This window comes from Triturus cristatus, chromosome 8 (genome assembly GCF_964204655.1).
Source record: "Triturus cristatus chromosome 8, aTriCri1.1, whole genome shotgun sequence".
NCBI lineage: Eukaryota > Metazoa > Chordata > Amphibia > Caudata > Salamandridae > Triturus > Triturus cristatus.
This window is the reverse complement of record NC_140591.1, coordinates 669,881,225-669,953,313: the sequence shown is the minus strand read 5'-3', so window position 1 is coordinate 669,953,313 and position 72,089 is coordinate 669,881,225.

Here is a 72,089-nt window from a genome sequence, read left to right as displayed (position 1 = left end):
CCCACTCTGCCACCCCAGTTCAGACATGGCCATATGAAAATCAGTCTGACCCTGTGCCTCATGGGAACAGTCCAGCCCGAACTGCCAAGCCATGTCTTCCCTGGACTGGAAACAAGCTTCCTAGGACCGTTTTCTGGCATTTCTGCCGTCTTCAGCCAGGCTTGCTTGAATCCAGTGGCAAAGTGAGCAAGGGACTCACGTCTGAGCATACCCTGCCAACTTATGGCAAACAAAGCAAAAACCAAAGGAAATGATGGACAGAGTGTTGAACATTGCAAGCACTCACCCCCAGTCAACTGATCTGGGTTTAATCCATCACCGTCCTTTAGCCCACTCTGCCACCCCAGTTCAGACATGGCCATATGCAAATCAGTCTGACCATGTGCCTCATGGGAACAGTCCAGCCTGAACTGCCAAGCCATGTCTTCCCTGGACCGGAAACAAGCTTCCTAGGATCGGTTTCTGGCATTTCAGCCGTCTTCAGCCAGGCTTGCTTGAATCCAGTGGCAAAGTGAGCAAGGGACTCACGTCTGAGCATACCCTGCCAACTTATGGCGAACAAAGCAAAAACCAAAGGAAATGATGGACGGAGTGTTGAACATTGCAAGCACTCACCCCCAGTCAACTAATCTGGGTTTAATCCATCACCGTTCTTTAGCCCACTCTGCCACCCCAGTTCAGACATGGCCATATACAAATCAGTCTGACCCTGTGCCTCATGGGAACAGTCCAGCCTGAACTGCCAAGCCATGTCTTCCCTGGACCGGAAACAAGCTTCCTAGGATCGGTTTCTGGCATTTCAGCCATCTTCAGCCAGGCTTGCTTGAATCCAGTGGCAAAGTGAGCAAGGGACTCACGTCTGAGGATACCCTGCCAACTTATGGCGAACAAAGCAAAAACCAAAGGAAATGATGGACGGAAGGTTGAACATTGCAAGCACTCACTCCCAGTCAACTGATCTGGGTTTAATCCATCACCGTTCTTTAGCCCACTCTGCCACCCCAGTTCAGACATGGCCATATGCAAATCCGTCTGACCCTGTGCCTCATGGGAACAGTCCAGCCCGAACTGCCAAGCCATGTCATCCCTGGACCGGAAACAAGCTTCCTAGGACCGATTTCTGGCATTTCAGCCGTCTTCAGCCAGGCTTGCTTGAATCCAGTGGTAAAGTGAGCAAGGGACTCACGTCTGAGCATACACTGCCAACTTATGGCGAGCAAAGCAAAAACCAAAGGTAATGATGGACGGAGTGTTGAACATTGCAAGCACTCACCCCCAGTCAACTGATCTGGGTTTAATCCATCACCGTTCTTTAGCCCCCTCTGCCACCCAGTTCCGACATGGCAATATGCAACTCAGTCTGACCCTGTCCCTCATGGGAACAGTCCAGCCCGAACTGACAAGCCATGTCTTCCCTGGACTGGAAACAAGCTTCCTAGGACCGGTTTCTGGCATTTCAGCCGTCTTCAGCCAGGCTTACTTGAATCCAGTGGCAAAGTGAGCAAGGGACTCACGTCTGAGTATTCCCTGCCAACTTATGGCCAACAAAGCAAAAACCAAAGGAAATGATGGACGGAGTGTTGAACATTGCAAGCACTCACCCCCAGTCAACTGATCTGGGTTTAATCCATCACCGTTCTTTAGCCCACTCTGCCACCCCAGTTCAGACATGGCCATATGCAAATCAGTCTGACCCTGTGCCTCATGGGAACAGTCCAGCCCGAACTGCCAAGCCATGTCTTCCCTGGACCGGAAACAAGCTACCTAGAACCGGTTTCCAGCATTTCAGCAATCTTCAGCCAGGCTTGCTTGAATCCAGTGGCAAAGTGAGCAAGGGACTCACGTCTGAGCATACCCTGCCAACTTATGGCAAACAAAGCAAAATCCAAAGGAAATGATGGACGGAGTGTTGAACATTGCAAGCACTCACCCCCAGTCAACTGATCTGGGTTTAATCCATCACCGTCCTTTAGCCCACTCTGCCACCCCAGTTCAGACATGGCCATATGCAAATCAGTCTGACCCTGTGCCTCATGGGAACAATCCAGCCCGAACTGCCAAGCCATGTCTTCCCTGGACCGGAAACAAGCTTCCTAGAACCGATTTCTGGCATTTCAGCCATCTTCAGCCAGGCTTGCTTGAATCCAGTGGCAAAGTGAGCAAGGGACTCACGTCTGAGCATAAGCAAAAACCAAAGGAAATGATGGATGGAGTGTTGAACATTGCAAGCACTCACCCCCAGTCAACTGATCTGGGTTTAATCCATCACCGTTCTTTAGCCCACTCTGCCACCCCATTTCAGACATATGCAAATCAGTCTGACCCTGTGCCTCATGGGAACAGTCCAGCCTGAACTGCCAAGCCATGTCTTCCCTGGACCGGAAACAAGCTTCCTAGGACCGGTTTCTGGCATTTCAGCCGTCTTCAGCCAGGCTTGCTTGAATCCAGTGGCAAAGTGAGCAAGAGACTCACGTCTGAGCATTCCCTGCCAACTTATGGCCAACAAAGCAAAAACCAAAGGAAATGATGGACGGAGTGTTGAACATTGCAAGCACTCACCCCCAGTCAACTGATCTGGGTTTAATCCATCAGCGTTCTTTAGCTCACTCTGCCACCCCATTTCAGACATATGCAAATCAGTCTGACCCTGTGCCTCATGGGAACAGTCCAGCCTGAACTGCCAAGCCATGTCTTCCCTGGACCGGAAACAAGCTTCCTAGGATCGGTTTCTGGCATTTCAGCCATCTTCAGCCAGGCTTGCTTGAATCCAGTGGCAAAGTGAGCAAGGGACTCACGTCTGAGGATACCCTGCCAACTTATGGCGAACAAAGCAAAAACCAAAGGAAATGATGGACGGAAGGTTGAACATTGCAAGCACTCACTCCCAGTCAACTGATCTGGGTTTAATCCATCACCGTTCTTTAGCCCACTCTGCCACCCCAGTTCAGACATGGCCATATGCAAATCAGTCTGACCCTGTGCCTCATGGGAACAGTCCAGCCCGAACTGCCAAGCCATGTCATCTCTGGACCGGAAACAAGCTTCCTAGGACCGGTTTCTGGCATTTCAGCCGTCTTCAGCCAGGCTTGCTTGAATCCAGTGGTAAAGTGAGCAAGGGACTCACGTCTGAGCATACACTGCCAACTTATGGCGAGCAAAGCAAAAACCAAAGGTAATGATGGACGGAGTGTTGAACATTGCAAGCACTCACCCCCAGTCAACTGATCTGGGTTTAATCCATCACCGTTCTTTAGCCCCCTCTGCCACCCAGTTCCGACATGGCAATATGCAACTCAGTCTGACCCTGTCCCTCATGGGAACAGTCCAGCCCGAACTGACAAGCCATGTCTTCCCTGGACTGGAAACAAGCTTCCTAGGACCGGTTTCTGGCATTTCAGCCGTCTTCAGACAGGCTTGCTTGAATCCAGTGGCAAAGTGAGCAAGGGACTCACGTCTGAGCATTCCCTGCCAACTTATGGCCAACAAAGCAAAAACCAAAGGAAATGATGGACGGAGTGTTGAACATTGCAAGCACTCACCTCCAGTCAACTGATCTGGGTTTAATCCATCACCGTTCTTTAGCCCACTCTGCCACCCCAGTTCAGACATGGCCATATGCAAATCAGTCTGACCCTGTGCCTCATGGGAACAGTCCAGCCCGAACTGCCAAGCCATGTCTTCCCTGGACCGGAAACAAGCTACCTAGAACCGGTTTCCAGCATTTCAGCAATCTTCAGCCAGGCTTGCTTGAATCCAGTGGCAAAGTGAGCAAGGGACTCACGTCTGAGCATACCCTGCCAACTTATGGCAAACAAAGCAAAATCCAAAGGAAATGATGGACGGAGTGTTGAACATTGCAAGCACTCACCCCCAGTCAACTGATCTGGGTTTAATCCATCACCGTCCTTTAGCCCACTCTGCCACCCCAGTTCAGACATGGCCATATGCAAATCAGTCTGACCCTGTGCCTCATGGGAACAATCCAGCCCGAACTGCCAAGCCATGTCTTCCCTGGACCGGAAACAAGCTTCCTAGAACCGATTTCTGGCATTTCAGCCATCTTCAGCCAGGCTTGCTTGAATCCAGTGGCAAAGTGAGCAAGGGACTCACGTCTGAGCATAAGCAAAAACCAAAGGAAATGATGGATGGAGTGTTGAACATTGCAAGCACTCACCCCCAGTCAACTGATCTGGGTTTAATCCATCACCGTTCTTTAGCCCACTCTGCCACCCCATTTCAGACATATGCAAATCAGTCTGACCCTGTGCCTCATGGGAACAGTCCAGCCTGAACTGCCAAGCCATGTCTTCCCTGGACCGGAAACAAGCTTCCTAGGACCGGTTTCTGGCATTTCAGCCGTCTTCAGCCAGGCTTGCTTGAATCCAGTGGCGAAGTGAGCAAGAGACTCACGTCTGAGCATTCCCTGCCAACTTATGGCCAACAAAGCAAAAACCAAAGGAAATGATGGACGGAGTGTTGAACATTGCAAGCACTCACCCCCAGTCAACTGATCTGGGTTTAATCCATCAGCGTTCTTTAGCTCACTCTGCCACCCCATTTCAGACATATGCAAATCAGTCTGACCCTGTGCCTCATGGGAACAGTCCAGCCTGAACTGCCAAGCCATGTCTTCCCTGGACCGGAAACAAGCTTCCTAGGATCGGTTTCTGGCATTTCAGCCATCTTCAGCCAGGCTTGCTTGAATCCAGTGGCAAAGTGAGCAAGGGACTCACGTCTGAGGATACCCTGCCAACTTATGGCGAACAAAGCAAAAACCAAAGGAAATGATGGACGGAAGGTTGAACATTGCAAGCACTCACTCCCAGTCAACTGATCTGGGTTTAATCCATCACCGTTCTTTAGCCCACTCTGCCACCCCAGTTCAGACATGGCCATATGCAAATCAGTCTGACCCTGTGCCTCATGGGAACAGTCCAGCCCGAACTGCCAAGCCATGTCATCCCTGGACCGGAAACAAGCTTCCTAGGACCGGTTTCTGGCATTTCAGCCGTCTTCAGCCAGGCTTGCTTGAATCCAGTGGTAAAGTGAGCAAGGGACTCACGTCTGAGCATACACTGCCAACTTATGGCGAGCAAAGCAAAAACCAAAGGTAATGATGGACGGAGTGTTGAACATTGCAAGCACTCACCCCCAGTCAACTGATCTGGGTTTAATCCATCACCGTTCTTTAGCCCCCTCTGCCACCCAGTTCCGACATGGCCATATGCAACTCAGTCTGACCCTGTCCCTCATGGAACAGTCCAGCCCGAACTGACAAGCCATGTCTTCCCTGGACTGGAAACAAGCTTCCTAGGACCGGTTTCTGGCATTTCAGCCGTCTTCAGCCAGGCTTGCTTGAATCCAGTGGCAAAGTGAGCAAGGGACTCACGTCTGAGCATACCCTGCCAACTTATGGCAAACAAAGCAAAATCCAAAGGAAATGATGGACGGAGTGTTGAACATTGCAAGCACTCACCCCCAGTCAACTGATCTGGGTTTAATCCATCACCGTCCTTTAGCCCACTCTGCCACCCCAGTTCAGACATGGCCATATGCAAATCAGTCTGACCCTGTGCCTCATGGGAACAGTCCAGCCCGAACTGCCAAGCCATGTCTTCCCTGGACCGGAAACAAGCTACCTCGAACCGGTTTCCGGCATTTCAGCAATCTTCAGCCAGGCTTGCTTGAATCCAGTGGCAAAGTGAGCAAGGGACTCATGTCTGAGCATACCCTGCCAACTTATTGCGAACAAAGCAAAAACCAAAGGAAATGATGGACGGAGTGTTGAACATTGCAAGCACTCACCCCCAGTCAACTGATCTGGGTTTAATCCATCGCCATTCTTTAGCCCACTCTGCCACCCCAGTTCAGACATGGCCATATGCAAATCAGTCTGACCCTGTGCCTCATGGGAACAATCCAGCCCGAACTGCCAAGCCATGTCTTCCCTGGACCGGAAACAAGCTTCCTAGGACCGATTTCTGGCATTTCAGCCATCTTCAGCCAGGCTTGCTTGAATCCAGTGGCAAAGTGAGCAAGGGACTCACGTCTGAGCATAAGCAAAAACCAAAGGAAATGATGGATGGAGTGTTGAACATTGCAAGCACTCACCCCCAGTCAACTGATCTGGGTTTAATCCATCACCGTTCTTTAGCCCACTCTGCCACCCCATTTCAGACATATGCAAATCAGTCTGACCCTGTGCCTCATGGGAACAGTCCAGCCTGAACTGCCAAGCCATGTCTTCCCTGGACCGAAACAAGCTTCCTAGGAGCGGTTTCTGGCATTTCAGCCGTCTTCAGCCAGGCTTGCTTGAATCCAGTGGCAAAGTGAGCAAGAGACTCACGTCTGAGCATTCCCTGCCAACTTATGGCCAACAAAGCAAAAACCAAAGGAAATGATGGATGGAGTGTTGAACATTGCAAGCACTCACCCCCAGTCAACTGATCTGGGTTTAATCCATCAGCGTTCTTTAGCCCACTCTGCCACCCCATTTCAGACATATGCAAATCAGTCTGACCCTATGCCTCATGGGAACAGTCCAGCCTGAACTGCCAAGCCATGTCTTCCCTGGACCGGAAACAAGCTTCCTAGGATCGGTTTCTGGAATTTCAGCCGTCTTCAGCCAGGCTTGCTTGAATCCAGTGGCAAAGTGAGCAAGGGACTCACGTCTGAGCATACCCTGCCAACTTATGGCGAACAAAGCAAAAACCAAATGAAATGATGGATGGAGTGTTGAACATTGCAAGCACTCACCCCCAGTCAACTGATCTGGGTTTAATCCATCACCGTTCTTTAGCCCACTCTGTCACCCCAGTTCAGACATATGCAAATCAGTCTGACCCTGTGCCTCATGGGAACAGTCCAGCCCGAACTGCCAAGCCATGTCATCCCTGGACCAGAAAAAAGCTTCCTAGGACCGGTTTCTGGCATTTCAGCCGTCTTCAGCCAGGCTTGCTTGAATCCAGTGGCAAAGTGAGCAAGGGACTCGCGTCTGAGCATACCCTGCCAACATATTGCGAACAAAGCAAAAACCAAAGGAAATGATGGACGGAGTGTTAAACATTGCAAGCACTCACCCGGAATCAACTGATCTGGGTTTAATCCATCACCGTTCTTTAGCCCACTCTGGCACCCCAGTTCAGACATGGCCATATGCAAATCAGTCTGACCCTGTGCCTCATGGGAACAGTCCAGCCCGAACTACCAAGCCATGTCTTCCCTGGACCGGAAACAAGCTTCCTAGGACCGGTTTCTGGCATTTCAGCCGTCTTCAGCCAGGCTTGCTTGAATCTAGTGGCAAAGTGAGCAAGGGACTCGCGTCTGAGCATACCCTGCCAACATATTGCGAACAAAGCAAAAACCAAAGGAAATGATGCACGGAGTGTTAAACATTGCAAGCACTCACCCCGAATCAACTGATCTGGGTTTAATCCATCGCCGTTCTTTAGCCCACTCTGCCACCCCAGTTCAGACATGGCCATATGCAAATCAGTCTGACCCTGTGCCTCATGGGAACAGTCCAGCCCGAACTGCCAAGCCATGTCTTCCCTGGACTGGAAACAAGCTTCCTAGGACCGGTTTCTGGCATTTCTGACGTCTTCAGCCAGGCTTGCTTGAATCCAGTGGCAAAGTGAGCAAGGGACTCACGTCCGAGCATACCCTGCCAACTTATGGCAAACAAAGCAAAAACCAAAGGAAATGATGGACGGAGTGTTGAATATTGCAAGCACTCACCCCCAGTCAACTGATCTGGGTTTAATCCATCACCGTCCTTTAGCCCACTCTGCCACCCCAGTTCAGACATGGCCATATGCAAATCAGTCTGACCCTGTGCCTCATGAGAACAGTCCAGCCCGAACTGCCAAGCCATGTCATCCCTGGACCGGAAACAAGCTTCCTAGGACCGGTTTCTGGCATTTCGGCCATCTTCAGCCAGGCTTGCTTGAATCCAGTGGTAAAGTGAGCAAGGGACTCACGTCTGAGCATACACTGCCAACTTATGGCGAGCAAAGCAAAAACCAAAGGAAATGATGGACGGAGTGTTGAACATTGCAAGCACTCACCCCCAGTCAACTGATCTGGGTTTAATCCATCGCTGTTCTTTAGCCCACTCTGCCACCCCAGTTCAGACATGGCCATATGAAAATCAGTCTGACCCTGTGCCTCATGGGAACAGTCCAGCCCGAACTGCCAAGCCATGTCATCCCTGGACCGGAAACAAGCTTCCTAGGACCGGTTTCTGGCATTTCGGCCGTCTTCAGCCAGGCTTGCTTGAATCCAGTGGTAAAGTGAGCAAGGGACTCACGTCTGAGCATACACTGCCAACTTATGGCGAGCAAAGCAAAAACCAAAGGAAATGATGGACGGAGTGTTGAACATTGCAAGCACTCACCCCCAGTCAACTGATCTGGGTTTAATCCATCGCTGTTCTTTAGCCCACTCTGCCACCCCAGTTCAGACATGGCCATATGAAAATCAGTCTGACCCTGTGCCTCATGGGAACAGTCCAGCCCGAACTGCCAAGCCATGTCTTCCCTGGACTGGAAACAAGCTTCCTAGGACCGTTTTCTGGCATTTCTGCCGTCTTCAGCCAGGCTTGCTTGAATCCAGTGGCAAAGTGAGCAAGGGACTCACGTCTGAGCATACCCTGCCAACTTATGGCAAACAAAGCAAAAACCAAAGGAAATGATGGACGGAGTGTTGAACATTGCAAGCACTCACCCCCAGTCAACTGATCTGGGTTTAATCCATCACCGTCCTTTAGCCCACTCTGCCACCCCAGTTCAGACATGGCCATATGCAAATCAGTCTGACCATGTGCCTCATGGGAACAGTCCAGCCCGAACTGCCAAGCCATGTCTTCCCTGGACCGGAAACAAGCTTCCTAGGACCGGTTTCTGGCATTTCAGCCGTCTTCAGCCAGGCTTGCTTGAATCCAGTGGCAAAGTGAGCAAGGGACTCGCGTCTGAGCATACCCTGCCAACATATTGCGAACAAAGCAAAAACCAAAGGAAATGATGGACGGAGTGTTAAACATTGCAAGCACTCACCCCGAATCAACTGATCTGGGTTTCTTCCATCGCCGTTCTTTAGCCCACTCTGCCACCCCAGTTCAGACATGGCCATATGCAAATCAGTCTGACCCTGTGCCTCATGGGAACAGTCCAGCCCGAACTGCCAAGCCATGTCTTCCCTGGACTGGAAACAAGCTTCCTAGGACCGGTTTCTGGCATTTCTGCCGTCTTCAGCCAGGCTTGCTTGAATCCAGTGGCAAAGTGAGCAAGGGACTCACGTCTGAGCATACCCTGCCAACTTATGGCAAACAAAGCAAAAACCAAAGGAAATGATGGACGGAGTGTTGAACATTGCAAGCACTCACCCCCAGTCAACTGATCTGGGTTTAATCCATCACCGTCCTTTAGCCCACTCTGCCACCCCAGTTCAGACATGGCCATATGCAAATCAGTCTGACCATGTGCCTCATGGGAACAGTCCAGCCTGAACTGCCAAGCCATGTCTTCCCTGGACCGGAAACAAGCTTCCTAGGATCGGTTTCTGGCATTTCAGCCGTCTTCAGCCAGGCTTGCTTGAATCCAGTGGCAAAGTGAGCAAGGGACTCACGTCTGAGCATACCCTGCCAACTTATGGCGAACAAAGCAAAAACCAAAGGAAATGATGGACGGAGTGTTGAACATTGCAAGCACTCACCCCCAGTCAACTAATCTGGGTTTAATCCATCACCGTTCTTTAGCCCACTCTGCCACCCCAGTTCAGACATGGCCATATACAAATCAGTCTGACCCTGTGCCTCATGGGAACAGTCCAGCCTGAACTGCCAAGCCATGTCTTCCCTGGACCGGAAACAAGCTTCCTAGGATCGGTTTCTGGCATTTCAGCCATCTTCAGCCAGGCTTGCTTGAACCCAGTGGCAAAGTGAGCAAGGGACTCACGTCTGAGGATACCCTCCCAACTTATGGCGAACAAAGCAAAAACCAAAGGAAATGATGGACGGAAGGTTGAACATTGCAAGCACTCACTCCCAGTCAACTGATCTGGGTTTAATCCATCACCGTTCTTTAGCCCACTCTGCCACCCCAGTTCAGACATGGCCATATGCAAAACAGTCTGACCCTGTGCCTCATGGGAACAGTCCAGCCCGAACTGCCAAGCCATGTCATCCCTGGACCGGAAACAAGCTTCCTAGGACCGGTTTCTGGCATTTCAGCCGTCTTCAGCCAGGCTTGCTTGAATCCAGTGGTAAAGTGAGCAAGGGACTCACGTCTGAGCATACACTGCCAACTTATGGCGAGCAAAGCAAAAACCAAAGGTAATGATGGACGGAGTGTTGAACATTGCAAGCACTCACCCCCAGTCAACTGATCTGGGTTTAATCCATCACCGTTCTTTAGCCCCCTCTGCCACCCAGTTCCGACATGGCCATATGCAACTCAGTCTGACCCTGTCCCTCATGGGAACAGTCCAGCCCGAACTGACAAGCCATGTCTTCCCTGGACTGGAAACAAGCTTCCTAGGACCGGTTTCTGGCATTTCAGCCGTCTTCAGCCAGGCTTGCTTGAATCCAGTGGCAAAGTGAGCAAGGGACTCACGTCTGAGCATACCCTGCCAACTTATGGCAAACAAAGCAAAATCCAAAGGAAATGATGGACGGAGTGTTGAACATTGCAAGCACTCACCCCCAGTCAACTGATCTGGGTTTAATCCATCACCGTCCTTTAGCCCACTCTGCCACCCCAGTTCAGACATGGCCATATGCAAATCAGTCTGACCCTGTGCCTCATGGGAACAGTCCAGCCCGAACTGCCAAGCCATGTCTTCCCTGGACCGGAAACAAGCTACCTAGAACCGGTTTCCGGCATTTCAGCAATCTTCAGCCAGGCTTGCTTGAATCCAGTGGCAAAGTGAGCAAGGGACTCACGTCTGAGCATACCCTGCCAACTTATGGCAAACAAAGCAAAATCCAAAGGAAATGATGGACGGAGTGTTGAACATTGCAAGCACTCACCCCCAGTCAACTGATCTGGGTTTAATCCATCACCGTTCTTTAGCCCACTCTGCCACCCCATTTCAGACATATGCAAATCAGTCTGACCCTGTGCCTCATGGGAACAGTCCAGCCTGAACTGCCAAGCCATGTCTTCCCTGGACCGGAAACAAGCTTCCTAGGACCGGTTTCTGGCATTTCAGCCGTCTTCAGCCAGGCTTGCTTGAATCCAGTGGCAAAGTGAGCAAGAGACTCACGTCTGAGCATTCCCTGCCAACTTATGGCCAACAAAGCAAAAACCAAAGGAAATGATGGACGGAGTGTTGAACATTGCAAGCACTCACCCCCAGTCAACTGATCTGGGTTTAATCCATCAGCGTTCTTTAGCCCACTCTGCCACCCCATTTCAGACATATGCAAATCAGTCTGACCCTATGCCTCATGGGAACCGTCCAGCCTGAACTGCCAAGCCATGTCTTCCCTGGACCGGAAACAAGCTTCCTAGGATCGGTTTCTGGAATTTCAGCCGTCTTCAGCCAGGCTTGCTTGAATCCAGTGGCAAAGTGAGCAAGGGACTCACGTCTGAGCATACCCTGCCAACTTATGGCGAACAAAGCAAAAACCAAATGAAATGATGGATGGAGTGTTGAACATTGCAAGCACTCACCCCCAGTCAACTGATCTGGGTTTAATCCATCACCGTTCTTTAGCCCACTCTGTCACCCCAGTTCAGACATATGCAAATCAGTCTGACCCTGTGCCTCATGGGAACAGTCCAGCCCGAACTGCCAAGCCATGTCATCCCTGGACCAGAAAAAAGCTTCCTAGGACCGGTTTCTGGCATTTCAGCCGTCTTCAGCCAGGCTTGCTTGAATCCAGTGGCAAAGTGAGCAAGGGACTCGCGTCTGAGCATACCCTGCCAACATATTGCGAACAAAGCAAATACAAAAGGAAATGATGGACGGAGTGTTAAACATTGCAAGCACTCACCCCGAATCAACTGATCTGGGTTTAATCCATCACCGTTCTTTAGCCCACTCTGGCACCCCAGTTCAGACATGGCCATATGCAAATCAGTCTGACCCTGTGCCTCATGGGAACAGTCCAGCCCGAACTACCAAGCCATGTCTTCCCTGGACCGGAAACAAGCTTCCTAGGACCGGTTTCTGGCATTTCAGCCGTCTTCAGCCAGGCTTGCTTGAATCCAGTGGCAAAGTGAGCAAGGGACTCGCGTCTGAGCATACCCTGCCAACATATTGCGAACAAAGCAAAAACCAAAGGAAATGATGGACGGAGTGTTAAACATTGCAAGCACTCACCCCGAATCAACTGATCTGGGTTTAATCCATCGCCGTTCTTTAGCCCACTCTGCCACCCCAGTTCAGACATGGCCATATGCAAATCAGTCTGACCCTGTGCCTCATGGGAACAGTCCAGCCCGAACTGCCAAGCCATGTCTTCCCTGGACTGGAAACAAGCTTCCTAGGACCGGTTTCTGGCATTTCTGACGTCTTCAGCCAGGCTTGCTTGAATCCAGTGGCAAAGTGAGCAAGGGACTCACGTCTGAGCATACCCTGCCAACTTATGGCAAACAAAGCAAAAACCAAAGGAAATGATGGACGGAGTGTTGAACATTGCAAGCACTCACCCCCAGTCAACTGATCTGGGTTTAATCCATCACCGTCCTTTAGCCCACTCTGCCACCCCAGTTCAGACATGGCCATATGCAAATCAGTCTGACCCTGTGCCTCATGGGAACAGTCCAGCCCGAACTGCCAAGCCATGTCATCCCTGGACCGGAAACAAGCTTCCTAGGACCGGTTTCTGGCATTTCGGCCGTCTTCAGCCAGGCTTGCTTGAATCCAGTGGTAAAGTGAGCAAGGGACTCACGTCTGAGCATACACTGCCAACTTATGGCGAGCAAAGCAAAAACCAAAGGAAATGATGGACGGAGTGTTGAACATTGCAAGCACTCACCCCCAGTCAACTGATCTGGGTTTAATCCATCGCTGTTCTTTAGCCCACTCTGCCACCCCAGTTCAGACATGGCCATATGAAAATCAGTCTGACCCTGTGCCTCATGGGAACAGTCCAGCCCGAACTGCCAAGCCATGTCTTCCCTGGACTGGAAACAAGCTTCCTAGGACCGTTTTCTGGCATTTCTGCCGTCTTCAGCCAGGCTTGCTTGAATCCAGTGGCAAAGTGAGCAAGGGACTCACGTCTGAGCATACCCTGCCAACTTATGGCAAACAAAGCAAAAACCAAAGGAAATGATGGACGGAGTGTTGAACATTGCAAGCACTCACCCCCAGTCAACTGATCTGGGTTTAATCCATCACCGTCCTTAAGCCCACTCTGCCACCCCAGTTCAGACATGGCCATATGCAAATCAGTCTGACCATGTGCCTCATGGGAACAGTCCAGCCCGAACTGCCAAGCCATGTCTTCCCTGGACCGGAAACAAGCTTCCTAGGACCGGTTTCTGGCATTTCAGCCGTCTTCAGCCAGGCTTGCTTGAATCCAATGGCAAAGTGAGCAAGGGACTCACGTCTGAGCATACCCTGCCAACTTATTGCAAACAAAGCAAAAACCAAAGGAAATGATGGACGGAGTGTTGAACATTGCAAGCACTCACCCCCAGTCAACTGATCTGGGTTTAATCCATCACCGTCCTTTAGCCCACTCTGCCACCCCAGTTCAGACATGGCCATATGCAAATCAGTCTGACCCTGTGCCTCATGGGAACAGTCCAGCCCGAACTGCCAAGCCATGTCATCCCTGGACAGGAAACAAGCTTCCTAGGACCGGTTTCTGGCATTTCGGCCGTCTTCAGCCAGGCTTGCTTGAATCCAGTGGTAAAGTGAGCAAGGGACTCACGTCTGAGCATACACTGCCAACTTATGGCGAGCAAAGCAAAAACCAAAGGAAATGATGGACGGAGTGTTGAACATTGCAAGCACTCACCCCCAGTCAACTGATCTGGGTTTAATCCATCGCTGTTCTTTAGCCCACTCTGCCACCCCAGTTCAGACATGGCCATATGAAAATCAGTCTGACCCTGTGCCTCATGGGAACAGTCCAGCCCGAACTGCCAAGCCATGTCTTCCCTGGACTGGAAACAAGCTTCCTAGGACCGTTTTCTGGCATTTCTGCCGTCTTCAGCCAGGCTTGCTTGAATCCAGTGGCAAAGTGAGCAAGGGACTCACGTCTGAGCATACCCTGCCAACTTATGGCAAACAAAGCAAAAACCAAAGGAAATGATGGACGGAGTGTTGAACATTGCAAGCACTCACCCCCAGTCAACTGATCTGGGTTTAATCCATCACCGTCCTTTAGCCCACTCTGCCACCCCAGTTCAGACATGGCCATATGCAAATCAGTCTGACCATGTGCCTCATGGGAACAGTCCAGCCTGAACTGCCAAGCCATGTCTTCCCTGGACCGGAAACAAACTTCCTAGGATCGGTTTCTGGAATTTCAGCCGTCTTCAGCCAGGCTTGCTTGAATCCAGTGGCAAAGTGAGCAAGGGACTCACGTCTGAGCATACCCTGCCAACTTATGGCGAACAAAGCAAAAACCAAATGAAATGATGGATGGAGTGTTGAACATTGCAAGCACTCACCCCCAGTCAACTGATCTGGGTTTAATCCATCACCGTTCTTTAGCCCACTCTGTCACCCCAGTTCAGACATATGCAAATCAGTCTGACCCTGTGCCTCATGGGAACAGTCCAGCCCGAACTGCCAAGCCATGTCATCCCTGGACCAGAAAAAAGCTTCCTAGGACCGGTTTCTGGCATTTCAGCCGTCTTCAGCCAGGCTTGCTTGAATCCAGTGGCAAAGTGAGCAAGGGACTCGCGTCTGAGCATACCCTGCCAACATATTGCGAACAAAGCAAAAACCAAAGGAAATGATGGACGGAGTGTTAAACATTGCAAGCACTCACCCCGAATCAACTGATCTGGGTTTAATCCATCACCGTTCTTTAGCCCACTCTGGCACCCCAGTTCAGACATGGCCATATGCAAATCAGTCTGACCCTGTGCCTCATGGGAACAGTCCAGCCCGAACTACCAAGCCATGTCTTCCCTGGACCGGAAACAAGCTTCCTAGGACCGGTTTCTGGCATTTCAGCCGTCTTCAGCCAGGCTTGCTTGAATCCAGTGGCAAAGTGAGCAAGGGACTCGCGTCTGAGCATACCCTGCCAACATATTGCGAACAAAGCAAAAACCAAAGGAAATGATGGACGGAGTGTTAAACATTGCAAGCACTCACCCCGAATCAACTGATCTGGGTTTAATCCATCGCCGTTCTTTAGCCCACTCTGCCACCCCAGTTCAGACATGGCCATATGCAAATCAGTCTGACCCTGTGCCTCATGGGAACAGTCCAGCCCGAACTGCCAAGCCATGTCTTCCCTGGACTGGAAACAAGCTTCCTAGGACCGGTTTCTGGCATTTCTGCCGTCTTCAGCCAGGCTTGCTTGAATCCAGTGGCAAAGTGAGCAAGGGACTCACGTCCGAGCATACCCTGCCAACTTATGGCAAACAAAGCAAAAACCAAAGGAAATGATGGACGGAGTGTTGAACATTGCAAGCACTCACCCCCAGTCAACTGATCTGGGTTTAATCCATCACCGTCCTTTAGCCCACTCTGCCACCCCAGTTCAGACATGGCCATATGCAAATCAGTCTGACCCTGTGCCTCATGGGAACAGTCCAGCCCGAACTGCCAAGCCATGTCATCCCTGGACCGGAAACAAGCTTCCTAGGACCGGTTTCTGGCATTTCGGCCGTCTTCAGCCAGGCTTGCTTGAATCCAGTGGTAAAGTGAGCAAGGGACTCACGTCTGAGCATACACTGCCAACTTATGGCGAGCAAAGCAAAAACCAAAGGAAATGATGGACGGAGTGTTGAACATTGCAAGCACTCACCCCCAGTCAACTGATCTGGGTTTAATCCATCGCTGTTCTTTAGCCCACTCTGCCACCCCAGTTCAGACATGGCCATATGAAAATCAGTCTGACCCTTTGCCTCATGGGAACAGTCCAGCCCGAACTGCCAAGCCATGTCTTCCCTGGACTGGAAACAAGCTTCCTAGGACCGTTTTCTGGCATTTCTGCCGTCTTCAGCCAGGCTTGCTTGAATCCAGTGGCAAAGTGAGCAAGGGACTCACGTCTGAGCATACCCTGCCAACTTATGGCAAACAAAGCAAAAACCAAAGGAAATGATGGACGGAGTGTTGAACATTGCAAGCACTCACCCCCAGTCAACTGATCTGGGTTTAATCCATCACCGTCCTTTAGCCCACTCTGCCACTCCAGTTCAGACATGGCCATATGCAAATCAGTCTGACCCTGTGCCTCACGGGAACAGTCCAGCCCGAACTGCCAAGCCATGTCTTCCCTGGACCGGAAACAAGCTACCTAGAACCGGTTTCCGGCATTTCAGCAATCTTCAGCCAGGCTTGCTTGAATCCAGTGGCAAAGTGAGCAAGGGACTCATGTCTGAGCATACCCTGCCAACTTATTGCGAACAAAGCAAAAACCAAAGGAAATGATGGACGGAGTGTTGAACATTGCAAGCACTCACCCCCAGTCAACTGATCTGGGTTTAATCCATCACCGTTCTTTAGCCCACTCTGCCACCCCAGTTCAGACATGGCCATATGCAAATCAGTCTGACCCTGTGCCTCATGGGAACAATCCAGCCCGAACTGCCAAGCCATGTCTTACCTGGACCGGAAACAAGCTTCCTAGGACCGATTTCTGGCATTTCAGCCATCTTCAGCCAGGCTTGCTTGAATCCAGTGGCAAAGTGAGCAAGGGACTCACGTCTGAGCATAAGCAAAAACCAAAGGAAATGATGGATGGAGTGTTGAACATTGCAAGCACTCACCCCCAGTCAACTGATCTGGGTTTAATCCATCACCGTTCTTTAGCCCACTCTGCCACCCCATTTCAGACATATGCAAATCAGTCTGACCCTGTGCCTCATGGGAACAGTCCAGCCTGAACTGCCAAGCCATGTCTTCCCTGGACCGGAAACAAGCTTCCTAGGACCGGTTTCTGGCATTTCAGCCGTCTTCAGCCAGGCTTGCTTGAATCCAGTGGCAAAGTGAGCAAGAGACTCACGTCTGAGCATTCCCTGCCAACTTATGGCCAACAAAGCAAAAACCAAAGGAAATGATGGACGGAATGTTGAACATTGCAAGCACTCACCCCCAGTCAACTGATCTGGGTTTAATCCATCAGCGTTCTTTAGCCCACTCTGCCACCCCATTTCAGACATATGCAAATCAGTCTGACCCTATGCCTCATGGGAACAGTCCAGCCTGAACTGCCAAGCCATGTCTTCCCTGGACCGGAAACAAGCTTCCTAGGATCGGTTTCTGGAATTTCAGCCGTCTTCAGCCAGGCTTGCTTGAATCCAGTGGCAAAGTGAGCAAGGGACTCACGTCTGAGCATACCCTGCCAACTTATGGCGAACAAAGCAAAAACCTAATGAAATGATGGATGGAGTGTTGAACATTGCAAGCACTCACCCCCAGTCAACTGATCTGGGTTTAATCCATCACCGTTCTTTAGCCCACTCTGTCACCCCAGTTCAGACATATGCAAATCAGTCTGACCCTGTGCCTCATGGGAACAGTCCAGCCCGAACTGCCAAGCCATGTCATCCCTGGACCAGAAAAAAGCTTCCTAGGACCGGTTTCTGGCATTTCAGCCGTCTTCAGCCAGGCTTGCTTGAATCCAGTGGCAAAGTGAGCAAGGGACTCGCGTCTGAGCATACCCTGCCAACATATTGCGAACAAAGCAAAAACCAAAGGAAATGATGGACGGAGTGTTAAACATTGCAAGCACTCACCCCGAATCAACTGATCTGGGTTTAATCCATCACCGTTCTTTAGCCCACTCTGGCACCCCAGTTCAGACATGGCCATATGCAAATCAGTCTGACCCTGTGCCTCATGGGAACAGTCCAGCCCGAACTACCAAGCCATGTCTTCCCTGGACCGGAAACAAGCTTCCTAGGACCGGTTTCTGGCATTTCAGCCGTCTTCAGCCAGGCTTGCTTGAATCCAGTGGCAAAGTGAGCAAGGGACTCGCGTCTGAGCATACCCTGCCAACATATTGCGAACAAAGCAAAAACCAAAGGAAATGATGGACGGAGTGTTAAACATTGCAAGCACTCACCCCGAATCAACTGATCTGGGTTTAATCCATCGCCGTTCTTTAGCCCACTCTGCCACCCCAGTTCAGACATGGCCATATGCAAATCAGTCTGACCCTGTGCCTCATGGGAACAGTCCAGCCCGAACTGCCAAGCCATGTCTTCCCTGGACTGGAAACAAGCTTCCTAGGACCGGTTTCTGGCATTTCTGCCGTCTTCAGCCAGGCTTGCTTGAATCCAGTGGCAAAGTGAGCAAGGGACTCACGTCTGAGCATACCCTGCCAACTTATGGCAAACAAAGCAAAAACCAAAGGAAATGATGGACGGAGTGTTGAACATTGCAAGCACTCACCCCCAGTCAACTGATCTGGGTTTAATCCATCACCGTCCTTTAGCCCACTCTGCCACCCCAGTTCAGACATGGCCATATGCAAATCAGTCTGACCCTGTGCCTCATGGGAACAGTCCAGCCCGAACTGCCAAGCCATGTCATCCCTGGACCGGAAACAAGCTTCCTAGGACCGGTTTCTGGCATTTCGGCCGTCTTCAGCCAGGCTTGCTTGAATCCAGTGGTAAAGTGAGCAAGGGACTCACGTCTGAGCATACACTGCCAACTTATGGCGAGCAAAGCAAAAACCAAAGGAAATGATGGACGGAGTGTTGAACATTGCAAGCACTCACCCCCAGTCAACTGATCTGGGTTTAATCCATCGCTGTTCTTTAGCCCACTCTGCCACCCCAGTTCAGACATGGCCATATGAAAATCAGTCTGACCCTGTGCCTCATGGGAACAGTCCAGCCCGAACTGCCAAGCCATGTCTTCCCTGGACTGGAAACAAGCTTCCTAGGACCGTTTTCTGGCATTTCTGCCGTCTTCAGCCAGGCTTGCTTGAATCCAGTGGCAAAGTGAGCAAGGGACTCACGTCTGAGCATACCCTGCCAACTTATGGCAAACAAAGCAAAAACCAAAGGAAATGATGGACGGAGTGTTGAACATTGCAAGCACTCACCCCCAGTCAACTGATCTGGGTTTAATCCATCACCGTCCTTTAGCCCACTCTGCCACCCCAGTTCAGACATGGCCATATGCAAATCAGTCTGACCATGTGCCTCATGGGAACAGTCCAGCCCGAACTGCCAAGCCATGTCTTCCCTGGACCGGAAACAAGCTTCCTAGGACCGGTTTCTGGCATTTCAGCCGTCTTCAGCCAGGCTTGCTTGAATCCAGTGGCAAAGTGAGCAAGGGACTCGCGTCTGAGCATACCCTGCCAACATATTGCGAACAAAGCAAAAACCAAAGGAAATGATGGACGGAGTGTTAAACATTGCAAGCACTCACCCCGAATCAACTGATCTGGGTTTAATCCATCGCCGTTCTTTAGCCCACTCTGCCACCCCAGTTCAGACATGGCCATATGCAAATCAGTCTGACCCTGTGCCTCATGGGAACAGGCCAGCCCGAACTGCCAAGCCATGTCTTCCCTGGACTGGAAACAAGCTTCCTAGGACCGGTTTCTGGCATTTCTGCCGTCTTCAGCCAGGCTTGCTTGAATCCAGTGGCAAAGTGAGCAAGGGACTCACGTCTGAGCATACCCTGCCAACTTATTGCAAACAAAGCAAAAACCAAAGGAAATGATGGACGGAGTGTTGAACATTGCAAGCACTCACCCCCAGTCAACTGATCTGGGTTTAATCCATCACCGTCCTTTAGCCCACTCTGCCACCCCAGTTCAGACATGGCCATATGCAAATCAGTCTGACCCTGTGCCTCATGGGAACAGTCCAGCCCGAACTGCCAAGCCATGTCATCCCTGGACAGGAAACAAGCTTCCTAGGACCGGTTTCTGGCATTTCGGCCGTCTTCAGCCAGGCTTGCTTGAATCCAGTGGTAAAGTGAGCAAGGGACTCACGTCTGAGCATACACTGCCAACTTATGGCGAGCAAAGCAAAAACCAAAGGAAATGATGGACGGAGTGTTGAACATTGCAAGCACTCACCCCCAGTCAACTGATCTGGGTTTAATCCATCGCTGTTCTTTAGCCCACTCTGCCACCCCAGTTCAGACATGGCCATATGAAAATCAGTCTGACCCTGTGCCTCATGGGAACAGTCCAGCCCGAACTGCCAAGCCATGTCTTCCCTGGACTGGAAACAAGCTTCCTAGGACCGTTTTCTGGCATTTCTGCCGTCTTCAGCCAGGCTTGCTTGAATCCAGTGGCAAAGTGAGCAAGGGACTCACGTCTGAGCATACCCTGCCAACTTATGGCAAACAAAGCAAAAACCAAAGGAAATGATGGACGGAGTGTTGAACATTGCAAGCACTCACCCCCAGTCAACTGATCTGGGTTTAATCCATCACCGTCCTTTAGCCCACTCTGCCACCCCAGTTCAGACATGGCCATATGCAAATCAGTCTGACCATGTGCCTCATGGGAACAGTCCAGCCTGAACTGCCAAGCCATGTCTTCCCTGGACCGGAAACACGCTTCCTAGGATCGGTTTCTGGAATTTCAGCCGTCTTCAGCCAGGCTTGCTTGAATCCAGTGGCAAAGTGAGCAAGGGACTCACGTCTGAGCATACCCTGCCAACTTATGGCGAACAAAGCAAAAACCAAATGAAATGATGGATGGAGTGTTGAACATTGCAAGCACTCACCCCCAGTTAACTGATCTGGGTTTAATCCATCACCGTTCTTTAGCCCACTCTGTCACCCCAGTTCAGACATATGCAAATCAGTCTGACCCTGTGCCTCATGGGAACAGTCCAGCCCGAACTGCCAAGCCATGTCATCCCTGGACCAGAAAAAAGCTTCCTAGGACCGGTTTCCGGCATTTCAGCCGTCTTCAGCCAGGCTTGCTTGAATCCAGTGGCAAAGTGAGCAAGGGACTCGCGTCTGAGCATACCCTGCCAACATATTGCAAACAAAGCAAAAACCAAAGGAAATGATGGACGGTGTGTTAAACATTGCAAGCACTCACCCCAAATCAACTGATCTGGGTTTAATCCATCACCGTTCTTTAGCCCACTCTGGCACCCCAGTTCAGACATGGCCATATGCAAATCAGTCTGACCCTGTGCCTCATGGGAACAGTCCAGCCCGAACTACCAAGCCATGTCTTCCCTGGACCGGAAACAAGCTTCCTAGGACCGGTTTCTGGCATTTCAGCCGTCTTCAGCCAGGCTTGCTTGAATCCAGTGGCAAAGTGAGCAAGGGACTCGCGTCTGAGCATACCCTGCCAACATATTGCGAACAAAGCAAAAACCAAAGGAAATGATGGACGGAGTGTTGAACTTTGCAAGCACTCACCCCCAGTCAACTGATCTGGGTTTAATCCATCGCTGTTCTTTAGCCCACTCTGCCACCCCAGTTCAGACATGGCCATATGAAAATCAGTCTGACCCTGTGCCTCATGGGAACAGTCCAGCCCGAACTGCCAAGCCATGTCTTCCCTGGACTGGAAACAAGCTTCCTAGGACCGTTTTCTGGCATTTCTGCCGTCTTCAGCCAGGCTTGCTTGAATCCAGTGGCAAAGTGAGCAAGGGACTCACGTCTGAGCATACCCTGCCAACTTATGGCAAACAAAGCAAAAACCAAAGGAAATGATGGACGGAGTGTTGAACATTGCAAGCACTCACCCCCAGTCAACTGATCTGGGTTTAATCCATCACCGTCCTTTAGCCCACTCTGCCACCCCAGTTCAGACATGGCCATATGCAAATCAGTCTGACCATGTGCCTCATAGGAACAGTCCAGCCCGAACTGCCAAGCCATGTCTTCCCTGGACCGGAAACAAGCTTCCTAGGACCGGTTTCTGGCATTTCAGCCGTCTTCAGCCAGGCTTGCTTGAATCCAGTGGCAAAGTGAGCAAGGGACTCGCGTCTGAGCATACCCTGCCAACATATTGCGAACAAAGCAAAAACCAAAGGAAATGATGGACGGAGTGTTAAACATTGCAAGCACTCACCCCGAATCAACTGATCTGGGTTTAATCCATCGCCGTTCTTTAGCCCACTCTGCCACCCCAGTTCAGACATGGCCATATGCAAATCAGTCTGACCCTGTGCCTCATGGGAACAGTCCAGCCCGAACTGCCAAGCCATGTCTTCCCTGGACTGGAAACAAGCTTCCTAGGACCGGTTTCTGGCATTTCTGCCGTCTTCAGCCAGGCTTGCTTGAATCCAGTGGCAAAGTGAGCAAGGGACTCACGTCTGAGCATACCCTGCCAACTTATTGCAAACAAAGCAAAAACCAAAGGAAATGATGGACGGAGTGTTGAACATTGCAAGCACTCACCCCCAGTCAACTGATCTGGGTTTAATCCATCACCGTCCTTTAGCCCACTCTGCCACCCCAGTTCAGACATGGCCATATGCAAATCAGTCTGACCCTGTGCCTCATGGGAACAGTCCAGCCCGAACTGCCAAGCCATGTCATCCCTGGACAGGAAACAAGCTTCCTAGGACCGGTTTCTGGCATTTCGGCCGTCTTCAGCCAGGCTTGCTTGAATCCAGTGGTAAAGTGAGCAAGGGACTCACGTCTGAGCATACACTGCCAACTTATGGCGAGCAAAGCAAAAACCAAAGGAAATGATGGACGGAGTGTTGAACATTGCAAGCACTCACCCCCAGTCAACTGATCTGGGTTTAATCCATCGCTGTTCTTTAGCCCACTCTGCCACCCCAGTTCAGACATGGCCATATGAAAATCAGTCTGACCCTGTGCCTCATGGGAACAGTCCAGCCCGAACTGCCAAGCCATGTCTTCCCTGGACTGGAAACAAGCTTCCTAGGACCGTTTTCTGGCATTTCTGCCGTCTTCAGCCAGGCTTGCTTGAATCCAGTGGCAAAGTGAGCAAGGGACTCACGTCTGAGCATACCCTGCCAACTTATGGCAAACAAAGCAAAAACCAAAGGAAATGATGGACGGAGTGTGGAACATTGCAAGCACTCACCCCCAGTCAACTGATCTGGGTTTAATCCATCACCGTCCTTTAGCCCACTCTGCCACCCCAGTTCAGACATGGCCATATGCAAATCAGTCTGACCATGTGCCTCATGGGAACAGTCCAGCCTGAACTGCCAAGCCATGTCTTCCCTGGACCGGAAACAAGCTTCCTAGGATCGGTTTCTGGAATTTCAGCCGTCTTCAGCCAGGCTTGCTTGAATCCAGTGGCAAAGTGAGCAAGGGACTCACGTCTGAGCATACCCTGCCAACTTATGGCGAACAAAGCAAAAACCAAATGAAATGATGGATGGAGTGTTGAACATTGCAAGCACTCACCCCCAGTCAACTGATCTGGGTTTAATCCATCACCGTTCTTTAGCCCACTCTGTCACCCCAGTTCAGACATATGCAAATCAGTCTGACCCTGTGCCTCATGGGAACAGTCCAGCCCGAACTGCCAAGCCATGTCATCCCTGGACCAGAAAAAAGCTTCCTAGGACCGGTTTCTGGCATTTCAGCCGTCTTCAGCCAGGCTTGCTTGAATTCAGTGGCAAAGTGAGCAAGGGACTCGCGTCTGAGCATACCCTGCCAACATATTGCGAACAAAGCAAAAACCAAAGGAAATGATGGACGGAGTGTTAAACATTGCAAGCACTCACCCCGAATCAACTGATCTGGGTTTAATCCATCACCGTTCTTTAGCCCACTCTGGCACCCCAGTTCAGACATGGCCATATGCAAATCAGTCTGACCCTGTGCCTCATGGGAACAGTCCAGCCCGAACTACCAAGCCATGTCTTCCCTGGACCGGAAACAAGCTTCCTAGGACCGGTTTCTGGCATTTCAGCCGTCTTCAGCCAGGCTTGCTTGAATCCAGTGGCAAAGTGAGCAAGGGACTCGCGTCTGAGCATACCCTGCCAACATATTGCGAACAAAGCAAAAACCAAAGGAAATGATGGACGGAGTGTTAAACATTGCAAGCACTCACCCCGAATCAACTGATCTGGGTTTAATCCATCGCCGTTCTTTAGCCCACTCTGCCACCCCAGTTCAGACATGGCCATATGCAAATCAGTCTGACCCTGTGCCTCATGGGAACAGTCCAGCCCGAACTGCCAAGCCATGTCTTCCCTGGACTGGAAACAAGCTTCCTAGGACCGGTTTCTGGCATTTCTGCCGTCTTCAGCCAGGCTTGCTTGAATCCAGTGGCAAAGTGAGCAAGGGACTCACGTCTGAGCATACCCTGCCAACTTATGGCAAACAAAGCAAAAACCAAAGGAAATGATGGACGGAGTGTTGAACATTGCAAGCACTCACCCCCAGTCAACTGATCTGGGTTTAATCCATCACTGTCCTTTAGCCCACTCTGCCACCCCAGTTCAGACATGGCCATATGCAAATCAGTCTGACCCTGTGCCTCATGGGAACAGTCCAGCCCGAACTGCCAAGCCATGTCTTCCCTGGACTGGAAACAAGCTTCCTAGGACCGTTTTCTGGTATTTCTGCCGTCTTCAGCCAGGCTTGCTTGAATCCAGTGGCAAAGTGAGCAAGGGACTCACGTCTGAGCATACCCTGCCAACTTATGGCAAACAAAGCAAAAACCAAAGGAAATGATGGACGGAGTGTTGAACATTGCAAGCACTCACCCCCAGTCAACTGATCTGGGTTTAATCCATCACCGTCCTTTAGCCCACTCTGCCACCCCAGTTCAGACATGGCCATATGCAAATCAGTCTGACCATGTGCCTCATGGGAACAGTCCAGCCCGAACTGCCAAGCCATGTCTACCCTGGACCGGAAACAAGCTTCCTAGGACCGGTTTCTGGCATTTCAGCCGTCTTCAGCCAGGCTTGCTTGAATCCAGTGGCAAAGTGAGCAAGGGACTCGCGTCTGAGCATACCCTGCCAACATATTGCGAACAAAGCAAAAACCAAAGGAAATGATGGACGGAGTGTTAAACATTGCAAGCACTCACCCCGAATCAACTGATCTGGGTTTAATCCATCGCCGTTCTTTAGCCCACTCTGCCACCCCAGTTCAGACATGGCCATATGCAAATCAGTCTGACCCTGTGCCTCATGGGAACAGTCCAGCCCGAACTGCCAAGCCATGTCTTCCCTGGACTGGAAACAAGCTTCCTAGGACCGGTTTCTGGCATTTCTGCCGTCTTCAGCCAGGCTTGCTTGAATCCAGTGGCAAAGTGAGCAAGGGACTCACGTCTGAGCATACCCTGCCAACTTATTGCAAACAAAGCAAAAACCAAAGGAAATGATGGACGGAGTGTTGAACATTGCAAGCACTCACCCCCAGTCAACTGATCTGGGTTTAATCCATCACCGTCCTTTAGCCCACTCTGCCACCCCAGTTCAGACATGGCCATATGCAAATCAGTCTGACCCTGTGCCTCATGGGAACAGTCCAGCCCGAACTGCCAAGCCATGTCATCCCTGGACAGGAAACAAGCTTCCTAGGACCGGTTTCTGGCATTTCGGCCGTCTTCAGCCAGGCTTGCTTGAATCCAGTGGTAAAGTGAGCAAGGGACTCACGTCTGAGCATACACTGCCAACTTATGGCGAGCAAAGCAAAAACCAAAGGAAATGATGGACGGAGTGTTGAACATTGCAAGCACTCACCCCCAGTCAACTGATCTGGGTTTAATCCATCGCTGTTCTTTAGCCCACTCTGCCACCCCAGTTCAGACATGGCCATATGAAAATCAGTCTGACCCTGTGCCTCATGGGAACAGTCCAGCCCGAACTGCCAAGCCATGTCTTCCCTGGACTGGAAACAAGCTTCCTAGGACCGTTTTCTGGCATTTCTGCCGTCTTCAGCCAGGCTTGCTTGAATCCAGTGGCAAAGTGAGCAAGGGACTCACGTCTGAGCATACCCTGCCAACTTATGGCAAACAAAGCAAAAACCAAAGGAAATGATGGACGGAGTGTTGAACATTGCAAGCACTCACCCCCAGTCAACTGATCTGGGTTTAATCCATCACCGTCCTTTAGCCCACTCTGCCACCCCAGTTCAGACATGGCCATATGCAAATCAGTCTGACCATGTGCCTCATGGGAACAGTCCAGCCCGAACTGCCAAGCCATGTCTTCCCTGGACCGGAAACAAGCTTCCTAGAACTGGTTTCCGGCATTTCAGCCGTCTTCAGCCAGGCTTGCTTGAATCCAGTGGCAAAGTGAGCAAGGGACTCACGTCTGAGCATACCCTGCCAACTTATTGCGAACAAAGCAAAAACCAAAGGAAATGATGGACGGAGTGTTGAACATTGCAAGCACTCACCCCCAGTCAACTAATCTGGGTTTAATCCATCGCCGTTCTTTAGCCCACTCTGCCACCCCAGTTCAGACATGGCCATATGCAAATCAGTCTGACACTGTGCCTCATGGGAACAATCCAGCCCGATCTGCCAAGCCATGTCTTCCCTGGACCGGAAACAAGCTTCCTAGGATCGGTTTCTGGAATTTCAGCCGTCTTCAGCCAGGCTTGCTTGAATCCAGTGGCAAAGTGAGCAAGGGACTCACGTCTGAGCATAAGCAAAAACCAAAGGAAATGATGGATGGAGTGTTGAACATTGCAAGCACTCACCCCCAGTCAACTGATCTGGGTTTAATCCATCACCGTTCTTTAGCCCACTCTGCCACCCCATTTCAGACATATGCAAATCAGTCTGACCCTGTGCCTCATGGGAACAGTCCAGCCTGAACTGCCAAGCCATGTCTTCCCTGGACCGGAAACAAGCTTCCTAGGATCGGTTTCTGGCATTTCAGCCGTCTTCAGCCAGGCTTGCTTGAATCCAGTGGCAAAGTGAGCAAGAGACTCACGTCTGAGCATTCCCTGCCAACTTATGGCCAACAAAGCAAAAACCAAAGGAAATGATGGATGGAGTGTTGAACATTGCAAGCACTCACCCCCAGTCAACTGATCTGGGTTTAATCCATCAGCGTTCTTTAGCCCACTCTGCCACCCCATTTCAGACATATGCAAATCAGTCTGACCCTATGCCTCATGGGAACAGTCCAGCCTGAACTGCCAAGCCATGTCTTCCCTGGACCGGAAACAAGCTTCCTAGGATCGGTTTCTGGAATTTCAGCCGTCTTCAGCCAGGCTTGCTTGAATCCAGTGGCAAAGTGAGCAAGGGACTCACGTCTGAGCATACCCTGCCAACTTATGGCGAACAAAGCAAAAACCAAATGAAATGATGGATGGAGTGTTGAACATTGCAAGCACTCACCCCCAGTCAACTGATCTGGGTTTAATCCATCACCGTTCTTTAGCCCACTCTGTCACCCCAGTTCAGACATATGCAAATCAGTCTGACCCTGTGCCTCATGGGAACAGTCCAGCCCGAACTGCCAAGCCATGTCATCCCTGGACCAGAAAAAGCTTCCTAGGACCGGTTTCTGGCATTTCAGCCGTCTTCAGCCAGGCTTGCTTGAATCCAGTGGCAAAGTGAGCAAGGGACTCGCGTCTGAGCATACCCTGCCAACATATTGCGAACAAAGCAAAAACCAAAGGATATGATGGACGGAGTGTTAAACATTGCAAGCACTCACCCCGAATCAACTGATCTGGGTTTAATCCATCGCCGTTCTTTAGCCCACTCTGCCACCCCAGTTCAGACAGGGCCATATGCAAATCAGTCTGACCCTGTGCCTCATGGGAACAGTCCAGCCCGAACTGCCAAGCCATGTCTTCCCTGGACTGGAAACAAGCTTCCTAGGACCGGTTTCTGGCATTTCTGCCGTCTTCAGCCAGGCTTGCTTGAATCCAGTGGCAAAGTGAGCAAGGGACTCACGTCTGAGCATACCCTGCCAACTTATTGCAAACAAAGCAAAAACCAAAGGAAATGATGGACGGAGTGTTGAACATTGCAAGCACTCACCCCCAGTCAACTGATCTGGGTTTAATCCATCGCTGTTCTTTAGCCCACTCTGCCACCCCAGTTCAGACATGGCCATATGAAAATCAGTCTGACCCTGTGCCTCATGGGAACAGTCCAGCCCGAACTGCCAAGCCATGTCTTCCCTGGACTGGAAACAAGCTTCCTAGGACCGTTTTCTGGCATTTCTGCCGTCTTCAGCCAGGCTTGCTTGAATCCAGTGGCAAAGTGAGCAAGGGACTCACGTCTGAGCATACCCTGCCAACTTATGGCAAACAAAGCAAAAACCAAAGGAAATGATGGACGGAGTGTTGAACATTGCAAGCACTCACCCCCAGTCAACTGATCTGGGTTTAATCCATCACCGTCCTTTAGCCCACTCTGCCACCCCAGTTCAGACATGGCCATATGCAAATCAGTCTGACCATGTGCCTCATGGGAACAGTCCAGCCTGAACTGCCAAGCCATGTCTTCCCTGGACCGGAAACAAGCTTCCTAGGATCGGTTTCTGGAATTTCAGCCGTCTTCAGCCAGGCTTGCTTGAATCCAGTGGCAAAGTGAGCAAGGGACTCACGTCTGAGCATACCCTGCCAACTTATGGCGAACAAAGCAAAAACCAAATGAAATGATGGATGGAGTGTTGAACATTGCAAGCACTCACCCCCAGTCAACTGATCTGGGTTTAATCCATCACCGTTCTTTAGCCCACTCTGTCACCCCAGTTCAGACATATGCAAATCAGTCTGACCCTGTGCCTCATGGGAACAGTCCAGCCCGAACTGCCAAGCCATGTCATCCCTGGACCAGAAAAAAGCTTCCTAGGACCGGTTTCTGGCATTTCAGCCGTCTTCAGCCAGGCTTGCTTGAATCCAGTGGCAAAGTGAGCAAGGGACTCGCGTCTGAGCATACCCTGCCAACATATTGCGAACAAAGCAAAAACCAAAGGAAATGATGGACGGAGTGTTAAACATTGCAAGCACTCACCCCGAATCAACTGATCTGGGTTTAATCCATCACCGTTCTTTAGCCCACTCTGGCACCCCAGTTCAGACATGGCCATATGCAAATCAGTCTGACCCTGTGCCTCATGGGAACAGTCCAGCCCGAACTACCAAGCCATGTCTTCCCTGGACCGGAAACAAGCTTCCTAGGACCGGTTTCTGGCATTTCAGCCGTCTTCAGCCAGGCTTGCTTGAATCCAGTGGCAAAGTGAGCAAGGGACTCGCGTCTGAGCATACCCTGCCAACATATTGCGAACAAAGCAAAAACCAAAGGAAATGATGGACGGAGTGTTAAACATTGCAAGCACTCACCCCGAATCAACTGATCTGGGTTTAATCCATCGCCGTTCTTTAGCCCACTCTGCCACCCCAGTTCAGACATGGCCATATGCAAATCAGTCTGACCCTGTGCCTCATGGGAACAGTCCAGCCCGAACTGCCAAGCCATGTCTTCCCTGGACTGGAAACAAGCTTCCTAGGACCGGTTTCTGGCATTTCTGCCGTCTTCAGCCAGGCTTGCTTGAATCCAGTGGCAAAGTGAGCAAGGGACTCACGTCTGAGCATACCCTGCCAACTTATGGCAAACAAAGCAAAAACAAAAGGAAATGATGGACGGAGTGTTGAACATTGCAAGCACTCACCCCCAGTCAACTGATCTGGGTTTAATCCATCACTGTCCTTTAGCCCACTCTGCCACCCCAGTTCAGACATGGCCATATGCAAATCAGTCTGACCCTGTGCCTCATGGGAACAGTCCAGCCCGAACTGCCAAGCCATGTCTTCCCTGGACTGGAAACAAGCTTCCTAGGACCGTTTTCTGGTATTTCTGCCGTCTTCAGCCAGGCTTGCTTGAATCCAGTGGCAAAGTGAGCAAGGGACTCACGTCTGAGCATACCCTGCCAACTTATGGCAAACAAAGCAAAAACCAAAGGAAATGATGGACGGAGTGTTGAACATTGCAAGCACTCACCCCCAGTCAACTGATCTGGGTTTAATCCATCACCGTCCTTTAGCCCACTCTGCCACCCCAGTTCAGACATGGCCATATGCAAATCAGTCTGACCATGTGCCTCATGGGAACAGTCCAGCCCGAACTGCCAAGCCATGTCTACCCTGGACCGGAAACAAGCTTCCTAGGACCGGTTTCTGGCATTTCAGCCGTCTTCAGCCAGGCTTGCTTGAATCCAGTGGCAAAGTGAGCAAGGGACTCGCGTCTGAGCATACCCTGCCAACATATTGCGAACAAAGCAAAAACCAAAGGAAATGATGGACGGAGTGTTAAACATTGCAAGCACTCACCCCGAATCAACTGATCTGGGTTTAATCCATCGCCGTTCTTTAGCCCACTCTGCCACCCCAGTTCAGACATGGCCATATGCAAATCAGTCTGACCCTGTGCCTCATGGGAACAGTCCAGCCCGAACTGCCAAGCCATGTCTTCCCTGGACTGGAAACAAGCTTCCTAGGACCGGTTTCTGGCATTTCTGCCGTCTTCAGCCAGGCTTGCTTGAATCCAGTGGCAAAGTGAGCAAGGGACTCACGTCTGAGCATACCCTGCCAACTTATTGCAAACAAAGCAAAAACCAAAGGAAATGATGGACGGAGTGTTGAACATTGCAAGCACTCACCCCCAGTCAACTGATCTGGGTTTAATCCATCACCGTCCTTTAGCCCACTCTGCCACCCCAGTTCAGACATGGCCATATGCAAATCAGTCTGACCCTGTGCCTCATGGGAACAGTCCAGCCCGAACTGCCAAGCCATGTCATCCCTGGACAGGAAACAAGCTTCCTAGGACCGGTTTCTGGCATTTCGCCCGTCTTCAGCCAGGCTTGCTTGAATCCAGTGGTAAAGTGAGCAAGGGACTCACGTCTGAGCATACACTGCCAACTTATGGCGAGCAAAGCAAAAACCAAAGGAAATGATGGACGGAGTGTTGAACATTGCAAGCACTCACCCCCAGTCAACTGATCTGGGTTTAATCCATCGCTGTTCTTTAGCCCACTCTGCCACTCCAGTTCAGACATGGCCATATGAAAATCAGTCTGACCCTGTGCCTCATGGGAACAGTCAAGCCCGAACTGCCAAGCCATGTCTTCCCTGGACTGGAAACAAGCTTCCTAGGACCGTTTTCTGGCATTTCTGCCGTCTTCAGCCAGGCTTGCTTGAATCCAGTGGCAAAGTGAGCAAGGGACTCACGTCTGAGCATACCCTGCCAACTTATGGCAAACAAAGCAAAAACCAAAGGAAATGATGGACGGAGTGTTGAACATTGCAAGCACTCACCCCCAGTCAACTGATCTGGGTTTAATCCATCACCGTCCTTTAGCCCACTCTGCCACCCCAGTTCAGACATGGCCATATGCAAATCAGTCTGACCATGTGCCTCATGGGAACAGTCCAGCCCGAACTGCCAAGCCATGTCTTCCCTGGACCGGAAACAAGCTTCCTAGAACTGGTTTCCGGCATTTCAGCCGTCTTCAGCCAGGCTTGCTTGAATCCAGTGGCAAAGTGAGCAAGGGACTCACGTCTGAGCATACCCTGCCAACTTATTGCGAACAAAGCAAAAACCAAAGGAAATGATGGACGGAGTGTTGAACATTGCAAGCACTCACCCCCAGTCAACTAATCTGGGTTTAATCCATCGCCGTTCTTTAGCCCACTCTGCCACCCCAGTTCAGACATGGCCATATGCAAATCAGTCTGACACTGTGCCTCATGGGAACAATCCAGCCCGATCTGCCAAGCCATGTCTTCCCTGGACCGGAAACAAGCTTCCTAGGATCGGTTTCTGGAATTTCAGCCGTCTTCAGCCAGGCTTGCTTGAATCCAGTGGCAAAGTGAGCAAGGGACTCACGTCTGAGCATACCCTGCCAACTTATGGCAAAGAAAGCAAAAACCAAAGGAAATGATGGACGGAGTGTTGAACATTGCAAGCACTCACCCCCAGTCAACTGATCTGGGTTTAATCCATCCCCGTCCTTTAGCCCACTCTGCCACCCCAGTTCAGACATGGCCATATGCAAATCAGTCTGACCCTGTGCCTCACGGGAACAATCCAGCCCGAACTGCCAAGCCATGTCTTCCCTGGACCGGAAACAAGCTTCCTAGGACCGATTTCTGGCATTTCAGCCATCTTCAGCCAGGCTTGCTTGAATCCAGTGGCAAAGTGAGCAAGGGACTCACGTCTGAGCATAAGCAAAAACCAAAGGAAATGATGGATGGAGTGTTGAACATTGCAAGCACTCACCCCCAGTCAACTGATCTGGGTTTAATCCATCACCGTTCTTTAGCCCACTCTGCCACCCCATTTCAGACATATGCAAATCAGTCTGACCCTGTGCCTCATGGGAACAGTCCAGCCTGAACTGCCAAGCCATGTCTTCCCTGGACCGGAAACAAGCTTCCCAGGATCGGTTTCTGGCATTTCAGCCGTCTTCAGCCAGGCTTGCTTGAATCCAGTGGCAAAGTGAGCAAGAGACTCACGTCTGAGCATTCCCTGCCAACTTATGGCCAACAAAGCAAAAACCAAAGGAAATGATGGATGGAGTGTTGAACATTGCAAGCACTCACCCCCAGTCAACTGATCTGGGTTTAATCCATCAGCGTTCTTTAGCCCACTCTGCCACCCCATTTCAGACATATGCAAATCAGTCTGACCCTATGCCTCATGGGAACAGTCCAGCCTGAACTGCCAAGCCATGTCTTCCCTGGACCGGAAACAAGCTTCCTAGGATCGGTTTCTGGAATTTCAGCCGTCTTCAGCCAGGCTTGCTTGAATCCAGTGGCAAAGTGAGCAAGGGACTCACGTCTGAGCATACCCTGCCAACTTATGGCGAACAAAGCAAAAACCAAATGAAATGATGGATGGAGTGTTGAACATTGCAAGCACTCACCCCCAGTCAACTGATCTGGGTTTAATCCATCACCGTTCTTTAGCCCACTCTGTCACCCCAGTTCAGACATATGCAAATCAGTCTGACCCTGTGCCTCATGGGAACAGTCCAGCCCGAACTGCCAAGCCATGTCATCCCTGGACCAGAAAAAGCTTCCTAGGACCGGTTTCTGGCATTTCAGCCGTCTTCAGCCAGGCTTGCTTGAATCCAGTGGCAAAGTGAGCAAGGGACTCGCGTCTGAGCATACCCTGCCAACATATTGCGAACAAAGCAAAAACCAAAGGAAATGATGGACGGAGTGTTAAACATTGCAAGCACTCACCCCGAATCAACTGATATGGGTTTAATCCATCACCGTTCTTTAGCCCACTCTGGCACCCCAGTTCAGACATGGCCATATGCAAATCAGTCTGACCCTGTGCCTCATGGGAACAGTCCAGCCCGAACTACCAAGCCATGTCTTCCCTGGACCGGAAACAAGCTTCCTAGGACCGGTTTCTGGCATTTCAGCCGTCTTCAGCCAGGCTTGCTTGAATCCAGTGGCAAAGTGAGCAAGGGACTCGCGTCTGAGCATACCCTGCCACCATATTGCGAACAAAGCAAAAACCAAAGGAAATGATGGACGGAGTGTTAAACATTGCAAGCACTCACCCCGAATCAACTGATCTGGGTTTAATCCATCGCCGTTCTTTAGCCCACTCTGCCACCCCAGTTCAGACATGGCCATATGCAAATCAGTCTGACCCTGTGCCTCATGGGAACAGTCCAGCCCGAACTGCCAAGCCATGTCTTCCCTGGACTGGAAACAAGCTTCCTAGGACCGGTTTCTGGCATTTCTGCCGTCTTCAGCCAGGCTTGCTTGAATCCAGTGGCAAAGTGAGCAAGGGACTCACGTCTGAGCATACCCTGCCAACTTATGCAAACAAAGCAAAAACCAAAGGAAATGATGGACGGAGTGTTGAACATTGCAAGCACTCACCCCCAGTCAACTGATCTGGGTTTAATCCATCACCGTCCTTTAGCCCACTCTGCCACCCCAGTTCAGACATGGCCATATGCAAATCAGTCTGACCCTGTGCCTCATGGGAACAGTCCAGCCCGAACTGCCAAGCCATGTCATCCCTGGACCGGAAACAAGCTTCCTAGGACCGGTTTCTGGCATTTCGGCCGTCTTCAGCCAGGCTTGCTTGAATCCAGTGGTAAAGTGAGCAAAGGACTCACGTCTGAGCATACACTGCCAACTTATGGCGAGCAAAGCAAAAACCAAAGGAAATGATGGACGGAGTGTTGAACATTGCAAGCACTCACCCCCAGTCAACTGATCTGGGTTTAATCCATCGCTGTTCTTTAGCCCACTCTGCCACCCCAGTTCAGACATGGCCATATGAAAATCAGTCTGACCCTGTGCCTCATGGGAACAGTCCAGCCCGAACTGCCAAGCCATGTCTTCCCTGGACTGGAAACAAGCTTCCTAGGACCGTTTTCTGGCATTTCTGCCGTCTTCAGCCAGGCTTGCTTGAATCCAGTAGCAAAGTGAGCAAGGGACTCACGTCTGAGCATACCCTGCCAACTTATGGCAAACAAAGCAAAAACCAAAGGAAATGATGGACGGAGTGTTGAACATTGCAAGCACTCACCCCCAGTCAACTGATCTGGGTTTAATCCATCACCGTCCTTTAGCCCACTCTGCCACCCCAGTTCAGACATGGCCATATGCAAATCAGTCTGACCATGTGCCTCATGGGAACAGTCCAGCCCGAACTGCCAAGCCATGTCTTCCCTGGACCGGAAACAAGCTTCCTAGGACCGGTTTCTGGCATTTCAGCCGTCTTCAGCCAGGCTTGCTTGAATCCAGTGGCAAAGTGAGCAAGGGACTCGCGTCTGAGCATACCCTGCCAACATATTGCGAACAAAGCAAAAACCAAAGGAAATGATGGACGGAGTGTTAAACATTGCAAGCACTCACCCCGAATCAACTGATCTGGGTTTAATCCATCGCCGTTCTTTAGCCCACTCTGCCACCCCAGTTCAGACATGGCCATATGCAAATCAGTCTGACCCTGTGCCTCATGGGAACAGTCCAGCCCGAACTGCCAAGCCATGTCTTCCCTGGACTGGAAACAAGCTTCCTAGGACCGGTTTCTGGCATTTCTGCCGTCTTCAGCCAGGCTTGCTTGAATCCAGTGGCAAAGTGAGCAAGGGACTCACGTCTGAGCATACCCTGCCAACTTATGGCAAACAAAGCAAAAACCAAAGGAAATGATGGACGGAGTGTTGAACATTGCAAGCACTCACCCCCAGTCAACTGATCTGGGTTTAATCCATCACCGTCCTTTAGCCCACTCTGCCACCCCAGTTCAGACATGGCCATATGCAAATCAGTCTGACCCTGTGCCTCATGGGAACAGTCCAGCCCGAACTGCCAAGCCATGTCATCCCTGGACAGGAAACAAGCTTCCTAGGACCGGTTTCTGGCATTTCGGCCGTCTTCAGCCAGGCGTGCTTGAATCCAGTGGTAAAGTGAGCAAGGGACTCACGTCTGAGCATACACTGCCAACTTATGGCGAGCAAAGCAAAAACCAAAGGAAATGATGGACGGAGTGTTAAACATTGCAAGCACTCACCCCCAGTCAACTTATCTGGGTTTAATCCATCGCTGTTCTTTAGCCCACTCTGCCACCCCAGTTCAGACATGGCCATATGAAAATCAGTCTGACCCTGTGCCTCATGGGAACAGTCCAGCCCGAACTGCCAAGCCATGTCTTCCCTGGACTGGAAACAAGCTTCCTAGGACCGTTTTCTGGCATTTCTGCCGTCTTCAGCCAGGCTTGCTTGAATCAAGTGGCAAAGTGAGCAAGGGACTCACGTCTGAGCATACCCTGCCAACTTATGGCAAACAAAGCAAAAACCAAAGGAAATGATGGACGGAGTGTTGAACATTGCAAGCACTCACCCCCAGTCAACTGATCTGGGTTTAATCCATCACCGTCCTTTAGCCCACTCTGCCACCCCATTTCAGACATGGCCATATGCAAATCAGTCTGACCATGTGCCTCATGGGAACAGTCCAGCCCGAACTGCCAAGCCATGTCTTCCCTGGACCGGAAACAAGCTTCCTAGAACTGGTTTCCGGCATTTCAGCCGTCTTCAGCCAGGCTTGCTTGAATCCAGTGGCAAAGTGAGCAAGGGACTCACGTCTGAGCATACCCTGCCAACTTATTGCGAACAAAGCAAAAACCAAAGGAAATGATGGACGGAGTGTTGAACATTGCAAGCACTCACCCCCAGTCAACTAATCTGGGTTTAATCCATCGCCGTTCTTTAGCCCACTCTGCCACCCCAGTTCAGACATGGCCATATGCAATCAGTCTGACACTGTGCCTCATGGGAACAATCCAGCCCGATCTGCCAAGCCATGTCTTCCCTGGACCGGAAACAAGCTTCCTAGGATCGGTTTCTGGAATTTCAGCCGTCTTCAGCCAGGCTTGCTTGAATCCAGTGGCAAAGTGAGCAAGGGACTCACGTCTGAGCATACCCTGCCAACTTATGGCGAACAAAGCAAAAACCAAAGGAAATGATGGACGGAGTGTTGAACATTGCAAGCACTCACCCCCAGTCAACTGATCTGGGTTTAATCCATCACCGTTCTTTAGCCCACCCTGCCACCCCAGTTCAGACATGGCCATATGCAAATCAGTCTGACCCTGTGCCTCATGGGAACAGTCCAGCTGAAACTGCCAAGCCATTTCTTCCCTGGACCGGAAATAAGCTTCCTAGGACCGGTTTCTGGCATTTCAGCCGTCTTCAGCCAGGCTTGCTTGAATCCAGTGGCAAAGTGAGCAAGGGACTCACGTCTGAGCATACCCTGCCAACTTATGGCGAACAAAGCAAAAACCAAAGGAAATGATGGACGGAGTGTTGAACATTGTAAGCAGTCACCCCCAGTCAACTGATCTGGGTTTAATCCATCACCGTTCTTTAGCCCACTCTGCCACCCCAGTTCAGACATGGCCATATACAAATCAGTCTGACCCTGTGCCTCATGGGAACAGTCCAGCCTGAACTGCCAAGCCATGTCTTACCTGGACCGGAAACAAGCTTCCTAGGATCGGTTTCTGGCATTTCAGCCATCTTCAGCCAGGCTTGCTTGAATCCAGTGGCAAAGTGAGCAAGGGACTCACGTCTGAGCATACCCTGCCAAATTATGGCGAACAAAGCAAAAACCAAAGGAAATGATGGACGGAAGGTTGAACATTGCAAGCACTCACTCCCAGTCAACTGATCTGGGTTTAATCCATCACCGTTCTTTAGCCCACTCTGCCACCCCAGTTCAGACATGGCCATATGCAAATCAGTCTGACCCTGTGCCTCATGGGAACAGTCCAGCCCGAACTGCCAAGCCATGTCATCCCTGGACCGGAAACAAGCTTCCTAGGACCGGTTTCTGGCATTTCAGCCGTCTTCAGCCAGGCTTGCTTGAATCCAGTGGTAAAGTGAGCAAGGGACTCACGTCTGAGCATACACTGCCAACTTATGGCGAGCAAAGCAAAAACCAAAGGAAATGATGGACGGAGTGTTGAACATTGCAAGCACTCACCCCCAGTCAACTGATCTGGGTTTAATCCATCACCGTTCTTTAGCCCCCTCTGCCACCCAGTTCCGACATGGCCATATGCAACTCAGTCTGACCCTGTCCCTCATGGGAACAGTCCAGCCCGAACTGCCAAGCCATGTCTTCCCTGGACTGGAAACAAGCTTCCTAGGACCGGTTTCTGGCATTTCAGCCGTCTTCAGCCAGGCTTGCTTGAATCCAGTGGCAAAGTGAGCAAGGGACTCACGTCTGAGCATACCCTGCCAACTTATGGCAAACAAAGCAAAAACCAAAGGAAATGATGGATGGAGTGTTGAACATTGCAAGCACTCACCCCCAGTCAACTGATCTGGGTTTAATCCATCACCTTCTTTAGCCCACTCTGCCACCCCATTTCAGACACATGCAAATCAGTCTGACCCTGTGCCTCATGGGAACAGTCCAGCCTGAACTGCCAAGCCATGTCTTCCCTGGACCGGAAACAAGCTTCCTAGGATCGGTTTCTGGCATTTCAGCCGTCTTCAGCCAGGCTTGCTTGAATCCAGTGGCAAAGTGAGCAAGGGACTCACGTCTGAGCATACCCTGCCAACTTATGGCGCACAAAGCAAAAACCAAATGAAATGATGGATGGAGTGTTGAACATTGCAAGCACTCACCCCCAGTCAACTGATCTGGGTTTAATCCATCACCGTTCTTTAGCCCACTCTGCCACCCCAGTTCAGACATGTGCAAATCAGTCTGACCCTGTGCCTCATGGGAACAGTCCAGCCTGAACTGCCAAGCCATGTCTTCCCTGGACCGGAAACAAGCCTCCTAGGATCGGTTTCTGGCATTTCAGCCGTCTTCAGCCAGGCTTGCTTGAATCCAGTGGCAAAGTGAGCAAGGGACTCACGTCTGAGCATACCCTGCCAACTTATGGCGAACAAAGCAAAAACCAAAGGAAATGATGGACGGAAGGTTGAACATTGCAAGCACTCACCCCCAGTCAACTGATCTGGGTTTAACCCATCACCGTTCTTTAGCCCACTCTGCCACCCCAGTTCAGACATGGCCATATGCAAATCAGTCTGACCCTGTGCCTCATGGGAACAGTCCAGCCCGAACTGCCAAGCCATGTCATCCCTGGACCGGAAAAAAGCTTCCTAGGACCGGTTTCTGGCATTTCAGCCGTCTTCAGCCAGGCTTGCTTGTATCCAGTGGTAAAGTGAGCAAGGGACTCACGTCTGAGCATACACTGCCAACTTATGGCGAGCAAAGCAAAAACCAAAGGAAATGATGGACGGAGTGTTGAACATTGCAAGCACTAACCCCCAGTCAACTGATCTGGGTTTAATCCATCACCATTCTTTAGCCCACTCTGGCACCCCAGTTCAGACATGGCCATATGCAAATCAGTCTGACCCTGTGCCTCATGGGAACAGTCCAGCCCGAACGACCAAGCCATGTCTTCCCTGGACCGGAAACAAGCTTCCTAGGACCGGTTTCTGGCATTTCAGCCGTCTTCAGCCAGGCTTGCTTGAATCCAGTGGCAAAGTGAGCAAGGGACTCACGTCTGAGCATACCCTGGCAACTTATGGCGAACAAAGCAAAAACCATAGGAAATGATGGATGGAGTGTTGAACATTGCAAGCACTCACCCCCAGTCAACTGATCTGGGTTTAATCCATCACCGTTCTTTAGCCCACTCTGCCAACCCAGTTCAGACATGGCCATATGCAAACCAGTCTGACCCTGTGCCTCATGGGAACAGTCCAGCCCGAACTGCCAAGCCATGTCTTCCCTGGACCGGAAACAAGCTTCCTAGGACCGCTTTTGGGCATTTCAGCCGTCTTCAGCCAGGCTTGCTTGAATCCAGTGGCAAAGTGAGCAAGGGACTCACGTCTGAGCATACCCTGCCAACTTATGGCAAAGAAAGCAAAAACCAAAGGAAATGATGGACGGAGTGTTGAACATTGCAAGCACTCACCCCCAGTCAACTGATCTGGGTTTAATCCATCACCGTCCTTTAGCCCACTCTGCCACCGCAGTTCAGACATGGCCATATGCAAATCAGTCTGACCCTGTGCCTCATGGGAACAGTCCAGCCCGAACTGCCGAGCCATGTCTTCCCTGGACCGGAAACAAGCTTACTTGGACCGGTTTCTGGCATTTCAGCCGTCTTCAGCAAGGCTTGCTTGAATCCAGTGACAAAGTGAGCAAGGGACTCACGTCTGAGCATACCCTGCCAACTTATGGCGAACAAAGCAAAAACCAAAGAAAATGATGGACGGAGTGTTGAACATTGCAAGCACTCACCCCCAGTCAACTGATCTGGGTTTAATCCATCACCGTTCTTTAGCCCACTCTACCACCCCAGTTCAGACATGGCCATATGCAAATCATTCTGACCCTGTGCCTCATGGGAACAGTCCAGCCTGAACTGCCAAGCCATGTCTTCCCTGGACCGGAAACAAGATTCCTAGGACCGGTTTCTGGCATTTCAGCCGTCTTCAGCCAGGCTTGCTTGAATCCAGTGGCCAAGTGAGCAAGGGACTCACGTCTGAGCATACCCTGCCAACTTTTGGCGAACAAAGCAAAAACCAGAGGAAATGATGGACGGAGTGTTGCACATTGCAAGCACTCACCCTCAGTCAACTGATCTGGGTTTAATCCATCACCGTTCTTTAGCCCACTCTGCCACCCCAGTTCAGACATGGCCATATGCTAATCAGTCTAACCCTGTGCCTCATGGGAACAGTCCAGCCCGAACTGCCAAGCCATGTCTTCCCTGGACCGGAAACAATCTTCCTAGGACCGGTTTCTGGCATTTCAGCCGTCTTCAGCCAGGCTTGCTTGAATCCAGTGGCAAAGTGAGCAAGGGACTCACGTCTGAGCATACCCTGCCAACTTATGGCAAACAAAGCAAAAACAAAAGGAAATGATGGACGGAGTGTTGAACATTGCAAGCACTCACCCCCAGTCAACTGATCTGGGTTTAATCCATCACTGTCCTTTAGCCCACTCTGCCACCCCAGTTCAGACATGGCCATATGCAAATCAGTCTGACCCTGTGCCTCATGGGAACAGTCCAGCCCGAACTGCCAAGCCATGTCTTCCCTGGACTGGAAACAAGCTTCCTAGGACCGTTTTCTGGTATTTCTGCCGTCTTCAGCCAGGCTTGCTTGAATCCAGTGGCAAAGTGAGCAAGGGACTCACGTCTGAGCATACCCTGCCAACTTATGGCAAACAAAGCAAAAACCAAAGGAAATGATGGACGGAGTGTTGAACATTGCAAGCACTCACCCCCAGTCAACTGATCTGGGTTTAATCCATCACCGTCCTTTAGCCCACTCTGCCACCCCAGTTCAGACATGGCCATATGCTAATCAGTCTGACCATGTGCCTCATGGGAACAGTCCAGCCCGAACTGCCAAGCCATGTCTACCCTGGACCGGAAACAAGCTTCCTAGGACCGGTTTCTGGCATTTCAGCCGTCTTCAGCCAGGCTTGCTTGAATCCAGTGGCAAAGTGAGCAAGGGACTCGCGTCTGAGCATACCCTGCCAACATATTGCGAACAAAGCAAAAACCAAAGGAAATGATGGACGGAGTGTTAAACATTGCAAGCACTCACCCCGAATCAACTGATCTGGGTTTAATCCATCGCCGTTCTTTAGCCCACTCTGCCACCCCAGTTCAGACATGGCCATATGCAAATCAGTCTGACCCTGTGCCTCATGGGAACAGTCCAGCCCGAACTGCCAAGCCATGTCTTCCCTGGACTGGAAACAAGCTTCCTAGGACCGGTTTCTGGCATTTCTGCCGTCTTCAGCCAGGCTTGCTTGAATCCAGTGGCAAAGTGAGCAAGGGACTCACGTCTGAGCATACCCTGCCAACTTATTACAAACAAAGCAAAAACCAAAGGAAATGATGGACGGAGTGTTGAACATTGCAAGCACTCACCCCCAGTCAACTGATCTGGGTTTAATCCATCACCGTCCTTTAGCCCACTCTGCCACCCCAGTTCAGACATGGCCATATGCAAATCAGTCTGACCCTGTGCCTCATGGGAACAGTCCAGCCCGAACTGCCAAGCCATGTCATCCCTGGACAGGAAACAAGCTTCCTAGGACCGGTTTCTGGCATTTCGGCCGTCTTCAGCCAGGCTTGCTTGAATCCAGTGGTAAAGTGAGCAAGGGACTCACGTCTGAGCATACACTGCCAACTTATGGCGAGCAAAGCAAAAACCAAAGGAAATGATGGACGGAGTGTTGAACATTGCAAGCACTCACCCCCAGTCAACTGATCTGGGTTTAATCCATCGCTGTTCTTTAGCCCACTCTGCCACTCCAGTTCAGACATGGCCATATGAAAATCAGTCTGACCCTGTGCCTCATGGGAACAGTCCAGCCCGAACTTCCAAGCCATGTCTTCCCTGGACTGGAAACAAGCTTCCTAGGACCGTTTTCTGGCATTTCTGCCGTCTTCAGCCAGGCTTGCTTGAATCCAGTGGCAAAGTGAGCAAGGGACTCACGTCTGAGCATACCCTGCCAACTTATGGCAAACAAAGCAAAAACCAAAGGAAATGATGGACGGAGTGTTGAACATTGCAAGCACTCACCCCCAGTCAACTAATCTGGGTTTAATCCATCGCCGTTCTTTAGCCCACTCTGCCACCCCAGTTCAGACATGGCCATATGCAAATCAGTCTGACACTGTGCCTCATGGGAACAATCCAGCCCGATCTGCCAAGCCATGTCTTCCCTGGACCGGAAACAAGCTTCCTAGGATCGGTTTCTGGAATTTCAGCCGTCTTCAGCCAGGCTTGCTTGAATCCAGTGGCAAAGTGAGCAAGGGACTCACGTCTGAGCATACCCTGCCAACTTATGGCAAAGAAAGCAAAAACCAAAGGAAATGATGGACGGAGTGTTGAACATTGCAAGCACTCACCCCCAGTCAACTGATCTGGGTTTAATCCATCCCCGTCCTTTAGCCCACTCTGCCACCCCAGTTCAGACATGGCCATATGCAAATCAGTCTGACCCTGTGCCTCATGGGAACAATCCAGCCCGAACTGCCAAGCCATGTCTTCCCTGGACCGGAAACAAGCTTCCTAGGACCGATTTCTGGCATTTCAGCCATCTTCAGCCAGGCTTGCTTGAATCCAGTGGCAAAGTGAGCAAGGGACTCACGTCTGAGCATAAGCAAAAACCAAAGGAAATGATGGATGGAGTGTTGAACATTGCAAGCACTCACCCCCAGTCAACTGATCTGGGTTTAATCCATCACCGTTCTTTAGCCCACTCTGCCACCCCATTTCAGACATATGCAAATCAGTCTGACCCTGTGCCTCATGGGAACAGTCCAGCCTGAACTGCCAAGCCATGTCTTCCCTGGACCGGAAACAAGCTTCCTAGGATCGGTTTCTGGCATTTCAGCCGTCTTCAGCCAGGCTTGCTTGAATCCAGTGGCAAAGTGAGCAAGAGACTCACGTCTGAGCATTCCCTGCCAACTTATGGCCAACAAAGCAAAAACCAAAGGAAATGATGGATGGAGTGTTGAACATTGCAAGCACTCACCCCCAGTCAACTGATCTGGGTTTAATCCATCAGCGTTCTTTAGCCCACTCTGCCACCCCATTTCAGACATATGCAAATCAGTCTGACCCTATGCCTCATGGGAACAGTCCAGCCTGAACTGCCAAGCCATGTCTTCCCTGGACCGGAAACAAGCTTCCTAGGATCGGTTTCTGGAATTTCAGCCGTCTTCAGCCAGGCTTGCTTGAATCCAGTGGCAAAGTGAGCAAGGGACTCACGTCTGAGCATACCCTGCCAACTTATGGCGAACAAAGCAAAAACCAAATGAAATGATGGATGGAGTGTTGAACATTGCAAGCACTCACCCCCAGTCAACTGATCTGGGTTTAATCCATCACCGTTCTTTAGCCCACTCTGTCACCCCAGTTCAGACATATGCAAATCAGTCTGACCCTGTGCCTCATGGGAACAGTCCAGCCCGAACTGCCAAGCCATGTCATCCCTGGACCAGAAAAAGCTTCCTAGGACCGGTTTCTGGCATTTCAGCCGTCTTCAGCCAGGCTTGCTTGAATCCAGTGGCAAAGTGAGCAAGGGACTCGCGTCTGAGCATACCCTGCCAACATATTGCGAACAAAGCAAAAACCAAAGGAAATGATGGACGGAGTGTTAAACATTGCAAGCACTCACCCCGAATCAACTGATATGGGTTTAATCCATCACCGTTCTTTAGCCCACTCTGGCACCCCAGTTCAGACATGGCCATATGCAAATCAGTCTGACCCTGTGCCTCATGGGAACAGTCCAGCCCGAACTACCAAGCCATGTCTTCCCTGGACCGGAAACAAGCTTCCTAGGACCGGTTTCTGGCATTTCAGCCGTCTTCAGCCAGGCTTGCTTGAATCCAGTGGCAAAGTGAGCAAGGGACTCGCGTCTGAGCATACCCTGCCACCATATTGCGAACAAAGCAAAAACCAAAGGAAATGATGGACGGAGTGTTAAACATTGCAAGCCCTCACCCCGAATCAACTGATCTGGGTTTAATCCATCGCCGTTCTTTAGCCCACTCTGCCACCCCAGTTCAGACATGGCCATATGCAAATCAGTCTGAACCTGTGCCTCATGGGAACAGTCCAGCCCGAACTGCCAAGCCATGTCTTCCCTGGACTGGAAACAAGCTTCCTAGGACCGGTTTCTGGCATTTCTGCCGTCTTCAGCCAGGCTTGCTTGAATCCAGTGGCAAAGTGAGCAAGGGACTCACGTCTGAGCATACCCTGCCAACTTATGGCAAACAAAGCAAAAACCAAAGGAAATGATGGACGGAGTGTTGAACATTGCAAGCACTCACCCCCAGTCAACTGATCTGGGTTTAATCCATCACCGTCCTTTAGCCCACTCTGCCACCCCAGTTCAGACATGGCCATATGCAAATCAGTCTGACCCTGTGCCTCATGGGAACAGTCCAGCCCGAACTGCCAAGCCATGTCATCCCTGGACCGGAAACAAGCTTCCTAGGACCGGTTTCTGGCATTTCGGCCGTCTTCAGCCAGGCTTGCTTGAATCCAGTGGTAAAGTGAGCAAAGGACTCACGTCTGAGCATACACTGCCAACTTATGGCGAGCAAAGCAAAAACCAAAGGAAATGATGGACGGAGTGTTGAACATTGCAAGCACTCACCCCCAGTCAACTGATCTGGGTTTAATCCATCGCTGTTCTTTAGCCCACTCTGCCACCCCAGTTCAGACATGGCCATATGAAAATCAGTCTGACCCTGTGCCTCATGGGAACAGTCCAGCCCGAACTGCCAAGCCATGTCTTCCCTGGACTGGAAACAAGCTTCCTAGGACCGTTTTCTGGCATTTCTGCCGTCTTCAGCCAGGCTTGCTTGAATCCAGTAGCAAAGTGAGCAAGGGACTCACGTCTGAGCATACCCTGCCAACTTATGGCAAACAAAGCAAAAACCAAAGGAAATGATGGACGGAGTGTTGAACATTGCAAGCACTCACCCCCAGTCAACTGATCTGGGTTTAATCCATCACCGTCCTTTAGCCCACTCTGCCACCCCAGTTCAGACATGGCCATATGCAAATCAGTCTGACCATGTGCCTCATGGGAACAGTCCAGCCCGAACTGCCAAGCCATGTCTTCCCTGGACCGGAAACAAGCTTCCTAGGACCGGTTTCTGGCATTTCAGCCGTCTTCAGCCAGGCTTGCTTGAATCCAGTGGCAAAGTGAGCAAGGGACTCGCGTCTGAGCATACCCTGCCAACATATTGCGAACAAAGCAAAAACCAAAGGAAATGATGGACGGAGTGTTAAACATTGCAAGCACTCACCCCGAATCAACTGATCTGGGTTTAATCCATCGCCGTTCTTTAGCCCACTCTGCCACCCCAGTTCAGACATGGCCATATGCAAATCAGTCTGACCCTGTGCCTCATGGGAACAGTCCAGCCCGAACTGCCAAGCCATGTCTTCCCTGGACTGGAAACAAGCTTCCTAGGACCGGTTTCTGGCATTTCTGCCGTCTTCAGCCAGGCTTGCTTGAATCCAGTGGCAAAGTGAGCAAGGGACTCACGTCTGAGCATACCCTGCCAACTTATGGCAAACAAAGCAAAAACCAAAGGAAATGATGGACGGAGTGTTGAACATTGCAAGCACTCACCCCCAGTCAACTGATCTGGGTTTAATCCATCACCGTCCTTTAGCCCACTCTGCCACCCCAGTTCAGACATGGCCATATGCAAATCAGTCTGACCCTGTGCCTCATGGGAACAGTCCAGCCCGAACTGCCAAGCCATGTCATCCCTGGACAGGAAACAAGCTTCCTAGGACCGGTTTCTGGCATTTCGGCCGTCTTCAGCCAGGCGTGCTTGAATCCAGTGGTAAAGTGAGCAAGGGACTCACGTCTGAGCATACACTGCCAACTTATGGCGAGCAAAGCAAAAACCAAAGGAAATGATGGACGGAGTGTTAAACATTGCAAGCACTCACCCCCAGTCAACTTATCTGGGTTTAATCCATCGCTGTTCTTTAGCCCACTCTGCCACCCCAGTTCAGACATGGCCATATGAAAATCAGTCTGACCCTGTGCCTCATGGGAACAGTCCAGCCCGAACTGCCAAGCCATGTCTTCCCTGGACTGGAAACAAGCTTCCTAGGACCGTTTTCTGGCATTTCTGCCGTCTTCAGCCAGGCTTGCTTGAATCAAGTGGCAAAGTGAGCAAGGGACTCACGTCTGAGCATACCCTGCCAACTTATGGCAAACAAAGCAAAAACCAAAGGAAATGATGGACGGAGTGTTGAACATTGCAAGCACTCACCCCCAGTCAACTGATCTGGGTTTAATCCATCACCGTCCTTTAGCCCACTCTGCCACCCCATTTCAGACATGGCCATATGCAAATCAGTCTGACCATGTGCCTCATGGGAACAGTCCAGCCCGAACTGCCAAGCCATGTCTTCCCTGGACCGGAAACAAGCTTCCTAGAACTGGTTTCCGGCATTTCAGCCGTCTTCAGCCAGGCTTGCTTGAATCCAGTGGCAAAGTGAGCAAGGGACTCACGTCTGAGCATACCCTGCCAACTTATTGCGAACAAAGCAAAAACCAAAGGAAATGATGGACGGAGTGTTGAACATTGCAAGCACTCACCCCCAGTCAACTAATCTGGGTTTAATCCATCGCCGTTCTTTAGCCCACTCTGCCACCCCAGTTCAGACATGGCCATATGCAATCAGTCTGACACTGTGCCTCATGGGAACAATCCAGCCCGATCTGCCAAGCCATGTCTTCCCTGGACCGGAAACAAGCTTCCTAGGATCGGTTTCTGGAATTTCAGCCGTCTTCAGCCAGGCTTGCTTGAATCCAGTGGCAAAGTGAGCAAGGGACTCACGTCTGAGCATACCCTGCCAACTTATGGCGAACAAAGCAAAAACCAAAGGAAATGATGGACGGAGTGTTGAACATTGCAAGCACTCACCCCCAGTCAACTGATCTGGGTTTAATCCATCACCGTTCTTTAGCCCACCCTGCCACCCCAGTTCAGACATGGCCATATGCAAATCAGTCTGACCCTGTGCCTCATGGGAACAGTCCAGCTGAAACTGCCAAGCCATTTCTTCCCTGGACCGGAAATAAGCTTCCTAGGACCGGTTTCTGGCATTTCAGCCGTCTTCAGCCAGGCTTGCTTGAATCCAGTGGCAAAGTGAGCAAGGGACTCACGTCTGAGCATACCCTGCCAACTTATGGCGAACAAAGCAAAAACCAAAGGAAATGATGGACGGAGTGTTGAACATTGTAAGCAGTCACCCCCAGTCAACTGATCTGGGTTTAATCCATCACCGTTCTTTAGCCCACTCTGCCACCCCAGTTCAGACATGGCCATATACAAATCAGTCTGACCCTGTGCCTCATGGGAACAGTCCAGCCTGAACTGCCAAGCCATGTCTTACCTGGACCGGAAACAAGCTTCCTAGGATCGGTTTCTGGCATTTCAGCCATCTTCAGCCAGGCTTGCTTGAATCCAGTGGCAAAGTGAGCAAGGGACTCACGTCTGAGCATACCCTGCCAAATTATGGCGAACAAAGCAAAAACCAAAGGAAATGATGGACGGAAGGTTGAACATTGCAAGCACTCACTCCCAGTCAACTGATCTGGGTTTAATCCATCACCGTTCTTTAGCCCACTCTGCCACCCCAGTTCAGACATGGCCATATGCAAATCAGTCTGACCCTGTGCCTCATGGGAACAGTCCAGCCCGAACTGCCAAGCCATGTCATCCCTGGACCGGAAACAAGCTTCCTAGGACCGGTTTCTGGCATTTCAGCCGTCTTCAGCCAGGCTTGCTTGAATCCAGTGGTAAAGTGAGCAAGGGACTCACGTCTGAGCATACACTGCCAACTTATGGCGAGCAAAGCAAAAACCAAAGGAAATGATGGACGGAGTGTTGAACATTGCAAGCACTCACCCCCAGTCAACTGATCTGGGTTTAATCCATCACCGTTCTTTAGCCCCCTCTGCCACCCAGTTCCGACATGGCCATATGCAACTCAGTCTGACCCTGTCCCTCATGGGAACAGTCCAGCCCGAACTGCCAAGCCATGTCTTCCCTGGACTGGAAACAAGCTTCCTAGGACCGGTTTCTGGCATTTCAGCCGTCTTCAGCCAGGCTTGCTTGAATCCAGTGGCAAAGTGAGCAAGGGACTCACGTCTGAGCATACCCTGCCAACTTATGGCAAACAAAGCAAAAACCAAAGGAAATGATGGATGGAGTGTTGAACATTGCAAGCACTCACCCCCAGTCAACTGATCTGGGTTTAATCCATCACCTTCTTTAGCCCACTCTGCCACCCCATTTCAGACACATGCAAATCAGTCTGACCCTGTGCCTCATGGGAACAGTCCAGCCTGAACTGCCAAGCCATGTCTTCCCTGGACCGGAAACAAGCTTCCTAGGATCGGTTTCTGGCATTTCAGCCGTCTTCAGCCAGGCTTGCTTGAATCCAGTGGCAAAGTGAGCAAGGGACTCACGTCTGAGCATACCCTGCCAACTTATGGCGAACAAAGCAAAAACCAAATGAAATGATGGATGGAGTGTTGAACATTGCAAGCACTCACCCCCAGTCAACTGATCTGGGTTTAATCCATCACCGTTCTTTAGCCCACTCTGCCACCCCAGTTCAGACATGTGCAAATCAGTCTGACCCTGTGCCTCATGGGAACAGTCCAGCCTGAACTGCCAAGCCATGTCTTCCCTGGACCGGAAACAAGCCTCCTAGGATCGGTTTCTGGCATTTCAGCCGTCTTCAGCCAGGCTTGCTTGAATCCAGTGGCAAAGTGAGCAAGGGACTCACGTCTGAGCATACCCTGCCAACTTATGGCGAACAAAGCAAAAACCAAAGGAAATGATGGACGGAAGGTTGAACATTGCAAGCACTCACCCCCAGTCAACTGATCTGGGTTTAACCCATCACCGTTCTTTAGCCCACTCTGCCACCCCAGTTCAGACATGGCCATATGCAAATCAGTCTGACCCTGTGCCTCATGGGAACAGTCCAGCCCGAACTGCCAAGCCATGTCATCCCTGGACCGGAAAAAAGCTTCCTAGGACCGGTTTCTGGCATTTCAGCCGTCTTCAGCCAGGCTTGCTTGTATCCAGTGGTAAAGTGAGCAAGGGACTCACGTCTGAGCATACACTGCCAACTTATGGCGAGCAAAGCAAAAACCAAAGGAAATGATGGACGGAGTGTTGAACATTGCAAGCACTAACCCCCAGTCAACTGATCTGGGTTTAATCCATCACCATTCTTTAGCCCACTCTGGCACCCCAGTTCAGACATGGCCATATGCAAATCAGTCTGACCCTGTGCCTCATGGGAACAGTCCAGCCCGAACGACCAAGCCATGTCTTCCCTGGACCGGAAACAAGCTTCCTAGGACCGGTTTCTGGCATTTCAGCCGTCTTCAGCCAGGCTTGCTTGAATCCAGTGGCAAAGTGAGCAAGGGACTCACGTCTGAGCATACCCTGGCAACTTATGGCGAACAAAGCAAAAACCATAGGAAATGATGGATGGAGTGTTGAACATTGCAAGCACTCACCCCCAGTCAACTGATCTGGGTTTAATCCATCACCGTTCTTTAGCCCACTCTGCCAACCCAGTTCAGACATGGCCATATGCAAACCAGTCTGACCCTGTGCCTCATGGGAACAGTCCAGCCCGAACTGCCAAGCCATGTCTTCCCTGGACCGGAAACAAGCTTCCTAGGACCGCTTTTGGGCATTTCAGCCGTCTTCAGCCAGGCTTGCTTGAATCCAGTGGCAAAGTGAGCAAGGGACTCACGTCTGAGCATACCCTGCCAACTTATGGCAAAGAAAGCAAAAACCAAAGGAAATGATGGACGGAGTGTTGAACATTGCAAGCACTCACCCCCAGTCAACTGATCTGGGTTTAATCCATCACCGTCCTTTAGCCCACTCTGCCACCGCAGTTCAGACATGGCCATATGCAAATCAGTCTGACCCTGTGCCTCATGGGAACAGTCCAGCCCGAACTGCCGAGCCATGTCTTCCCTGGACCGGAAACAAGCTTACTTGGACCGGTTTCTGGCATTTCAGCCGTCTTCAGCAAGGCTTGCTTGAATCCAGTGACAAAGTGAGCAAGGGACTCACGTCTGAGCATACCCTGCCAACTTATGGCGAACAAAGCAAAAACCAAAGAAAATGATGGACGGAGTGTTGAACATTGCAAGCACTCACCCCCAGTCAACTGATCTGGGTTTAATCCATCACCGTTCTTTAGCCCACTCTACCACCCCAGTTCAGACATGGCCATATGCAAATCATTCTGACCCTGTGCCTCATGGGAACAGTCCAGCCCGAACTGCCAAGCCATGTCTTCCCTGGACCGGAAACAAGATTCCTAGGACCGGTTTCTGGCATTTCAGCCGTCTTCAGCCAGGCTTGCTTGAATCCAGTGGCCAAGTGAGCAAGGGACTCACGTCTGAGCATACCCTGCCAACTTTTGGCGAACAAAGCAAAAACCAGAGGAAATGATGGACGGAGTGTTGCACATTGCAAGCACTCACCCTCAGTCAACTGATCTGGGTTTAATCCATCACCGTTCTTTAGCCCACTCTGCCACCCCAGTTCAGACATGGCCATATGCTAATCAGTCTAACCCTGTGCCTCATGGGAACAGTCCAGCCCGAACTGCCAAGCCATGTCTTCCCTGGACCGGAAACAATCTTCCTAGGACCGGTTTCTGGCATTTCAGCCGTCTTCAGCCAGGCTTGCTTGAATCCAGTGGCAAAGTGAGCAAGGGACTCACGTCTGAGCATACCCTGCCAACTTATGGCGAACAAAGCAAAAACCAAAGGAAATGATGGACGGAGTGTTGAACATTGCAAGCACTCACCCCTAGTCAACGGATCTGGGTTTAATCCATCACCGTTCTTTAGCCCCCTCTGCCACCCAGTTCCGACATGGCCATATGCAACTCAGTCTGACCCTGTCCCTCATGGGAACAGTCCAGCCCGAACTGCCAAGCCATGTCTTCCCTGGACTGGAAACAAGCTTCCTAGGACCGGTTTCTGGCATTTCAGCCGTCTTCAGCCAGGCTTGCTTGAATCCAGTGGCAAAGTGAGCAAGGGACTCACGTCTGAGCATACCCTGCCAACTTATGGCAAACAAAGCAAAAACCAAAGGAAATGATGGACGGAGTGTTGAACATTGCAAGCACTCACCCCCAGTCAACTGATCTGGGTTTAATCCATCACCGTCCTTTAGCCCACTCTGCCACCCCAGTTCAGACATGGCCATATGCAAATCAGTCTGACCCTGTGCCTCATGGGAACAGTCCAGCCTGAACTGCCAAGCCATGTCTTCCCTGGACCGGAAACAAGCCTCCTAGGATCGGTTTCTGGCATTTCAGCCGTCTTCAGCCAGGCTTGCTTGAATCCAGTGGCAAAGTGAGCAAGGGACTCACGTCTGAGCATACCCTGCCAACTTATGGTGAACAAAGCAAAAACCAAAGGAAATGATGGACGGAAGGTTGAACATTGCAAGCACTCACCCCCAGTCAACTGATCTGGGTTTAATCCATCACCGTTCTTTAGCCCACTCTGCCACCCCAGTTCAGACATGGCCATATGCAAATCAGTCTGACCCTGTGCCTCATGGGAACAGTCCAGCCCGAACTGCCAAGCCATGTCATCCCTGGACCGGAAAAAAGCTTCCTAGGACCGGTTTCTGGCATTTCAGCCGTCTTCAGCCAGGCTTGCTTGAATTCAGTGGTAAAGTGAGCAAGGGACTCACGTCTGAGCATACACTGCCAACTTATGGCGAGCAAAGCAAAAACCAAAGGAAATGATGGACGGAGTGTTGAACATTGCAAGCACTCACCCCCAGTCAACTGATCTGGGTTTAATCCATCACCATTCTTTAGTCCACTCTGGCACCCCAGTTCAGACATGGCCATATGCAAATCAGTCTGACCCTGTGCCTCATGGGAACAGTCCAGCCCAAACTACCAAGCCATGTCTTCCCTGGACCGGAAACAAGCTTCCTAGGACCGGTTTCTGGCATTTCAGCCGTCTTCAGCCAGGCTTGCTTGAATCCAGTGGCAAAGTGAGCAAGGGACTCACGTCTGAGCATACCCTGCCAACATATTGCGAACAAAGCAAAAACCAAAGGAAATGATGGACGGAGTGTTAAACATTGCAAGCACTCACCCCCAGTCAACTGATCTGGGTTTAATCCATCACCGTTCTGTAGCCCACTCTGCCACCCCAGTTCAGACATGGCCATATGCAAATCAGTCTGACCCTGTGCCTCATGGGAACAGTCCAGCCCGAACTGCCAAGCCATGTCTTCCCTGGACTGGAAACAAGCTTCCTAGGACCGGTTTCTGGCATTTCTGCCGTCTTCAGCCAGGCTTGCTTGAATCCAGTGGCAAAGTGAGCAAGGGACTCACGTCTGAGCATACCCTGCCAACTTATGGCAAACAAAGCAAAAACCAAAGGAAATGATGGACGGAGTGTTGAACATTGCAAGCACTCACCCCCAGTCAACTGATCTGGGTTTAATCCATCACCGTTCTTTAGCCCACTCTGCCAACCCAGTTCAGACATGGCCATATGCAAACCAGTCTGACCCTGTGCCTCATGGGAACAGTCCAGCCCGAACTGCCAAGCCATGTCTTCCCTGGACCGGAAACAAGCTTCCTAGGACCGGTTTTGGGCATTTCAGCCGTCTTCAGCCAGGCTTGCTTGAATCCAGTGGCAAAGTGAGCAAGGGACTCACGTCTGAGCATACCCTGCCAACTTATGGCGAACAAAGCAAAAACCAAAGGAAATGATGGACGGAGTGTTGAACATTGCAAGCACTCACCCCCAGTCAACTGATCTGGGTTTAATCCATCACCGTTCTTTAGCCCACCCTGCCACCCCAGTTCAGACATGGCCATATGCAAATCAGTCTGACCCTGTGCCTCATGGGAACAGTCCAGCTGAAACTGCCAAGCCATTTCTTCCCTGGACCGGAAATAAGCTTCCTAGGACCGGTTTCTGGCATTTCAGCCGTCTTCAGCCAGGCTTGCTTGAATCCAGTGGCAAAGTGAGCAAGGGACTCACGTCTGAGCATACCCTGCCAACTTATGGCGAACAAAGCAAAAACCAAAGGAAATGATGGACGGAGTGTTGAACATTGCAAGCAGTCACCCCCAGTCAACTGATCTGGGTTTAATCCATCACCGTTCTTTAGCCCACTCTGCCACCCCAGTTCAGACATGGCCATATACAAATCAGTCTGACCCTGTGCCTCATGGGAACAGTCCAGCCTGAACTGCCAAGCCATGTCTTACCTGGATCGGAAACAAGCTTCCTAGGATCGGTTTCTGGCATTTCAGCCATCTTCAGCCAGGCTTGCTTGAATCCAGTGGCAAAGTGAGCAAGGGACTCACGTCTGAGCATACCCTGCCAAATTATGGCGAACAAAGCAAAAACCAAAGGAAATGATGGACGGAAGGTTGAACATTGCAAGCACTCACTCCCAGTCAACTGATCTGGGTTTAATCCATCACCGTTCTTTAGCCCACTCTGCCACCCCAGTTCAGACATGGCCATATGCAAATCAGTCTGACCCTGTGCCTCATGGGAACAGTCCAGCCCGAACTGCCAAGCCATGTCATCCCTGGACCGGAAACAAGCTTCCTAGGACCGGTTTCTGGCATTTCAGCCGTCTTCAGCCAGGCTTGCTTGAATCCAGTGGTAAAGTGAGCAAGGGACTCACGTCTGAGCATACACTGCCAACTTATGGCGAGCAAAGCAAAAACCAAAGGAAATGATGGACGGAGTGTTGAACATTGCAAGCACTCACCCCCAGTCAACTGATCTGGGTTTAATCCATCACCGTTCTTTAGCCCCCTCTGCTACCCAGTTCCGACATGGCCATATGCAACTCAGTCTGACCCTGTCCCTCATGGGAACAGTCCAGCCCGAACTGCCAAGCCATGTCTTCCCTGGACTGGAAACAAGCTTCCTAGGACCGGTTTCTGGCATTTCAGCCGTCTTCAGCCAGGCTTGCTTGAATCCAGTGGCAAAGTGAGCAAGGGACTCACGTCTGAGCATACCCTGCCAACTTATGGCAAACAAAGCAAAAACCAAAGGAAATGATGGATGGAGTGTTGAACATTGCAAGCACTCACCCCCAGTCAACTGATCTGGGTTTAATCCATCACCGTTCTTTAGCCCACTCTGCCACCCCATTTCAGACACATGCAAATCAGTCTGACCCTGTGCCTCATGGGAACAGTCCAGCCTGAACTGCCAAGCCATGTCTTCCCTGGACTGGAAACAAGCTTCCTAGGACCGGTTTCTGGCATTTCAGCCGTCTTCAGCCAGGCTTGCTTGAATCCAGTGGCAAAGTGAGCAAGGGACTCACGTCTGAGCATACCCTGCCAACTTATGGCAAACAAAGCAAAAACCAAAGGAAATGATGGACGGAGTGTTGAACATTGCAAGCACTCACCCCCAGTCAACTGATCTGGGTTTAATCCATCACCGTCCTTTAGCCCACTCTGCCACCCCAGTTCAGACATGGCCATATGCAAATCAGTCTGACCCTGTGCCTCATGGGAACAGTCCAGCCTGAACTGCCAAGCCATGTCTTCCCTGGACCGGAAACAAGCCTCCTAGGATCGGTTTCTGGCATTTCAGCCGTCTTCAGCCAGGCTTGCTTGAATCCAGTGGCAAAGTGAGCAAGGGACTCACGTCTGAGCATACCCTGCCAACTTATGGCGAACAAAGCAAAAACCAAAGGAAATGATGAATGGAAGGTTGAACATTGCAAGCACTCACCCCCAGTCAACTGATCTGGGTTTAATCCATCACCATTCTTTAGTCCACTCTGGCACCCCAGTTCAGACATGGCCATATGCAAATCAGTCTGACCCTGTGCCTCATGGGAACAGTCCAGCCCAAACTACCAAGCCATGTCTTCCCTGGACCGGAAACAAGCTTCCTAGGACCGGTTTCTGGCATTTCAGCCGTCTTCAGCCAGGCTTGCTTGAATCCAGTGGCAAAGTGAGCAAGGGACTCACGTCTGAGCATACCCTGCCAACATATTGCGAACAAAGCAAAAACCAAAGGAAATGATGGACGGAGTGTTAAACATTGCAAGCACTCACCCCCAGTCAACTGATCTGGGTTTAATCCATCACCGTTCTGTAGCCCACTCTGCCACCCCAGTTCAGACATGGCCATATGCAAATCAGTCTGACCCTGTGCCTCATGGGAACAGTCCAGCCCGAACTGCCAAGCCATGTCTTCCCTGGACTGGAAACAAGCTTCCTAGGACCGGTTTCTGGCATTTCTGCCGTCTTCAGCCAGGCTTGCTTGAATCCAGTGGCAAAGTGAGCAAGGGACTCACGTCTGAGCATACCCTGCCAACTTATGGCAAACAAAGCAAAAACCAAAGGAAATGATGGACGGAGTGTTGAACATTGCAAGCACTCACCCCCAGTCAACTGATCTGGGTTTAATCCATCACCGTTCTTTAGCCCACTCTGCCAACCCAGTTCAGACATGGCCATATGCAAACCAGTCTGACCCTGTGCCTCATGGGAACAGTCCAGCCCGAACTGCCAAGCCATGTCTTCCCTGGACCGGAAACAAGCTTCCTAGGACCGGTTTTGGGCATTTCAGCCGTCTTCAGCCAGGCTTGCTTGAATCCAGTGGCAAAGTGAGCAAGGGACTCACGTCTGAGCATACCCTGCCAACTTATGGCAAAGAAAGCAAAAACCAAAGGAAATGATGGACGGAGTGTTGAACATTGCAAGCACTCACCCCCAGTCAACTGATCTGGGTTTAATCCATCACCGTCCTTTAGCCCACTCTGCCACCGCAGTTCAGACATGGCCATATGCAAATCAGTCTGACCCTGTGCCTCATAGGAACAGTCCAGCCCGAACTGCCAAGCCATGTCTTCCCTGGACCGGAAACAAGCTTCCTAGGACCGGTTTCTGGCATTTCAGCCGTCTTCAGCCAGGCTTGCTTGAATCCAGTGGCCAAGTGAGCAAGGGACTCACGTCTGAGCATACCCTGCCAACTTATGGCAAACAAAGCAAAAACCAAAGGAAATGATGGACGGAGTGTTGAACATTGCAAGCACTCACCCCCAGTCAACTGATCTGGGTTTAATCCATCACCGTCCTTTAGCCCACTCTGCCACCCCAGTTCAGACATGGCCATATGCAAATCAGTCTGACCCTGTGCCTCATGGGAACAGTCCAGCCTGAACTGCCAAGCCATGTCTTCCCTGGACCGGAAACAAGCCTCCTAGGATCGGTTTCTGGCATTTCAGCCGTCTTCAGCCAGGCTTGCTTGAATCCAGTGGCAAAGTGAGCAAGGGACTCACGTCTGAGCATACCCTGCCAACTTATGGCGAACAAAGCAAAAACCAAAAGAAATGATGGACGGAAGGTTGAACATTGCAAGCACTCACCCCCAGTCAACTGATCTGGGTTTAATCCATCACCGTTCTTTAGCCCACTCTGCCACCCCAGTTCAGACATGGCCATATGCAAATCAGTCTGACCCTGTGCCTCATGGGAACAGTCCAGCCCGAACTGCCAAGCCATGTCATCCCTGGACCGGAAAAAAGCTTCCTAGGACCGGTTTCTGGCATTTCAGCCGTCTTCAGCCAGGCTTGCTTGAATCCAGTGGTAAAGTGAGCAAGGGACTCACGTCTGAGCATACACTGCCAACTTATGGCGAGCAAAGCAAAAACCAAAGGAAATGATGGACGGAGTGTTGAACATTGCAAGCACTCACCCCCAGTCAACTGATCTGGGTTTAATCCATCACCATTCTTTAGTCCACTCTGGCACCCCAGTTCAGACATGGCCATATGCAAATCAGTCTGACCCTGTGCCTCATGGGAACAGTCCAGCCCAAACTACCAAGCCATGTCTTCCCTGGACCGGAAACAAGCTTCCTAGGACCGGTTTCTGGCATTTCAGCCGTCTTCAGCCAGGCTTGCTTGAATCCAGTGGCAAAGTGAGCAAGGGACTCACGTCTGAGCATACCCTGCCAACATATTGCGAACAAAGCAAAAACCAAAGGAAATGATGGACGGAGTGTTAAACATTGCAAGCACTCACCCCCAGTCAACTGATCTGGGTTTAATCCATCACCGTTCTGTAGCCCACTCTGCCACCCCAGTTCAGACATGGCCATATGCAAATCAGTCTGACCCTGTGCCTCATGGGAACAGTCCAGCCCGAACTGCCAAGCCATGTCTTCCCTGGACTGGAAACAAGCTTCCTAGGACCGGTTTCTGGCATTTCTGCCGTCTTCAGCCAGGCTTGCTTGAATCCAGTGGCAAAGTGAGCAAGGGACTCACGTCTGAGCATACCCTGCCAACTTATGGCAAACAAAGCAAAAACCAAAGGAAATGATGGACGGAGTGTTGAACATTGCAAGCACTCACCCCCAGTCAACTGATCTGGGTTTAATCCATCACCGTTCTTTAGCCCACTCTGCCAACCCAGTTCAGACATGGCCATATGCAAACCAGTCTGACCCTGTGCCTCATGGGAACAGTCCAGCCCGAACTGCCAAGCCATGTCTTCCCTGGACCGGAAACAAGCTTCCTAGGACCGGTTTTGGGCATTTCAGCCGTCTTCAGCCAGGCTTGCTTGAATCCAGTGGCAAAGTGAGCAAGGGACTCACGTCTGAGCATAACCTGCCAACTTATGGCGAACAAAGCAAAAACCAAAGGAAATGATGGACGGAGTGTTGAACATTGCAAGCACTCACCCCCAGTCAACTGATCTGGGTTTAATCCATCACCGTTCTTTAGCCCACCCTGCCACCCCAGTTCAGACATGGCCATATGCAAATCAGTCTGACCCTGTGCCTCATGGGAACAGTCCAGCTGAAACTGCCAAGCCATTTCTTCCCTGGACCGGAAATAAGCTTCCTAGGACCGGTTTCTGGCATTTCAGCCGTCTTCAGCCAGGCTTGCTTGAATCCAGTGGCAAAGTGAGCAAGGGACTCACGTCTGAGCATACCCTGCCAACTTATGGCGAACAAAGCAAAAACCAAAGGAAATGATGGACGGAGTGTTGAACATTGCAAGCAGTCACCCCCAGTCAACTGATCTGGGTTTAATCCATCACCGTTCTTTAGCCCACTCTGCCACCCCAGTTCAGACATGGCCATATACAAATCAGTCTGACCCTGTGCCTCATGGGAACAGTCCAGCCCGAACTGCCAAGCCATGTCATCCCTGGACCGGAAACAAGCTTCCTAGGACCGGTTTCTGGCATTTCAGCCATCTTCAGCCAGGCTTGCTTGAATCCAGTGGTAAAGTGAGCAAGGGACTCACGTCTGAGCATACACTGCCAACTTATGGCGAGCAAAGCAAAAACCAAAGGAAATGATGGACGGAGTGTTGAACATTGCAAGCACTCACCCCCAGTCAACTGATCTGGGTTTAATCCATCACCGTTCTTTAGCCCCCTCTGCCACCCAGTTCCGACATGGCCATATGCAACTCAGTCTGACCCTGTCCCTCATGGGAACAGTCCAGCCCGAACTGCCAAGCCATGTCTTCCCTGGACTGGAAACAAGCTTCCTAGGACCGGTTTCTGGCATTTCAGCCGTCTTCAGCCAGGCTTGCTTGAATCCAGTGGCAAAGTGAGCAAGGGACTCACGTCTGAGCATACCCTGCCAACTTATGGCAAACAAAGCAAAAACCAAAGGAAATGATGGATGGAGTGTTGAACATTGCAAGCACTCACCCCCAGTCAACTGATCTGGGTTTAATCCATCACCGTTCTTTAGCCCACTCTGCCACCCCATTTCAGACACATGCAAATCAGTCTGACCCTGTGCCTCATGGGAACAGTCCAGCCTGAACTGCCAAGCCATGTCTTCCCTGGAGCGGAAACAAGCTTCCTAGGATCGGTTTCTGGCATTTCAGCCGTCTTCAGCCAGGCTTGCTTGAATCCAGTGGCAAAGTGAGCAAGGGACTCACGTCTGAGCATACCCTGCCAACTTATGGCGAACAAAGCAAAAACCAAATGAAATGATGGATGGAGTGTTGAACATTGCAAGCACTCACCCCCAGTCAACTGATCTGGGTTTAATCCATCACCGTTCTTAGGCCCACTCTGCCACCCCAGTTCAGACATATGCAAATCAGTCTGACCCTGTGCCTCATGGGAACAGTCCAGCCTGAACTGCCAAGCCATGTCTTCCCTGGACCGGAAACAAGCCTCCTATGATCGGTTTCTGGCATTTCAGCCGTCTTCAGCCAGGCTTGCTTGAATCCAGTGGCAAAGTGAGCAAGGGACTCACGTCTGAGCATACCCTGCCAACTTATGGTGAACAAAGCAAAAACCAAAGGAAATGATGGACGGAAGGTTGAACATTGCAAGCACTCACCCCCAGTCAACTGATCTGGGTTTAATCCATCACCGTTCTTTAGCCCACTCTGCCACCCCAGTTCAGACATGGCCATATGCAAATCAGTCTGACCCTGTGCCTCATGGGAACAGTCCAGCCCGAACTGCCAAGCCATGTCATCCCTGGACCGGAAAAAAGCTTCCTAGGACCGGTTTCTGGCATTTCAGCCGTCTTCAGCCAGGCTTGCTTGTATCCAGTGGTAAAGTGAGCAAGGGACTCACGTCTGAGCATACACTGCCAACTTATGGCGAGCAAAGCAAAAACCAAAGGAAATGATGGACGGAGTGTTGAACATTGCAAGCACTATCCCCCAGTCAACTGATCTGGGTTTAATCCATCACCATTCTTTAGCCCACTCTGGCACCCCAGTTCAGACATGGCCATATGCAAATCAGTCTGACCCTGTGCCTCATGGGAACAGTCCAGCCCGAACGACCAAGCCATGTCTTCCCTGGACCGGAAACAAGCTTCCTAGGACCGGTTTCTGGCATTTCAGCCGTCTTCAGCCAGGCTTGCTTGAATCCAGTGGCAAAGTGAGCAAGGGACTCACGTCTGAGCATACCCTGGCAACTTATGGCGAACAAAGCAAAAACCATAGGAAATGATGGATGGAGTGTTGAACATTGCAAGCACTCACCCCCAGTCAACTGATCTGGGTTTAATCCATCACCGTTCTTTAGCCCACTCTGCCAACCCAGTTCAGACATGGCCATATGCAAACCAGTCTGACCCTGTGCCTCATGGGAACAGTCCAGCCCGAACTGCCAAGCCATGTCTTCCCTGGACCGGAAACAAGCTTCCTAGGACCGCTTTTGGGCATTTCAGCCGTCTTCAGCCAGGCTTGCTTGAATCCAGTGGCAAAGTGAGCAAGGGACTCACGTCTGAGCATACCCTGCCAACTTATGGCAAAGAAAGCAAAAACCAAAGGAAATGATGGACGGAGTGTTGAACATTGCAAGCACTCACCCCCAGTCAACTGATCTGGGTTTAATCCATCACCGTCCTTTAGCCCACTCTGCCACCGCAGTTCAGACATGGCCATATGCAAATCAGTCTGACCCTGTGCCTCATGGGAACAGTCCAGCCCGAACTGCCGAGCCATGTCTTCCCTGGACCGGAAACAAGCTTACTTGGACCGGTTTCTGGCATTTCAGCCGTCTTCAGCAAGGCTTGCTTGAATCCAGTGACAAAGTGAGCAAGGGACTCACGTCTGAGCATACCCTGCCAACTTATGGCGAACAAAGCAAAAACCAAAGAAAATGATGGACGGAGTGTTGAACATTGCAAGCACTCACCCCCAGTCAACTGATCTGGGTTTAATCCATCACCGTTCTTTAGCCCACTCTACCACCCCAGTTCAGACATGGCCATATGCAAATCATTCTGACCCTGTGCCTCATGGGAACAGTCCAGCCCGAACTGCCAAGCCATGTCTTCCCTGGACCGGAAACAAGATTCCTAGGACCGGTTTCTGGCATTTCAGCCGTCTTCAGCCAGGCTTGCTTGAATCCAGTGGCCAAGTGAGCAAGGGACTCACGTCTGAGCATACCCTGCCAACTTTTGGCGAACAAAGCAAAAACCAGAGGAAATGATAGACGGAGTGTTGCACATTGCAAGCACTCACCCTCAGTCAACTGATCTGGGTTTAATCCATCACCGTTCTTTAGCCCACTCTGCCACCCCAGTTCAGACATGTCCATATGCTAATCAGTCTAACCCTGTGCCTCATGGGAACAGTCCAGCCCGAACTGCCAAGCCATGTCTTCCCTGGACCGGAAACAATCTTCCTAGGACCGGTTTCTGGCATTTCAGCCGTCTTCAGCCAGGCTTGCTTGAATCCAGTGGCAAAGTGAGCAAGGGACTCACGTCTGAGCATACCCTGCCAACATATTGCGAACAAAGCAAAAACCAAAGGAACTGATGGACGGAGTGTTAAACATTGCAAGCACTCACCCCCAGTCAACTGATCTGGGTTTAATCCATCACCGTTCTTTAGCCCCCTCTGCCACCCAGTTCCGACATGGCCATATGCAACTCAGTCTGACCCTGTCCCTCATGGGAACAGTCCAGCCCGAACTGCCAAGCCATGTCTTCCCTGGACTGGAAACAAGCTTCCTAGGACCGGTTTCTGGCATTTCAGCCGTCTTCAGCCAGGCTTGCTTGAATCCAGTGGCAAAGTGAGCAAGGGACTCACGTCTGAGCATACCCTGCCAACTTATGGCAAACAAAGCAAAAACCAAAGGAAATGATGGACGGAGTGTTGAACATTGCAAGCACTCACCCCCAGTCAACTGATCTGGGTTTAATCCATCACCGTCCTTTAGCCCACTCTGCCACCCCAGTTCAGACATGGCCATATGCAAATCAGTCTGACCCTGTGCCTCATGGGAACAGTCCAGCCTGAACTGCCAAGCCATGTCTTCCCTGGACCGGAAACAAGCCTCCTAGGATCGGTTTCTGGCATTTCAGCCGTCTTCAGCCAGGCTTGCTTGAATCCAGTGGCAAAGTGAGCAAGGGACTCACGTCTGAGCATACCCTGCCAACTTATGGCGAACAAAGCAAAAACCAAAGGAAATGATGGACGGAAGGTTGAACATTGCAAGCACTCACCCCCAGTCAACTGATCTGGGTTTAATCCATCACCGTTCTTTAGCCCACTCTGCCACCCCAGTTCAGACATGGCCATATGCAAATCAGTCTGACCCTGTGCCTCATGGGAACAGTCCAGCCCGAACTGCCAAGCCATGTCATCCCTGGACCGGAAAAAAGCTTCCTAGGACCGGTTTCTGGCATTTCAGCCATCTTCAGCCAGGCTTGCTTGAATCCAGTGGTAAAGTGAGCAAGGGACTCATGTCTGAGCATACACTGCCAACTTATGGCGAGCAAAGCAAAAACCAAAGGAAATGATGGACGGAGTGTTGAACATTGCAAGCACTCACCCCCAGTCAACTGATCTGGGTTTAATCCATCACCATTCTTTAGTCCACTCTGGCACCCCAGTTCAGACATGGCCATATGCAAATCAGTCTGACCCTGTGCCTCATGGGAACAGTCCAGCCCAAACTACCAAGCCATGTCTTCCCTGGACCGGAAACAAGCTTCCTAGGACCGGTTTCTGGCATTTCAGCCGTCTTCAGCCAGGCTTGCTTGAATCCAGTGGCAAAGTGAGCAAGGGACTCACGTCTGAGCATACCCTGCCAACATATTGCGAACAAAGCAAAAACCAAAGGAAATGATGGACGGAGTGTTAAACATTGCAAGCACTCACCCCCAGTCAACTGATCTGGGTTTAATCCATCACCGTTCTGTAGCCCACTCTGCCACCCCAGTTCAGACATGGCCATATGCAAATCAGTCTGACCCTGTGCCTCATGGGAACAGTCCAGCCCGAACTGCCAAGCCATGTCTTCCCTGGACTGGAAACAAGCTTCCTAGGACCGGTTTCTGGCATTTCTGCCGTCTTCAGCCAGGCTTGCTTGAATCCAGTGGCAAAGTGAGCAAGGGACTCACGTCTGAGCATACCCTGCCAACTTATGGCAAACAAAGCAAAAACCAAAGGAAATGATGGACGGAGTGTTGAACATTGCAAGCACTCACCCCCAGTCAACTGATCTGGGTTTAATCCATCGCCGTTCTTTAGCCCACTCTGCCAACCCAGTTCAGACATGGCCATATGCAAACCAGTCTGACCCTGTGCCTCATGGGAACAGTCCAGCCCGAACTGCCAAGCCATGTCTTCCCTGGACCGGAAACAAGCTTCCTAGGACCGGTTTTGGGCATTTCAGCCGTCTTCAGCCAGGCTTGCTTGAATCCAGTGGCAAAGTGAGCAAGGGACTCACGTCTGAGCATACCCTGCCAACTTATGGCAAAGAAAGCAAAAACCAAAGGAAATGATGGACGGAGTGTTGAACATTGCAAGCACTCACCCCCAGTCAACTGATCTGGGTTTAATCCATCACCGTCCTTTAGCCCACTCTGCCACCGCAGTTCAGACATGGCCATATGCAAATCAGTCTGACCCTGTGCCTCATAGGAACAGTCCAGCCCGAACTGCCAAGCCATGTCTTCCCTGGACCGGAAACAAGCTTACTTGGACCGGTTTCTGGCATTTCAGCCGTCTTCAGCAAGGCTTGCTTGAATCCAGTGACAAAGTGAGCAAGGGACTCACGTCTGAGCATACCCTGCCAACTTATGGCGAACAAAGCAAAAACCAAAGAAAATGATGGACGGAGTGTTGAACATTGCAAGCACTCACCCCCAGTCAACTGATCTGGGTTTAATCCATCACCGTTCTTTAGCCCACTCTACCACCCCAGTTCAGACATGGCCATATGCAAATCATTCTGACCCTGTGCCTCATGGGAACAGTCCAGCCCGAACTGCCAAGCCATGTCTTCCCTGGACCGGAAACAAGCTTCCTAGGACCGATTTCTGGCATTTCAGCCATCTTCAGCCAGGCTTGCTTGAATCCAGTGGCAAAGTGAGCAAGGGACTCACGTCTGAGCATAAGCAAAAACCAAAGGAAATGATGGATGGAGTGTTGAACATTGCAAGCACTCACCCCCAGTCAACTGATCTGGGTTTAATCCATCACCGTTCTTTAGCCCCCTCTGCCACCCAGTTCCGACATGGCCATATGCAACTCAGTCTGACCCTGTCCCTCATGGGAACAGTCCAGCCCGAACTGCCAAGCCATGTCTTCCCTGGACTGGAAACAAGCTTCCTAGGACCGGTTTCTGGCATTTCAGCCGTCTTCAGCCAGGCTTGCTTGAATCCAGTGGCAAAGTGAGCAAGGGACTCACGTCTGAGCATACCCTGCCAACTTATGGCAAACAAAGCAAAAACCAAAGGAAATGATGGACGGAGTGTTGAACATTGCAAGCACTCACCCCCAGTCAACTGATCTGGGTTTAATCCATCACCGTCCTTTAGCCCACTCTGCCACCCCAGTTCAGACATGGCCATATGCAAATCAGTCTGACCCTGTGCCTCATGGGAACAGTCCAGCCTGAACTGCCAAGCCATGTCTTCCCTGGACCGGAAACAAGCCTCCTAGGATCGGTTTCTGGCATTTCAGCCGTCTTCAGCCAGGCTTGCTTGAATCCAGTGGCAAAGTGAGCAAGGGACTCACGTCTGAGCATACCCTGCCAACTTATGGCGAACAAAGCAAAAACCAAAGGAAATGATGGACGGAAGGTTGAACATTGCAAGCACTCACCCCCAGTCAACTGATCTGGGTTTAATCCATCACCGTTCTTTAGCCCACTCTGCCACCCCAGTTCAGACATGGCCATATGCAAATCAGTCTGACCCTGTGCCTCATGGGAACAGTCCAGCCCGAACTGCCAAGCCATGTCATCCCTGGACCGGAAAAAAGCTTCCTAGGACCGGTTTCTGGCATTTCAGCCATCTTCAGCCAGGCTTGCTTGAATCCAGTGGTAAAGTGAGCAAGGGACTCACGTCTGAGCATACACTGCCAACTTATGGCGAGCAAAGCAAAAACCAAAGGAAATGATGGACGGAGTGTTGAACATTGCAAGCACTCACCCCCAGTCAACTGATCTGGGTTTAATCCATCACCATTCTTTAGTCCACTCTGGCACCCCAGTTCAGACATGGCCATATGCAAATCAGTCTGACCCTGTGCCTCATGGGAACAGTCCAGCCCAAACTACCAAGCCATGTCTTCCCTGGACCGGAAACAAGCTTCCTAGGACCGGTTTCTGGCATTTCAGCCGTCTTCAGCCAGGCTTGCTTGAATCCAGTGGCAAAGTGAGCAAGGGACTCACGTCTGAGCATACCCTGCCAACATATTGCGAACAAAGCAAAAACCAAAGGAAATGATGGACGGAGTGTTGAACATTGCAAGCACTCACCCCCAGTCAACTGATCTGGGTTTAATCCATCACCGTTCTGTAGCCCACTCTGCCACCCCAGTTCAGACATGGCCATATGCAAATCAGTCTGACCCTGTGCCTCATGGGAACAGTCCAGCCCGAACTGCCAAGCCATGTCTTCCCTGGACTGGAAACAAGCTTCCTAGGACCGGTTTCTGGCATTTCTGCCGTCTTCAGCCAGGCTTGCTTGAATCCAGTGGCAAAGTGAGCAAGGGACTCACGTCTGAGCATACCCTGCCAACTTATGGCAAACAAAGCAAAAACCAAAGGAAATGATGGACGGAGTGTTGAACATTGCAAGCACTCACCCCCAGTCAACTGATCTGGGTTTAATCCATCACCGTTCTTTAGCCCACTCTGCCAACCCAGTTCAGACATGGCCATATGCAAACCAGTCTGACCCTGTGCCTCATGGGAACAGTCCAGCCCGAACTGCCAAGCCATGTCTTCCCTGGACCGGAAACAAGCTTCCTAGGACCGGTTTTGGGCATTTCAGCCGTCTTCAGCCAGGCTTGCTTGAATCCAGTGGCAAAGTGAGCAAGGGACTCACGTCTGAGCATACCCTGCCAACTTATGGCAAAGAAAGCAAAAACCAAAGGAAATGATGGACGGAGTGTTGAACATTGCAAGCACTCACCCCCAGTCAACTGATCTGGGTTTAATCCATCACCGTCCTTTAGCCCACTCTGCCACCGCAGTTCAGACATGGCCATATGCAAATCAGTCTGACCCTGTGCCTCATAGGAACAGTCCAGCCCGAACTGCCAAGCCATGTCTTCCCTGGACCGGAAACAAGCTTACTTGGACCGGTTTCTGGCATTTCAGCCGTCTTCAGCAAGGCTTGCTTGAATCCAGTGACAAAGTGAGCAAGGGACTCACGTCTGAGCATACCCTGCCAACTTATGGCGAACAAAGCAAAAACCAAAGAAAATGATGGACGGAGTGTTGAACATTGCAAGCACTCACCCCCAGTCAACTGATCTGGGTTTAATCCATCACCGTTCTTTAGCCCACTCTACCACCCCAGTTCAGACATGGCCATATGCAAATCATTCTGACCCTGTGCCTCATGGGAACAGTCCAGCCCGAACTGCCAAGCCATGTCTTCCCTGGACCGGAAACAAGCTTCCTAGGACCGGTTTCTGGCATTTCAGCCGTCTTCGGCCAGGCTTGCTTGAATCCAGTGGCCAAGTGAGCAAGGGACTCACGTCTGAGCATACCCTGCCAACTTTTGGCGAACGAAGCAAAAACCAAAGGAAATGATGGACGGAGTGTTGCACATTGCAAGCACTCACCCTCAGTCAACTGATCTGGGTTTAATCCATCACCGTTCTTTAGCCCACTCTGCCACCCCAGTTCAGACATGGCCATATGCAAATCAGTCTAACCCTGTGCCTCATGGGAACAGTCCAGCCCGAACTGCCAAGCCATGTCTTCCCTGGACCGGAAACAATCTTCCTAGGACCGGTTTCTGGCATTTCAGCCGTCTTTAGCCAGGCTTGCTTGAATCCAGTGGCAAAGTGAGCAAGGGACTCACGTCTGAGCATACCCTGCCAACTTATGGCGAACAAAGCAAAAACCAAAGGAAATGATGGACGGAGTGTTGAACATTGCAAGCACTCACCCCCAGTCAACTGATCTGGGTTTAATCCATCACCGTTCTTTAGCCCCCTCTGCCACCCAGTTCCGACATGGCCATATGCAACTCAGTCTGACCCTGTCCCTCATGGGAACAGTCCAGCCCGAACTGCCAAGCCATGTCTTCCCTGGACTGGAAACAAGCTTCCTAGGACCGGTTTCTGGAATTTCAGCCGTCTTCAGCCAGGCTTGCTTGAATCCAGTGGCAAAGTGAGCAAGGGACTCACGTCTGAGCATACCCTGCCAACTTATGGCCAACAAAGCAAAAACCAAAGGAAATGATGGACGGAGTGTTGAACATTGCAAGCACTCACCCCCAGTCAACTGATCTGGGTTTAATCCATCACCGTCCTTTAGCCCACTCTGCCACCCCAGTTCAGACATGGCCATATGCAAATCAGTCTGACCCTGTGCCTCATGGGAACAGTCCAGCCTGAACTGCCAAGCCATGTCTTCCCTGGACCGGAAACAAGCCTTCTAGGATCGGTTTCTGGCATTTCAGCCGTCTTCAGCCAGGCTTGCTTGAATCCAGTGGCAAAGTGAGCAAGGGACTCACGTCTGAGCATACCCTGCCAACTTATGGCGAACAAAGCAAAAACCAAAGGAAATGATGGACCGAAGGTTGAACATTGCAAGCACTCACCCCCAGTCAACTGATCTGGGTTTAATCCATCACCGTTCTTTAGCCACCTCTGCCACCCCAGTTCAGACATGGCCATATGCAAATCAGTCTGACCCTGTGCCTCATGGGAACAGTCCAGCCCGAACTGCCAAGCCATGTCATCCATGGACCGGAAAAAAGCTTCCTAGGACCGGTTTCTGGCATTTCAGCCGTCTTCAGCCAGGCTTGCTTGAATCCAGTGGTAAAGTGATCAAGGGACTCACGTCTGAGCATACACTGCCAACTTATGGCGAGCAAAGCAAAAACCAAAGGAAATGATGGACGGAGTGTTGAACATTGCAAGCACTCACCCCCAGTCAACTGATCTGGGTTTAATCCATCACCATTCTTTAGTCCACTCTGGCACCCCAGTTCAGACATGGCCATATGCAAATCAGTCTGACCCTGTGCCTCATGGGAACAGTCCAGCCCGAACTACCAAGCCATGTCTTCCCTGGACCGGAAACAAGCTTCCTAGGACCGGTTTCTGGCATTTAAGCCGTCTTCAGCCAGGCTTGCTTGAATCCAGTGGCAAAGTGAGCAAGGGACTCACGTCTGAGCATACCCTGCCAACATATTGCGAACAAAGCAAAAACCAAAGGAAATGATGGACGGAGTGTTAAACATTGCAAGCACTCACCCCCAGTCAACTGATCTGGGTTTAATCCATCACCGTTCTTTAGCCCACTCTGCCTCCCCAGTTCAGACATGGCCATATGCAAATCAGTCTGACCCTGTGCCTCATGGGAACAGTCCAGCCCGAACTGCCAAGCCATGTCTTCCCTGGACTGGAAACAAGCTTCCTAGGACCGGTTTCTGGCATTTCTGCCGTCTTCAGCCAGGCTTGCTTGAATCCAGTGGCAAAGTGAGCAAGGGACTCACGTCTGAGCATACCCTGCCAACTTATGGCAAACAAAGCAAAAACCAAAGGAAATGATGGACGGAGTGTTGAACATTGCAAGCACTCACCCCCAGTCAACTGATCTGGGTTTAATCCATCACCGTCCTTTAGCCCACTCTGCCACCCCAGTTCAGACATGGCCATATGCAAATCAGTCTGACCCTGTGCCTCATGGGAACAGTCCAGCCCGAACTGCCAAGCCATGTCATCCCTGGACCGGAAACAAGCTTCCTAGGACCGGTTTCTGGCATTTCAGCCGTCTTCAGCCAGGCTTGCTTGAATCCAGTGGTAAAGTGAGCAAGGGACTCACGTCTGAGCATACACTGCCAACTTATGGCGAGCAAAGCAAAAACCAAAGGAAATGATGGACGGAGTGTTGAACATTGCAAGCACTCACCCCCAGTCAACTGATCTGGGTTTAATCCATCGCTGTTCTTTAGCCCACTCTGCCACCCCAGTTCAGACATGGCCATATGAAAATCAGTCTGACCCTGTGCCTCATGTGAACAGTCCAGCCCGAACTGCCAAGCCATGTCTTCCCTGGACTGGAAACAAGCTTCCTAGGACCGGTTTCTGGCATTTCTGCCGTCTTCAGCCAGGCTTGCTTGAATCCAGTGGCAAAGTGAGCAAGGGACTCACGTCTGAGCATACCCTGCCAACTTATGGCGAACAAAGCAAAAACCAAAGGAAATGATGGACGGAGTGTTGAACATTGCAAGCACTCACCCCCAGTCAACTAATCTGGGTTTAATCCATCACCGTTCTTTAGCCCACTCTGCCACCCCAGTTCAGACATGGCCATATACAAATCAGTCTGACCCTGTGCCTCATGGGAACAGTCCAGCCTGAACTGCCAAGCCATGTCTTCCCTGGACCGGAAACAAGCTTCCTAGGATCGGTTTCTGGCATTTCAGCCATCTTCAGCCAGGCTTGCTTGAATCCAGTGGCAAAGTGAGCAAGGGACTCACTTCTGAGGATACCCTGCCAACTTATGGCGAACAAAGCAAAAACCAAAGGAAATGATGGACGGAAGGTTGAACATTGGAAGCACTCACTCCCAGTCAACTGATCTGGGTTTAATCCATCACCGTTCTTTAGCCCACTCTGCCACCCCAGTTCAGACATGGCCATATGCAAATCAGTCTGACCCTGTGCCTCATGGGAACAGTCCAGCCCGAACTGCCAAGCCATGTCATCCCTGGACCGGAAACAAGCTTCCTAGGACCGGTTTCTGGCATTTCAGCCGTCTTCAGCCAGGCTTGCTTGAATCCAGTGGTAAAGTGAGCAAGGGACTCACGTCTGAGCATACACTGCCAACTTATGGCGAGCAAAGCAAAAACCAAAGGTAATGATGGACGGAGTGTTGAACATTGCAAGCACTCACCCCCAGTCAACTGATCTGGGTTTAATCCATCACCGTTCTTTAGCCCCCTCTGCCACCCAGTTCCGACATGGCCATATGCAACTTAGTCTGACCCTGTCCCTCATGGGAATAGTCCAGCCCGAACTGACAAGCCATGTCTTCCCTGGACTGGAAACAAGCTTCCTAGGACCGGTTTCTGGCATTTCAGCCATCTTCAGCCAGGCTTGCTTGAATCCAGTGGCAAAGTGAGCAAGGGACTCACGTCTGAGCATACCCTGCCAACTTATGGCAAACAAAGCAAAATCCAAAGGAAATGATGGACGGAGTGTTGAACATTGCAAGCAGTCACCCCCAGTCAACTGATCTGGGTTTAATCCATCACCGTCCTTTAGCCCACTCTGCCACCCCAGTTCAGACATGGCCATATGCAAATCAGTCTGACCCTGTGCCTCATGGGAACAGTCCAGCCCGAACTGCCAAGCCATGTCTTCCCTGGACCGGAAACAAGCTACCTAGAACCGGTTTCCGGCATTTCAGCAAGCTTCAGCCAGGCTTGCTTGAATCCAGTGGCAAAGTGAGCAAGGGACTCATGTCTGAGCATACCCTGCCAACTTATTGCGAACAAAGCAAAAACCAAAGTAAATGATGGACGGAGTGTTGAACATTGCAAGCACTCACCCCCAGTCAACTGATCTGGGTTTAATCCATCGCCGTTCTTTAGCCCACTCTGCCACCCCAGTTCACACATGGCCATATGCAAATCAGTCTGACCCTGTGCCTCATGGGAACAATCCAGCCCGAACTGCCAAGCCATGTCTTCCCTGGACCGGAAACAAGCTTCCTAGGACCGATTTCTGGCATTTCAGCCATCTTCAGCCAGGCTTGCTTGAATCCAGTGGCAAAGTGAGCAAGGGACTCACGTCTGAGCATTCCCTGCCAACTTATGGCCAACAAAGCAAAAACCAAAGGAAATGATGGATGGAGTGTTGAACATTGCAAGCACTCACCCCCAGTCAACTGATCTGGGTTTAATCCATCACCGTTCTTTAGCCCACTCTGCCACCCCAGTTCAGACATGGCCATATACAAATCAGTCTGACCCTGTGCCTCATGTGAACAGTCCAGCCTGAACTGCCAAGCCATGTCTTACCTGGACCGGAAACAAGCTTCCTAGGATCGGTTTCTGGCATTTCAGCCATCTTCAGCCAGGCTTGCTTGAATCCAGTGGCAAAGTGAGCAAGGGACTCACGTCTGAGCATACCCTGCCAAATTATGGCGAACAAAGCAAAAACCAAAGGAAATGATGGACGGAAGGTTGAACATTGCAAGCACTCACTCCCAGTCAACTGATCTGGGTTTAATCCATCACCGTTCTTTAGCCCACTCTGCCACCCCAGTTCAGACATGGCCATATGCAAACCAGTCTGACCCTGTGCCTCATGGGAACAGTCCAGCCCGAACTGCCAAGCCATGTCTTCCCTGGACCGGAAACAAGCTTCCTAGGACCGCTTTTGGGCATTTCAGCCGTCTTCAGCCAGGCTTGCTTGAATCCAGTGGCAAAGTGAGCAAGGGACTCACGTCTGAGCATACCCTGCCAACTTATGGCAAAGAAAGCAAAAACCAAAGGAAATGATGGACGGAGTGTTGAACATTGCAAGCACTCACCCCCAGTCAACTGATCTGGTTTTAATCCATCACCGTCCTTTAGCCCACTCTGCCACCGCAGTTCAGACATGGCCATATGCAAATCAGTCTGACCCTGTGCCTCATGGGAACAGTCCAGCCCGAACTGCCGAGCCATGTCTTCCCTGGACCGGAAACAAGCTTACTTGGACCGGTTTCTGGCATTTCAGCCGTCTTCAGCAAGGCTTGCTTGAATCCAGTGACAAAGTGAGCAAGGGACTCACGTCTGAGCATACCCTGCCAACTTATGGCGAACAAAGCAAAAACCAAAGAAAATGATGGACGGAGTGTTGAACATTGCAAGCACTCACCCCCAGTCAACTGATCTGGGTTTAATCCATCACCGTTCTTTAGCCCACCCTACCACCCCATTTCAGACATAGCCATATGCAAATCATTCTGACCCTGTGCCTCATGGGAACAGTCCAGCCCGAACTGCCAAGCCATGTCTTCCCTGGACCGGAAACA